Source organism: Nannospalax galili, unplaced genomic scaffold (assembly GCF_000622305.1).
Source record: "Nannospalax galili isolate Female #2095 unplaced genomic scaffold, S.galili_v1.0 scaffold432, whole genome shotgun sequence".
Classification (NCBI taxonomy): Eukaryota; Metazoa; Chordata; class Mammalia; order Rodentia; family Spalacidae; genus Nannospalax; species Nannospalax galili.
The window spans coordinates 467070-527758 of NW_008331138.1; the positions used below are offsets into that span (position 1 = coordinate 467070).

Genomic DNA, 60689 nt, shown 5'->3' on the forward strand with positions numbered 1-60689 from the left:
GAATCTAGTCCAAGAAAAAAGTTAAATCCTCCCAGAGTTGGGTTCAAAATTTGAATAAATATCATTTGCTAGGAAAATTCAAATTATTATATTTTTAGTGCTGTGGATTGAACCCAGGGCTTCATGCATGCTGTGTGCATACTCTCCCACCGAGACACGTCCCAGCACCCTAAGATTTACTATTGAAAATTTAATTCAGTCTCTCCTTTGTAAAAATTTATTTATGCCAGGCATAGTGGCGCATGTCTTTAATCCCAGCCCTTGGGAGGCAGAGGCAGGTGGAGCTCTGTGAGTTCAAGGCCAGCTGGGGCTACAGGAAGACCCTGTCTCAGAAAGACCAAAAAAAAAATTTTTTTTTTGTTTATTTGAGAAAGGATCCCAAAATTGTGACTCTATTTTAAAGGCTGTGGAACCTTTAAGAGCTGGGGCCAGGCTCACAGAAGTAGGTCTCTAGGGCATGTATTTGAAAGGCAGTGGTCTCTGCTCCCTGCTCTGCTATGTGAACAGTCTCTTCCTCCCCACTGGCTACCACCATGAACTCCATCACGTCCTCCCCTCACCCTGTGATGGATAGGAATCACTTCCTGTGCTTCTTGGTCTAGCAGAAGACCTTATTTATTTATTTATTTATTTATTTGTCTTTTTTTTTTAATCTGCATGAATGTGACGCTTATCTTTCAATAAAGATCTGTTTGACTGTCGCTCTGTGCTGGTCTGAGATTTTTTTCCTGCCTTTAATTCTCTAATTGGCTGAGAAAACGAATCCAGCAATACCCCTAGGTTGATAAAGCCGCCAACCTCAAACAAAACTTAGAATGACCCTTGGTGCAGACAATCACGGCATGATATGGGTGCCTTTACTACATACATGCAGGCAATACACTCATATACATAAAAATAATAAATAAAATGTTAAAAATAAATAAACCATGTTCCTATTTTTACCTTTGCATTTTCTAATGAGGTTGAATTTTAAATTCTCAACAGCTATATCACCCCCTGCAAAGCTCAGGGAGCATTCTGGAAGAACAGGATGGAAAGACAGCATTTTATTTCTTGGTCATTTTGAGGCAGGTCTCCCTGTAGCCCCAGCTGTCCTGGAACTCGCTATGTAGACCAGGCTGGCCTTGAACTCACAGCGATCCGCCTGCCTCTGCCTCCGGAGTGCTAGGATTAAAGGCGTGTGCCACCATGCTCGGCTGACAGTTTTCTTTTTTTAAAAAATATTTTATTTTATGTCTATAAGTGTTATGTCTGCCCGTAGGTATGTGCACCCATGTCGTGCAATGCCTGTGAAGGTCAGAAGAGGGCGTTGGATCCCCTGGAAATGGAGTTATGGATGACTATCAGCCGACATGTGGGTGCTGGGAATTGAACCCGGGTCCTCTGCAAGAGCAAGCAGTGCTCTTAACCGCCGAGCATCTCTCCAGTCCTGGCTGTTGCATTCTTTTTATTTATTTATTTATTATTTTTATTTTATGTGTATTGCCTGAATGCATGTGAGTGCATCCATGTCGTGCAATGCTGCGGAGGTCAGAAGAGGGCTTTGGATTCCCCTGGAACTGGAGTTAAGGACGGTTCATAGCCGCCATGTGGGTGCTGGGAATTGAACCTGGGTCCTCTGCAAGAGCAGTCAGTGCTCTTAACTGCTGAGCCATCTCTCCAGGCCCATTAATAATTTTTTGAAAGAGTGCTGGCTGCTCTTGCAGAGGATGGGCATTCAGCTCCCAGCATGCACAAGGTGGCTCACAACTCTAGTTCCAGGGATCCGATGCCCTCTTCTGGTCTCTGCAGGCATTTCGTGCTTGTGGAGCACAGGCAAGCTCGCAGACACATAAGAATAAATAAATAAATCTAGCTCTCTAGGGATAGTGGCTCATGCCTTTAATCCCAGCACTTGGAAGGCAGAGGCAGGTAGATCTCTGTGAGATCGAGGCCAGCCTGGTCTACATAGTGAGTTACAGGCTAGTCTGGGCTACAGGGAGACCCTATCTCAAAAAGAGTTTTTTTTAAAAAAAAAAAAAAAAATTCTCTTAAGAACTGGGGCTGTAACTCAGCATTAGAATACTTGCCCAGAATCCATCAGTGAAGGGTTCTGGATGTGGCTTAGAGGTAGAGCCTTAAGCCTGGTGTGAGCAAGGCCTTGGGTTTAAGTTCTAGCACTGACAAAGGCACTCTTTCAAATGCTAGTGCCTTCAAGGTAACTCTGAAATGCAACCAAACAGGATTGGCTGCTTGGGGCTCCCTAAGCATTTCATGCACCTATAAACGACAATGCAATGTGTCCCAATGCTCCCTGAGCCTGATTAGTGTACTCTGTTCTCTCCACACCAGGGGCCCCATCTTCCTGACAGTCTCTCTCCACTGTAAACAGGCAGCGTCCACCCATCGTAACCACAAGACTGAGCTCCTGAAGGGATGGCCTGTCTCCCAGGACACTCGCTATGCTCAGCACATCATCCTGAGCCTGGCCAAAGTAACTTCTTAGTAAATATTGGTCTGTCAAATAAATGAACCATTCTGTCCCCAGCTTCTCAGTTTGGAATGTGCATAATAAACCCATGGATATGTAACCGAGCACCAAGGATTCATAAATCCTACAACAAATATTATGGTTTTACTTCATTTTGAAGGTGAATTCATTTCTGTATTATAATGGAAAATGCGGTGCATGGAACTGGAGGTGAGTGGGGCTGGAGAGATGGCTCAGTAAGATTAACAGTGCTTCATGCTCTTATAGAGAACACAAGTTCAGTTCCCAGCACCCGTATCAGGCAGCTCACAATAGCTTGTAACTCCAGCTCCAGGGGATCCAACACTCTCTTCTGGCCTCTGCAGGCACCTATACATATCTGGGATTCACTTACGGACAAACACACATACACATAAATAAAAATAAGTCTCTTTTATCTAAGACTTTGGAATTTTTTTATTTTATTTTCATTGTATGTGTATGAGTGTTTTGCTTACATGTATGTAAGTGCACCACCATGTGTGTACAATGCCTGCTTGTTATGGTTGTCACAGCCATATGGGTGCTGGGAACTGAATCTAGGTCCTCTGCAAGAACAGTCAGTACTCTTAACTGCTGAGCCATCTCTCCAGCAGCCCCATAAAAATAAGACTTTTTTGTCTTTTTGAGATAGGGTCTCCCTGTAGTCCCAGCTGGCCTGTAGCTTGCTATGTAGATCGGGCTAACCTCAAACTCACAGAGATCCACTTGCCTCTGCCTCCCAAGTGCTGGGAGTAAAGACATGAACCACCATGCCCGGTAAAAGTAAATCTTAAAAAAAGAATTGGGGGCTGGAGAGATGGCTCCATGGTTAAGAGTGAGTACTGCTTTTCCAGAGTGTAAGAGTGAGACCACTGAGGACAAGTCAGCCTTTCGGGTTGCAACAGCAAGAGGTTTATTTGATACACAGGTACCTGTGGGCACAGAGTCTCCTCGGAGGACTTGCGCACCCCAGGTTGGGGTTTGGCAGTTTTTATAGAGCAGAAGCAGGGTACAGAAGCAGAAGAGCAGTTATTGGTTAATTCAAACACACACACAATAATTTCAAAAGTATGCAGAGATATGGGGTAAGGGTCGGGGCTAAGGGGAAGTGGGATTGCTAAATGGGAGGTGACCTCAGAGGCACAGGTGTTTTTCCCTTGATTTCCTGGTATCGGGCCCTCAGGGTGGTCAGGAGTTCTACCCGTAAAACTTGTTTATGGCTTGATCTGTGAAGCTTGACCGGCGCCTGCCCGTCCTGCAGCCTTTTGATAAGGCTGGTCCTGGTTTTTGTCAATTTTAAACATGTGGGCTCATGAGTACTCATGGCGCCTAGTCTTTTTCAAGAGGACCTGAGTTCAAGTCCCAGCACCCACATCAGGCATCTCACAACTGCCTGTAACTCCACGGCTGAATAAGCATACACAAAGCCCCACACAGGTACTCATAATTTTTAAAATAATAAAATTTTTAGGGGCTGGAGAGATGGCTTAGCAGTTAAAAGCACGGACTACTCTTGCAGAGGACCCGGGTTCGATTCCCAGCACCCACATGGCAGCTACGAACCGTCCTTAACGCCAGTTCCAGGGGAATCTGAAGCCCTCTTCTGACCTCAGCGGCACTGCATGACACGGGTGCACTCACATACATGCAGGCAATACACATAAAATAAAAATAATATATTTTAAAAATTAAAAAAAATTTTTTTAAAAGAACAAGGAATTGAAGGTGAATTTTTTTTTCTTCCCTCCCCACTTTTGTTTGAGTCTTATAGTGCTGGGGATGGAACCCGGTGTCTTGAAGATTCTAAGTAAGTGTTCTACTATTGAGCCATGCCCCAGTCCTGTGTTTTTCAAATCTGAGAAAAGAAATTTGTCCTTGGAGGCAGGAGAATGGGGAGGTCCAGGCCGGTTTCAGCTGTAAAGTGAGATCCTGTGTAATAAAGAAGAAAAAGAACAGTCGGGCTGGAGAGATGGCTGCTCTTGAAGAAGACCTGGGTTCCGGTCCCAGCACCCACATGGCAGCTAACAGTCATCTGTAACTCCAGTTCCAGGGGGATCAGATGCCCTTTTCTGACCTCTGTGGGCATTGCATGACACAGGTCCATTCACACACATGCAGGCAATACACTCAGACACATAAAATAAAATAATAAAATATTTTTAAAAAGAAAAAAAAATCAAGCCAGTGAAATAGCTCAGTGAGTAAAGACACTTGCCACTAAGCCCATTGACTGGAGTTCAATTCCAGGGACCCACATGATGAAAGGAGAGAGCTGTCTTCCACAAGTTGTCCTCTGACCTCCACACAACACTCTACCTCTCCCCCACTAAAATAAATAAATAAATAAATAAATAAATAAATAAATAAATAAATGCAATTTTAAAAAAGAAAAGAAAACCGTCTGACACAACCAGAAACTTAAAAAAAAAAAAAAAAAGCAAAAAGCAAAAAACCCCATGGGCCAGTAAGATGACCCAGTGGGTAAAACCACTTGCAGTGCAAGCCTGAAAACCCAAGTTCAGTCCTCAGAACCCACGGTGGAAGGAGAGCACCCCCTTGAAAGTTGTCCTCCAACTTCCACACGTGCTTACCCATACACATCACACACACACACACAGAGTGTAATTTAAAAATCCACGTATATGATAAAAAAATTTCTCCCCTGAACCATTTTGAGAATAAATAGCTAATCTGGTGCCATGTTATCCCTGAATATTAGTGTGTTCTACAGAAAGGGCATCCCACTGTAACATACATGTTTATTTCCTTTGAGGGGTAAATTTTATAGGCGTTGGAATGGTCACATGTGCCTGTGATCCTGGAGGTGAAGGCAGGAGGATCAGGAGTTCAAAATTTGTCCACTGCTACTCAGGGAGTTTGAAGCCAACCTGAGTTTGGGTTACACAAGATTCTGCATCAAAAACTATATAGGATGCTGGAGAGATGGCTCGGTGGTTAAGAGCACTGGCTGCTCTTGCAGAGGACCCAGGTTCAGTTCCCAACACCCACATGATAGCTAACAACTGTCCATAACTCCAGTTCCAGAGACTCCAAAGCCTTCTTCTGACCTCCTCAGGCATCGCACTTACCGGTGCACTTACATACATGCAGGTAAAGCACTCGTATACATAAAATAAATAAACTTTTTTAGTCTTTTTGAGACAGAGTCTCCCTGTAGCCCCTATTATTCTGGAGCTCACTATGTAGGCTAGGCTGGACTTGAACGCACAGAGCTCCACTTGCCTCTGCCTCCTGAGTGCTGGGATTAAAGGTGTGCATCATCATGTCAGGTATAAACAAATTTCAAAAACCTGTTGGTGACTGGGGACATGGCCCAACAGTTAGGAGCCATTCCTGTTCTTACTGAGGACTTAAGTTTGGTTCCCAGCACCCATATCTGACAGTTCACAGGTGCCTTTAACTCCAGCTCCAGGGGATCCAGCGCCCTCTTCACTTATACCGGCAACCCTTAATAAGCTCATTGGACATACACAGACACACATGCATACACATAATTTAAAATAATAAAAATCACTCTTTTTAAAAAAATCACATAGGGGCAGGTTAGATGGCTCAGCAGGTAAAGGTGCTTGCTGCCAAGCCTGATGACCTGAGTTTGATCCTCAGAACCCACATAGGAGAAGGAGAAAACTTACTCCTCAAGTTGTCCTCTCACTTCCACACATGTGCTATGGTGTGCCCCTCTCACAATAATAAATAAACATAAAACAAAAAAATATAGGTGGAAACTGGGAAGGTTGCTCAGTGGGTAAGAGCACTTGCTTGCACAAGTGTTAAAGACCTGAGTTTGGATTCCCAGCACTCATGTAAAAGTTGACCATGGCCACAAATGCACCTATGGTCTGGCACTGTGGAGTGCCAGACCACAGAGTGTGCTGAGATAAACTGAACTTTTGTGTATTTACACAGACCCATAGGTTCTTATTTTATTCATGGGGTAATCATGTGTTGCTCTTGTTTTTAATATTAAAGATTTGACTGGGGTTGTAGCTCAGTTGGTATGGTGCTTGTCTAGCACACACTGGGTTAGATCCCCAGTACTGCATAAACCACGGGTGGTGACTCACCAAAGTAGCAGACTACTTCTGGGAGTGAGGAAACTGACTCCTCACTTCCGAATGACCCCTTTGGACTCGGATTTCAGAGCAGCAGGGGCCGACCAATGGCAGATGTGATGCTCTAGCGGTTGCCATGGAGACCGCGAGGCCTGCAGCGCGCAAAGAGGCGGTGACGTCATTGCGAGAGCAAGTGCAGAGGCCACCACATCCTGGTCTTAGCTCGGCCACCTGGCACGTGAAGGCGACCTCTGGGCCAGCGGTGAGAGGCGAGCCACACTCTGCCTGCCAAGCCGCCACCCGTGCACGACACGAGACTCGTGTGGCAGTGGCTCCAGGGAGACCAGCGGTCTCGAGTCCGTGGAGACTGTCAGCACCAGGCCACCGCCGAAACAGAGGAAGCTGCATCTTCAGACACTTCCCTGGAGCATCTTGGCCTGGGGACCCGGGAGCCACGACCCTCTCTTGGATACCCAACTCCACTTCTGAGGCAGCCGTGAGTCCCTGGGGTCCCGAGGGCAGACTGGGATACCCTTGACCGAGCTGGACCAGTTGAGTCTGTTGGTAGCCTCCACCCGTGAGGCCTGGTTCTCACCTTGCCCTGGGAAAGAGATCTCGCCATCCTGGCTTCTCGAGGCAATATCACCACCGCGCAGCAGCGCGCATACAACTGCCTCAAAGAGTTGGGCAAGGTGGTATTTGCTGTGCAGGACATTGCATTGTTGGAACACGGGTGCAAGGCATTGGAGGTGGACAGTTACAAGTCCCTGATGATCCTGGGGATCCCAGAGGACTGTGACCACGAGGAATTTGAAGAGATCATAAAGGGCCCTCTCAAACCCCTGGGCAAGTTTGAAGTTGCTGGGAAGGCCTTTCTGGAAGAGTACAGATCCAAAGCGGCTATCATCAAGTTGGCAGAGGACCTCAATTACAACGTGGTCCCCAGGGAGATCAAGGGCAAGGACGGTCCATGGAGAGTGGTGTACATGCCCCAAAGACAGGACATTGAATTCCTCACCAAGCTCGATTTGTTCCTGAAAAGGGAGGGCAGGACAGTGGAGGATGTGGCCAGGGTCCTTAAGCAGGAGCTGTGTCCCACCACAATCCGACCCAGAGAACTACCTCCGGAGAAGTGCTGCCTACCTCTGCGAAGGGACAGTGCCGATGCCGGGGCCAACGCCAAGGGGGATGTGGGGACCCCCATGGAGGAACCAGAGAAAGAGAGCAAAGCTGCCCAGGGCAAGAGGAAGGCCAAGAAAAACCGACGACGGCGCCACACCTCCGACAAGAAGCTGTGAGGTGGTGTTGGATGGGGGGGGTAGGGGGCTGGGTGAGGGTGGGGGTCATTTGAGCGGGTGTGGGGAGATGTGGGCGGGTAGGTACCATTTAGGGACGGAAAGTGCATGGACAGGAGGTGTAAGGGGATGGACCAGTAAGTAGATGAGCCAGAATGAGTATCCCAAGTGTTACACACCATATCTGACCTTATGAATGAGCTTTTTAATAATTAATTAATTAACCTATTTCTTTATTTATAGGTCAGTACTGGGGATTGAGCTAGGGCCTTGAACATGCTGATCAAATGCTCTACCACTGAGCCACACCCCAGCCCCTCACGGAGGGAATTCTAGGCAGGGGCTCTGCCACTGAGTCACAAGACCAGTACCTCACTGGGGGATTCTAGGCAGATGCACTATCACTGAGCCACGCCCCCAGCTCATCATTGGGGGATCCTTGGTGAGCACTCTCTATGAATTGTGTCCCCAGTCTGAACTAACTTGTGGACTATAACTAAGAGGGCGTGGCTACACCAAGGTTTGTGTATGGGTACTGTCTGAGTAAACGAGGGTAAGTTCTGATTGAGAAAGGGTCCTAGAGACTTGTAAAAGAGAGTAACCCTGAGGACCCCGCGGGACCTGCAAAGCCAAAGCGCAACAATGCATCCGACTGTTGCCATGAAGACCGTGGAGTGGGGCACGCGTTTGTTAGCCATTGCTGGAAATGTAACATCCTGGATTCCAGGGGTTTGAAGGTCTCTTTCTAGACTTGACAAAAACCCAAGTCAACCCAGCAAGAACTGATCACAGAGATCCTCGTTGGCAACAAGGGTCGCTATTCCCCTTCAGCCACCCCCTGACACTTGGTGAAGACGAGTCCATATGTGGCTTCCCTGAGGATCCACTGTTTCATGTGTAACCCTAAAAGGCTGTGGCCGTTCAATGCATGTGAAGTCTCTCTTATTGAAGGGAAGATTGGAGATGGGACCCTTCTACTCCGAGTAGCACTTGGGATGATCCTGTAGGTCTCCTAATGAAATCCCAGAAGTCGTGGCTTGGTGGGAGGGGCATACTCTTTTCTCTTTAAAAAAAAAAAAAAAAAAAGGCAAGCCTTCCCCATAAAAACAACAGAAGAGGCTGGAGAGATGGCTCAGTGGTTAAAAGAGCTGGCTGCTCTTGTAGAGGACTTGGGTTCAGTTCCCAGCATGGTTGGTGGCTAACAACTGTCCATAACTCCAGTTCCAGGGGATCCAATGCCCTCTTCTGTCTGTAGGTATGGCATGCATGTGGTGCACTTACATACAAGCAGGCAAAACACTCATACACAAACAATAAAAATAAATAAAATTTTAAAACCAAAAAGAAGGTAACTAAGCCAGTCATATCGCTTATAGAATCACACATTTGGAAAGAGGAAACAGGAGGATCAGAAGTTCAAGGCCAACCTTGGCTGCAGAAAAGTTTACAACCAACTTGGGCTACATGAAATCCTGTCCCAAATAATAAATAATTGAGTCTCCAAGTCCATAAACTGAGTGCCTTGTGATGGTGGAGAAGAGCCAAAATTTTCCAAAGAAAATTCAGTTGTGGGTGGGTGGGTAGAGAAAATGTCTCTTTAAGGGTGTCTAACTTATGAATCTGCAACCTTTCACTAGTTTAGGAATCTGTGAAGGTGTGAGCTGAATTGCATTTCAAAAATGTAATTTAAGCCAGGCACAGTGTCACATACCTTTAATCCCAGCACTTGGGAGGCAGAGGCAGGTGGATGTCTGTAAGGTCTAGGCCAGCCTGGTCTACCCAGCAAGTTCCGGTCAGCCAAGGCTGCATAGTGAAACCCTGTCTCAAGAAAACAACAGCAAAAAATATGATTACACGCACTAAAATTTTTGTTGTTTTGTTGTGGTTTTTTGTTTTTGTTTTTGAGACAGGGTCTCACAGTGTAGCTCTGGCTGACTTCGAACTCATGGATATTCATTTGTTTCTGCCTCCTGAGTGCTGGGATGAAAGGTATGTGACACCATGCCCAGCCACACATTGGATTTTTGCTTTTAGGTTTGTTTGTTTGTTTGTTTTTGAGACAAAGCAACTGGCCTGGAACTTGCTGTGACCAGGCTGGCCTCAATTTCATAGAGATTTGCCTACCTCTGCTTCCTGAGTGCTGGGACTAAAGGCATGTGACACCGTACCTGGCAAGTTTTTCTTTTTTAATTTTTGAGACAGAGTCTTACTATGTAGCCTATGCTGATCTGGAACTTACTATGTACCCCAGGCTGGCCTTTACTTTTTGTTTGTTTGTCTTGAGACACTTTAGCCCTGGCTGGCCTTAGACTCACTCCTCCAGCCTTAGCCTCCTAAGTACTAGGATTAGAGGTATGAGCTACCTCCCTCATTTTAATCCCCTCCTGGTGTCCAACTGAGGCAGGCATTGGGCATATCCGTGACTTCTAGCTCCCATCCTGCTTTTGATTTGGGGGAAATCACTATTTACTTTCAATCAGAATTAAAAGGTAGTGGTTCTCTGTATCCCCATCTGGGCAGCCTTGAAGTCAGAAACTCCCATCTCTGCCCTTGCATTCCCAGCAAGCATCAAGAAACCAAAGGGAAGTTTGGAGTTCTTGACATAGCTTTAAACCTCAAACAAATGGACTGGGTGTGATGGCATTTGCCTTTAATCCCAGCACTGGGAGGCAGAAGCAGTAGAATTTCTATGAGATTGAGGATAGCCTAGTCTACATAGTGAGTTCCTGGCCAGCTGGGGCTACAGGGAAACCGTCTCAAAAAAAAAAAAAGTTTCGAAGACATTGATTTTATCCATTTCCCCACACTGGGTCGCTGTGACACCACCCTCAATGTCCCTTTCTTTCATACACTGCTTGGAACAAAGGTTCTCTAGCTTCCTCTATACACACATTTCAACTTCTTACAAATAAATCCCTGGTCAACAATTCCCTGGTTCTATAGGCTGGAGAGATGGCTCAGCGGGTAAAGGCACTTGCTACCAAGCCTGACTGCCTAAATTTGATCCTTAGGACCCACTTTGTGGAAGGAGAGAACTGATCCCTGCAAAATGTCCTCTGACCTCTGTATTCAAGCCACAGCATGCGCATGCTCACATACACGGACGTCATACACAGACACACACAATAAATCAATCAATAAATACATAAATAAGTAAATGTAATTTTTTAAAAAAGTAGTAGCAGGGCTGGGCTTGGTGGCGCACGCCTTTAATCCCAGCACTCGGGAGGCAGAGGCAGGCAGATCTCTGGTCTACATAGTGAGTTCCAGGACAGCTGGGGCTACAGGGAGACCCTGTCTCAAAAAGACCAATAAATAAATAAAACGAAATAAAATAAAATAAAATAAAATAAAATAAAATAAAATAAAATAGGAGTAGCTCCATATTTAACTTTACAGTTGTGACAGGGGTGTACCCACCACCAGAACATTGTGTGGCTCTGTTCACTTCTCTTTGTGGTCTGATCTGTGTAGCTCAGCACATCTATACAGCCTCGAAATGTCTGTTTTTTGCATGCTGTTCAACCATCAAGGCACAAATCATCTTGCAGCCTAAATGTGTGTTTATCCTGGGTTTCTGGTATTTCTTATCTGGAGATTGTATTTGTGGTAGGCCACATGGGTGGTTATTTGGTGTTGCCTGGGATACCAAAATCCACTACTTTCTTTTTGAGGTTGTCTGGGAGCACAATGCAAGCTATTCTGTGAAACAGCTTGAACTTACTTGCCTGAGTCAAGACAGCAAATATCAGGCAGAAATTCACAAGTAAGTTGCAGCGCTCCCCTGTTCCCTGATTTAAGATGTAGGTTTAGCTAAAACCCATCTTTGTTCTTTGTTTATTTTCTCTATTGTATAAATATGAACAAAATAAATGTATGTTAATGAAGACACGGTCTGTTCTGCAATGTGTTGGGAGGTGGGGGAGCCACAAAAGATTTCTTTTTTTTTTTTTTTTGGTCTTTTTGAGACAGGGTCTCCCTGTAGCCCCAGCTGTCCTGGAACTCACTATGTAGACCAGGCTGGCCTTGAACTCACAGAGATCTGCCTGCCTCTGCCTCCCAAGTGCTGGGTTTAAAGGCGTGCGCCACCACACCTGGCAAAAGATTTCATTTTTAAAAAATGATCTGGTTGCTGGATTGAAGAGATGGCTCAACAGGTAATAACACTGGCTTTTCTTGCGGAGGACCTGGGTTCCATTCCCAGCACCCACATGGCAGCTAACAACTGTTTGTAACTCCAGTTCCAGGGAATCCAACGCCCTCTTCTGACCTCTGTGGGCCTTGCACAACACGGGCACACTTATTTTTTAAAATGATCTGGTTGCTACACACACACACGCACACACAAAGTGGGCTAGAAGATTATTCAGCAGTAAAGGTACATGTGGCCAAGAGCCTGACAAACTGAGTTCGATCCCCAGGACCCACATGTTGGAAGGAGAAAACAATCAAAGTTGTCCTTTGACCTCTATATACATGTACAAGCACACACATCTGCATGCACATATATACTCAAATAAATGTAATTGAAATATTTAATTTTGGAAACCACATCTGTGAGTCACCTTATAATTATATATATATATATGTGTGTGTGTGTGTGTGTGTGTGTGTGTGTGTGTGTCTTTTTGAGACAGGGTCTCCTTGTAGCCTCAGGCTGGCCTTGAACTCATAGAGATCGGCCTACCTCTGCCTCCCCAGTGCTCGGATTAAAGGTGTGAGCCACCAGCCCAGCACCTTATACTATTTTTAATGGATGTTTTTAGATCCCATTGTCTAAGAGAACACAAAGCACATAGCTTTCTTGTGTGGCTGGTTTCCCAGGATCTGAGGCCATTTTCCAATGGCTACCGTGAAAGGTAGGGCAGTTTGTCTGGAAAAAAATCAGTGACAGAGAAAGTCAGGTATGCTGGGGCTATGATTCCCACTCTTTGGAGGTAGAGGCAGAAGGATCAGGAGTTCAAGACCGCCTTAGCTACATGAGACCCTGTCTCAAAAAAACTGAAAATCAGAGCTGTTTATGTAGATCAGAGGGTAGAATGCTTGCCTAACATGCACCAGGCCCCTGAGTTCTGCACTGCACACCGGTAATCCCTGTACTTGGGAGATAGAGGCAGAAGGATCAGAAATTCAAACTTATCCTCAGCTATATATTAGGTTCGAGGCCAGCCTGGACTACCTGAGCCCTTGACTTAAAAATGAAACAAAACAAAAAGCCCATCTAAAAATCAAACCTAACCAATAAAGAGTAACAGTGGCCCTATGCTTCAGACACTATTCAAAATCTTTTAGATTGTCACCACTGCTCTTTTATGATCTATTTACTTATTTTATTTTTCTGTCTTTTGAGACAGGGTCTCCCTGTAGGGTTAGACCAGGCTGGTCTTGAACTCACAGAGATCCACCTGCCTCTGCCTCCCAAGTGCTGGGGTTAAAGGCATGCACCACCACGCCCAGCTTTTTTTTTTTTTAATTATTGTTTTTGTTTTTTTTTTATGTGTATGGGTGTATTGCCTTAATGTATGTAAGTGCACCCATGCTGTGCAATGTCCTCAGAGGTCAGAAGAGGGCATTGGATCCCCTGGAACTGGAGTGAGTCATGAACTGTTGTTAGCTGCCATGTGGGTGCTGGGAACGAAACCCAAGTCTTCTGCAAGCAGCTAGAGCACTTTACTCCTGAGCCATCTTTCTGGCACCATTGTTTGTTTTTTGTTTGTTTTTAAATGATTACACTTATTTGTGTGTATGTGCTCACACAAATATGCTGTGGGACACGTGTGGAGTTCAAAGGACAATTTTAGGGGATCATTTCTCTCTTTACATTCTGTGGGTCCCAGGGGACCCATCCAACTCAGGCTGTCAGACTTGTTGGCGAGCACCTTTCCCTGCTGAGTCATTTTGCCAGCCCAAACTTGTTTTCTGAGACAGGGTCTCCTTGTAGACCAGGCTGGCCTTGAGCTCATTGAGATCTGCCTGCCTCTGCCTCCTGAGTGCTGGGATTAAAGGTGTGTGTGCCATCAACCCCACACTTTTCAAAGAGCCACCAGTCTTTGTTGTTGTTGCTTGCAGTGCCATAGACAGAGCCCAGGGTCTGCCTCAAGATGCCAGGCAAGAGCTCTGCCACCATCTACACCCCGGGCCCCAGGTGCAATCAGTCTAGAGCAAGACAAGACAAAGGCAGGCACCACAAAGCAGACAGGTGGGGGTGGGGATGAGGGCTTCGAAATATAAAAACACAGGATTCTGTTGGCTGACTCCACTCTGAGCTGATTAGACCTGTCGCCAGTGGCCCAGGATTTATGTTCTGCCTTGAGGCAGACAGAAGTGAAGGACAGTGAGGCCCTCTGTTTCTGACCTTCATAAGCTCAATCGTCCTCAGGACATAAGGGTGAATTATTATTTCCTTCGGTTTCCTCCATCTGCAAAGTACAGCACCACAATGCTCTGGCAGGCTTTGAAAACTGATACCAGCTTTTGATGTTATTATTATTATTGGTACTAGGGATGGAACCCAGGACCTTGCCGCTGCTAGTCCGCCACTCTAACACTGAGCCAAATTTCCAAGCACTCACCGGGGGGATTCTAGGCAGGTGCTCTACCATTAAGCCACACTCCAAGCCCCTCACTGGGGGATTCTAGGCAGGTGCTCTGCCACTGAGCCACACCCCCAGCTCTTAATAGTATTTTTAAATGGCAGTGTGGTATAGTACTATAGAAGTATTTGGGGGCATGATCTGTTGTCTTCATTCTTTCCTGAATTTTTATTTCTTTTAAGTGAGTACAAAGTTAGAGAGATGTTATGGTTTCTTCCCTAGGGAGGGAGGTCATAAATCTGGGTGATTTAAAAATGGCAGCAGAACTGCTCAGGGGCTGGCAATTTTTATAAGAATATTGAACATCCAGGAGTTTCCTCTCTAAGATAATTCTCTTTATTGAGAATTACAGTTAAAAACTGGATGTCTGAACTTTTGATCTTCCTATCTTAGTCTTTGGAGAAGTCCGATTACAGGGATGAGCCACTAGGCCCAGTTTAAGATTGGAGATTTCTTTTTTTTTAATTTCTTTTTATTTTAAAATTGTGTTTATGGGGCTGGAGAGATGGCTCAGTGGTTAAGAACACTTGCTGTTCTTCCAGAAGACCAGGTTCAATTCTCAGCACCTACATGGCAGCTAACAACTGTCCAAAACTCCAGTTCCAGGGGATCTGATACTCCCTCTGGCCTCTGATGGGCAATGCATGCATGTGGTGCAGGCAAAACACCCATACACATAAAATAAAAATAATAAAATAAAATAATAACAAAATAAAATTAGATTTATGAGAATGATGCCTCAGAGGTGAAGAGCATTGGCTACTTTTGGAGAGAACCTGGGATTTCAGTTCCCAGCATCCACATACAGCTAACAATCATCTGTAACAACTCCAGTTCCAGGGGATCCAACGCCCTCTTATGGTCTCTGAGGGCACTGTATGACATGCATACACTTTATACACTCAGACAAAACACTCATATACATAAAACTATAAATAATAAATCCAAAAAGAATAAGGGCTAGAGAGATGGCTCAGTGGTTGAAAGTACTTACAGCTCTGGACTGGAACTTACAGCTGACCTGGAACTCGCTATGCAGACCAGGCTGGCCTCGAATTTACAGAAATCTGCCTGCCTCTGCCTCCCAAGTGCTGGGATTAAAGGTGTGTGCCACTGTCACCACACCCAACCCAAGGAGCAAATTTTTAGGATCTGTTTTAGGTGGGCAGTAGGGTGTTAGGGAATAAAAAAGTATGTGTATGTGTGCCTGTGGGCATGTATGAGTGCAGGTGCCAATGGAGGCCAGAAGAAGGCAGACAGATCTGGAGCTGGAGTTACAAGTGGTTGTGCACTGCCTGGTATGGGTTCTAGGACTTGAACTCTGATCTTTGCTGCTGAGCCACCTCTTCATCACCAAGCTGGGATTCTTTATCCCCCTCACCCCCCACCCCCTTCCCCTCTGATGTTGGGACCTAAAGATCTGGAATCGTTAAATCATCATCTGTTAAACTGGGTGTCCTTTGATTTTTTTTTTTTCTTCTGGTCTCTTCAAACCACCATTCTATGGGGAGGTTTAAGGAGGCTGAAGGAGGGGCTGCTTCTGTGCCATCCCAGCATCTTCCCAAAGGCTCAGCCAGGGTCCCTCTGCATCCTTGGTTGCCTTGGAGACCAAAGGTTTGCTGAGGTAGAAAGCATTCAAGACCAACGGATTGAGGCCATTGAGGATGAGCATGGTTTGGATGGGGTCGGTGAGGAGGAGGAAAGTTCACTGAAGTTCAGGGGAAGGGCTCAGCAGCTCTGAAAAAAACGATTGCAATGTGCAAAGTTCTGGCTGAGCTCTCAACCTCCCTCTGCCCCAGCATCTTTTTCTCTCCTTCCCCCTCCCTTCCCTCTTTGATAATCATCTGCCTCAAAGGTTCCTTCTAGAGTCAGGTAAAATTACACATGTTCACAGGCCTTTAGTCCCAGCACTCAGGAGGCAGAAGCAGGCGGATCTCTGTGAGTTCAAGGCCAGCCTGGTCTACACAGTGAGTTCCAGACCAGCTGGGGCTACAGGGAGACCCTGTCTCAAAAAGACCAAAAAAAAAAAAAAAAACCATGTTCAAGTTTATGGTTTTTTTTTTTTTTTTTTAATCAAGATAGGGTCTCATGTAGCTCAGGCTGGTCTTGAACAGGCTTGGTAGCTGAGGATGATTTCTCCCAATTCTTGGATTACAAGCATGCACTCCCATGACTGGCACACATTTTTATTTTTATTTATTTTTAAAATTAAAAAAAAAAATGTATGAGTGTTTTAGGCATGTATGTAAGTGCATTCGTGTATGCAATGCCTACAGAGACCAGAAGGGGCATCAGATCCCCTGGAACTGAAGTTACAGATAGCTGTTAAGCCACTATGTGGGTGCTGGGAACTGAATTCTAGTCCTCTGAAAGAGCAGCAAATTCTCTTAACTGCTGAACCATCTCTCCAGCCCCCTTTTTAAAAAAATATTATTTTTATTTTATGTGTATGCATGTATTGCCTGCATGTAGGTGAGTGCACCCATGTTGTGCAATGCTCAAAGAGGACAGAAGAGGCTGGCGGATTCCCTGGGACTGGAGTTACGGACAGTTGTTAGTTGCTATGTGGGTGCTGGGATTCAAACCCTGGTCTTCTGCAAGAACAGCCAGTGTTCTTAACTGCTGAGCCATCTCTCCAGCCCCTATTTTTTTTTAATATTTTATTTATTATTTTTATTTTATGTGTATGAGTGTATTGCCTGCATGTATGTAAGTGCACCCATGTCATACAATGCCCATGGTGGTCAGAAAGGGGCGTCGGATCCCCTGGAACTGGTGTTATTGATGATTGTTAGCAGTCATGTGGGTGCTGGGAACTGAACCTGGGTCCTTTGTAAGAACAGCCAGTGGTCTTAACTCCAGGCCCTAGCACCTTTATTTTAAATTATATATCTTTATCTATCTATTATCTATCTATCTATCTATCTATCTATCTATCTATCTACCTATCACCCAGTATCTTTTAAAACTTTTTTTTTGGTCTTATTGAGACAGTGTCTCCCTGTAGCTCCAGCTGGTCTGGAACTCACTATGTAGACCAGACTGGCCTCATCCCAGTGATGAGATAAAAAGTGAGCACCACCACAACTGGCCCATATTTAAAGTTTTAGTCAAGGTCTCCTGTAGCCTTGGCTGGCCTGAAACTCTGTGCAGACCAGGATGGCCTTGAACTCACATAGATCCACCTACCTCTGTCTCCCAAGTGCTGGGATTAAAGGCAGGCATCACCATGCCGGGCATGCTTTTATTTTTATATTGGTATTAAAGACATTTGTTTACCTGAATGTTTGCTGCTGTTGTTGTTTAAACATTATCCTTGATCCTGGTTTTGGTGACTCATGCTTGTGTTCCCAGAGGCAGAGCAGAAAGTTCACGGTCAATTAAAAAATGAAGGTAACACACCCTCCCCGTGATCTCAAAGGCTTAAAGTATGTGCATGTGTGCCGGGGCGAATGTGTGTATGTGTGTGTGTGTGTCCATGCAGGTGCCGGTAGAGGCCGGAAGAAGACCTTGAGTATCTCTTGGAGCTGGAGTTACAGGCAATTGTGAGACGCCTGATGTGGATGCTGGGTACCGAACTTGGGTCCTCTGGAAGGGCCTCAAGTGCTCTTAGGCCCTGATCCATCCCTCTATTCCATCCCGGCGACTTTAAATGGTACTAGGTATTGCAACGGCCTTCCAAAGCTCTGAGCCCTTGGCATACCCCCATCTTGAACTTGCACATAGAGGATGGTGAAAGATGCTGACGTGGGTTTTGTTTGCCTGCAGAGTTGGGAAGCCCAGAGCCCCAGCGAGGCCCGGGGAAGCGGCCACACCTCTGTGGGGAGGAGAGGGAGGCCGCCCCAAAGGGAGTGGACAGCCCCGCTGCCAGTCTTCCCAGGGCCGGGAATGTAAGATGAGATGGAGAAGGTGGGCCTCATCCCGACAGGGGCAGGGCGCCCAGCAACTTCCTGCCGGCGCCCCACGCTCCATCGTAGTTGCTGCGCGCGCGCAAGCGGCCGGAGGCGGGAGGCACCGCAAGGTCATCACCCAGCGGTGGCAGCCTGCCTGGGGGCGGGAGACCCTCCTCGGGGCTGGGCGGAGGCCTTTAAGCTCCTCGGCCATATTGAACAGCCACCCTGAGTCTTCTTTGTCTGCAAAGTTCTCTCACTAACTTCCAGTTGCGTCTGGGGTGCCTGGGCCCAGGGAGAAGGTCCCACGAAGCCCATGCGTCCCCAGCTTGGAGCCGGGACATCACCTTTTCCAATTTGGACGGAGTTTTGAGCTTCGGGACTGAGCGCATCCCAGCTCACGTAAGGATCCCGAATACTGTTTCCCACGAATCCGGGTGGGGAGGCCAATTTGGACCTGTTGCCAGGGGAGGAATTGAAGGGAGTCCACCCATCTGACTTGGGGAGGTGACACTCTCCACCGACCCCTCAGATTGGAAGCTAAGAGTCGTTTGTTTGGGCTCCTTGCCCCCGACCCGAGACTCCATCCTGGAGATCTTAAAGACCCTCGAGAAAAGCCACGTGGGGGGCTGGTTCCCCTGGGGCTTCCTGCCGTCCCCAGATTGCCTGATCCTCTGGAGCGTGCCCGACGTGTGCAAGGATGTAGACCTGGACGTGCTGGTGGAGGCCTTAAGGCCTGTGGGCACCTTTAAGAAGATCGGCAAGGTGTTCCGCAGAGAGGAGGACTCCACGGTCGGGATGCTGCAGATTGGGGAGGACGTAGACTATCTGCTCATCCCCCGCGAGGTCAGGCTGGCCGGGGGCGTGTGGAGAGTCATCTCGAAGCCCGCCACCAAGGAAGCTGAGTTTCGGGAGCGACTGATCCAGTTTCTGGAGGAAGAGGGCCGCACCCTGGAAGATGTGGCCCGCATTATCGAGAAGAGTACTCCGCACCCACCCCAGCCCCCCAAAAAACCCAAGGAGCCTCAAGTGAAGAGGAGAGTTCCGCAGATGGTCACTCCTCCACTTCGGCTGGTCGTAGGCACATACGACAGCAGCAACGCCAGCGACAGTGAATTGAGCGACTTTGAGACCTCCAGAGTCAAGGACAACAGGCGCTCCCAGGGGGCCAGGAAGGTGCGCAAAATGCCGGTCAGTTACTTGGGCAGCAAATTCCTGGGCAGCGACGTGGAGAGTGAGGATGATCAGGAGCTGGTTGAAGCCTTCCTTCACCGTGGGGAGAAGAAGCCCAGTGCACCTCCTCCACGACGCCGGGTCAATCTGCCAGTGCCCATGTTTGAGGATAACCTGGGACCCCAGCCGTCCAAGGCCGACAGATGGCGGGAGTATGTCAGCCAGGTGTCCTGGGGGAAGTTTAAGCAGAGGGTGAAGGGCTGGGCACCCAGATCAAGCTCTGAGGTTGGCGAAACCCAGCAGGCCTCCACTGCAGCTGAGAGAGGTGGGGCTTTGGGGCACAGCCACACCACCCGGGGTGATAGAGCTGGACACACTGGGGATGGGAGTGCTGGTGAGCCCTATGCCCCATGGTGGAGGTCCAAGATAAAGTGGACCTCCTTGAGAGGACACAGGAAGGGGCAGGTGCCACCCCCAGCTCAAGGGGCTGGTGTGCCAGCAGAGGAGCCCGCAGAAGCTGCAGAGAACCAGGGGGTAGACGTCCCACCTGTCCAAGAGGCAGAGGCTGCAGCCAATCCAAGGGCAGAAGCCCCTGCTGACCGTGGGGCAGAGGCTGCAGCTAATCCCAGGGCAGAGGTTTCGGCTAATCCCAGGGCAGAGGCCCTTGCTGACCCTGAGGCTGAGGCTGCAGATAATCCAACAGTAGAGGGCCCAGCTGACCATGGGATAGAGGCTGCAGCTAATCAGAGGGCAGAGGCTCTACCTGCCCAGAGGGCAGAAGCTACAGATAATCAGAGGGTGGAAGTCTCAGGTGATAACAGGGCAGAAACTGTTGGTAATCTTCTACTGTTGGTGGAAGCCCCAGCTGACCAGAGGGAGGGGGCTGGATCCCAGGCTCTCCAAGAAGCCTCAGCTGGCTCTGGTGCCCCAGGGTCAGCCCCTGGAGCTAGGGCCCAGAAACAGGTAAAGACAGTGAGGTTCCAGACCCCTGGTCGATTCTCATGGTTTCGAAAGCGCAGGAGAGCCTTCTGGCACACTCCCCGGTTGCCAACCCTACCCAAAAGAGTCCCCAGGGCAGGTGAGGCCCGGAGCCTCAGGGTGCTGATGGCTGAGGCTAGACTAGAAGCAGAACAGGGAGAGAGAGAGGAACAGGTGTGAAGGGAGGCCTAGTGCCAGGGGCCACCTGCCCCATGCTAGGACGCCTCACTCCCTTGCAGACTTTTACCTCCATGTTTAAAAATGGAGACTTCAGAGACAGGCAGGCAGCACCTCCCACATCTCTAACGCAAAGACCTTCTTTTTTTCCTTCTGTCCCTCCCTTCTCCCCCTCCCTCCTTCCTTCCTTCTTGAGACACGGTCTTGCTTGGCAGCTCTGGTACTCCATATCTAACCCAGGCTGGCCTCAAACTCACAGCAATCCTGCCTCAGTCTCCAGAGTGCTAGGATTACAGGTTTGAGTCACCACGTCTGGACTCAGCCACCCTCTTGATTTTTTTATTTTTAATCTAATGAGATTAGACACATTCAGGGTGGTTATGGCCAGAGCTTGTTTTTAATGTTATATATAGATCATCTTCCTCCTCCTCCCCCCTCCACCTTTTTTTTCATACTGACTATAGCATCCCAAAGAATGTAATGTAAGAGGCTGCTGGAGCTGGCTTTTCTGGCTGGTGGGTTGAACTCCCTCAGATATATCTTTTTTTTAAAAAATTTTTTTGGTCTTTTTTGAGACAGGGTCTCCCTGTAGCTCCAGCTGTCCTGGAACTCACTATGTAGGCCAGGCTGGCCTTGAACTCACAGAGACCTGCCTGCCTCTGCCTCCGAAGTGCTGGGATTAAAGGAGTGCACCACCACGCCCGGCAGATGTATCTTTTAAGTGCTCAGCTTGGCAGTGGGAAACAGGCAGAGCAAGGGTCAGGTCCATTGTTTTTTCCTCTGCTACACAGTAACTGATTGGTAGCCCCTTTGCACTTGAAAAGAGGGCTCAGGCTGATATGGAAATAAAAATGTTTATGAGGCAATTTCTTGGTTTCGGAGTTGGCAATAGACAGTGTTGGGGGGGGGGTTGACATGAACTAGTACCCCACACTTAAGCTATCACGTTACCCTTGATTCCTGGAATGCTGAGCTCTGAAGGTTTTGGAGTGTATAGGGCCGGACTGTGGGGTTCACATACTACCTTGATCTTGGGGATAAACTACAGAAAGCCACCTGGGAAATGTGAATTCTTGGACTGTTGATGTTATGCATGATCCTTGAATGTGTAGAGTTTTTGTGCTGTTTGCTTTTTCCAAACAGGTTCCCCATGCATAACCCAGGCAGGCCTCAGACCCATGATCCTTCTGCCTCTGCCTCCTGAGTGCTGGGATTACACGTGTGCACCACTGTGCCCAGCCTTGAACTCAGTCTTCAGGCTTGGCAGCAAGCTCCACAACTGGTTCTTATAATCATGAAAAGACTGGGTCGTCAAGGACGGTGAAGAGTGTCTCACTATAGTGCCTGATGACTCTAACAGCGAAAAATGAATTAAGGTGCACACCTAGCCTCTGTAAAGGTCAGCAGGAGAAAAGGATATTGATGGGGGAGAACGCTTGTGACCAAAAATTACATCCCAGCAGCCCTTGTGCACCTCCTTTTTTTGCTGTGCTGGGGAAAGAACACAGGAACTCCCATTGCTGGACAGGCACTCTACCACCGAGCCATGCCCCCAGCCCCTCACTGGGGGATTCTAGGCAGGTGCTCTACCACCAAGCCACGCCCCCAGTCCCTCACTGGGGGATTCTAGGCAGGTGCTCTACCACCGAGCCACGCCCCCAGACCCTCACTGGGGGACTCTAGGCAGGTGCTCTACCACCGAGCCACGCCCCCAGCCCCTCACTGGGGGACTCTAGGCAGGTGCTCTACCACCGAGCCACGCCCCCAGCCTCTGACTGGGGGATTCTAGGCAGGGGATCTACCACTGAGCCATGTCTCAGTCCCCTGTATACCCACCTTTCTTTTCTTTCCCTTCTGTGTTCTAAAAGGAAGTGGCTGCATCTTGTACTGCAGGTGTCCTGCATGGCTTGCTAGAGTCCCTTTTGCTGTTGGTCATAAGGCTGATTCACTCAACACAGCCTAGCCAGAAGGAGATCCCTATGAGACTCTGAAGAAAACACAAAATATGAATCCCGCCTGGAGGAGTAGGCTTGGTGGGGGTGGGGGAAGTATCAGAAGTGACCAGGTTCAGGGAGCTGTCCTTTGCTGTTGCCCACATGGGAAAACAGTGGTTTTGTCCACAGTGTTCTAAAGGTAAAAGGAAAGCATTAATGGACAGAGCCACTTAGGCAGAAAATGGAGGGAGCGGGTACCCTGTGTACACAATAACCACAGAGTGAGACTGTTCAGCATCTCTGCAGGGCCTGAGCTCAGTTTTGGGGGTGATATCAGAGTCCTGAGGAAGGGAAAGGGTGTGAACCCTCACAACAGAGGCAAGACAGATTAGACATGGAATTGTGGACTCCACAGACAGCTGTACTTGGTAATTCTGGGTCACACCTTGCTGACATGCATCTATACAGGGGGGAGAGGAGAGAGAGAGAGAGAGAGAGAGAGAGAGAGAGAGAGAGAACCAGGACATGAAATACAAACACATGAGTCTAACCAACACAGGCTCCCACAGACATCAGCCCCTCAAACATGTATATAGATTCATGGACACAGACATATACAGTGTTCATCTGGCTCACATACCCACAAGGCTTGTACACATACCTGGGAATCCTCCATCCTCAGCCACACTTCTCCACCACTTACAAATGTTAACATCCAATTTAACAACTTTTTTTTGGTCTTTTTGAGACAGTCTCCCTGTAGCCCCAGCTGGCCTAGAACTCACTATGTGAACCAGGTTGGTGTTGACATCAACAGCCATATTTGCACACAGGCCTAGACACCTGTGCAGACACATGCCCCATCACAACAACCCAGTAGACACAGACAGTATTGGGACACTTTACTAAAACCCTCTTCCTGGGCATTATTTTTACGGTCTTCCTGAGCCCTTCTGGCCTTCAGCTTGTCCCTCCCTTGAGTAGACATGACCTTTTCCTCCCTACCATCCCCAGCGGAAACATCTAGAGAGGACTCAGATGAGGAGACCTTGGACAGCAGTAGACTGTAACAGGGTAAACAATATTGTTTTTTATGTTGTTAATCTGAGTTTTGGAGTTTTTTTTTTTTTTTTTTTTTTTTTTTTTCTTTTTTCAACAAGGTCTCATGTAGCCTTGGCTAGCCCGGAACTCACTATGTAACTGAGGATGACCTTGAACTTTTAATCCTCTTGCCTTAACCAAGTGCTGAGATTACAAGGGTATGTCACTATGCCTTGTTTATGGGGTGCAGGGGATCGAACCCAGAGCTTCGTGCATGCTAGGCAAGCACTCTTCCAACCGAGCCACGTTCCCAATCTCCTAAGGGATTTCTGCCAGGCCAGTTCCCAAATTCAGCCGGATGTGGAAAGGGGCCGGGCTGAGCTTTGGAACTGTATAGATGCTGAACAAAGCCAGAGCATCTAGCGGGTGGAGAAGCAAAATTACTCCTAATTCAGACCAGCGGGCTTGGAGCGCCTCCTGGTGGTCACTGTGAATGCAGTGAATGCTGCAATCCAGGCAGGCTGCTGGCTAGTGGTAGGGTGGCAGGGCAAAGGGCCATCCTTCCCTGGAGACAGTAAGAGATTGTGGCAGCACTCCTGAGTGCCCTGGGTCATTTGAGCTGTTTGAGGGACAGGGACAGGCTCTTTCCCAAGTTGACTGAAACCAGTGATGCTCACTTGGGCCTGACCAGGAGTGTGATGGGTGATTTCTCTTACATCAAAGGGAATAGTGATGTCTGGAATGGTGATAAATGCATGCACCCTCAGCTCCAGGAGGCTGTATCAAGACACCCAGAGCTCAAGGCTGCCCATATAATGGGTGTGATGCCAGGCTGGGCCACATGACACACTACATACAAATAAATAAATATATATATAAATAATAAATGGCAGAATATTCAGCTCTGATCACACTAATGTTGCCCATTTCTAAATAGCAAGCTCTGAAGATGGACATGAATATGGAAACCTCTGAACACATCCAATCACCTTTCCCCATGACCTAAACCACCCTGCTTTTCAAAAGACCACGAGCTTGGGTTGAAGAGATGGATCAGCAGTTAAGAGCACTGACTGCTCTTGTTAGATAACCCGGGTTCAGTTCCAAGCACCCACATGGTGGCTAACAACTATTCACAACTCCAGTTCCAGGGGATCTGACACCTTCTTCTGATCGCCGCACCCAAGGCCTTGTGCATGCTAAGAAAGTGCCCTATGGCTGAGCCATGCCCCCAGTCCCTCACTGTGTTCTAGGTGGGAGCTCTACCACTGAGCTATGCCCCCACCTCACTGGGGGATTCTAGGCAGGTGCTCTACCTCTGAGCTCTATCCCCAAGCTCTCCAAATTAGCTTTCATCTGAACCATTTCCGCTTCCTCTCACTGTGACAAAAAAAGAAATGTGACAGAATTCACAAATGGGGAAACAGAACTCACACAGGACACAGCCTGCCTGTCCTATCCAGAGACAGAGACCCATGGAAACATTCTTGGCTCCCAGGCCTTGACTGAGGAAGGAAAAAGTAGAGGGGTCAAGAGAGATGTGGAAATAGTAGTTGGAAGTGAAGGGAGTTTCCTGGGCTCACTCCTCCCATCTGTCCTAACTCCTCTTTCTCTTTCTGACCCTGGCCTCTCTTGGGGACCTCAGTGTACACAAACAGCTGAAAATCACATTTTCTTAGCATTGTCAAAAAAAAAAAAAAAAAAGAAAAAAAAAAAGGAAGGGCTGGGGCGAGAGAGATGGCTCGGGTTAAGAGCACTGCCTGCTCTTGCAGAGGACCCAGGTTTGATTCCCAGCACCCACACAGTGGATAACAACCATCTGTAACTCCAATTTCAAGGGATCCAATGCCCTCTTCTGACCTCCACAGGCATTGCAGGACACAGGTGCACTTACATACCTGCAGGCAATAAATACACTCATACACATAAAATAAAAATAATAAAAACTTTAAAAACAAAATGCTATAGGGAGCTCCTTGGAATGGCACCTGGCACTGCCCTGTTCTCCCCACCCCACCAAGCAAACCTAGCAAAGATTAAACAAAGTTCTGGCTCACTCTTGCTTAACCATGAGTGCCACAGGGGGAGGGTATGCTGACTACTTCAAGACCCTGTTAGATGCACCCTGGCTGCCTTCTGGTCCTTACTCCCCACAACTCCCCCCCCCGTATCAATTTGCAGGAGCAGAAAGTGGGGGTCACCCATCCAAGACTCACTGAGGCTTGAGTCAAGTGATTGTTTGGGTCCAGATTCCAGGGCTGCGTGACTCTTGGGAAATTCATGTATCCTCCCTGAGCCAGTTTCCTGTGAAAAAAAAAAGGTGCACAATGACAGCAGATGGGGCTGGGGATGTAGCTTAGTTGGTGCTACCTTCATGTTTGCCCAGTATGCCCAAAGCTCTGGGTTCAACTCCCTGCACACTAAATCTGGGTGTGGTCTGAAATACCAGCACTCAAGAGGTGGAGGCTGGAGGATGAGAAGCTCAAAATCATCCTCAGCTACACAGTGAGTTTCAGGCCAGCCTGGCCTACATGAGACCCTGTCTTGGGGAGGGAGTGGGTTATGGAATTGCATTAAAACGGGCTGAATGGGCTTGGGGATTTAGCTCAGTGGTAGAGCACTTGCCTAGCAAGCACAAGGCCCTGGGTTTGGTCCTCAGCTCCAAAAAAAAAAGACTAAATAAAACAGGCTGACTGCCTTAATGCCTCGAATATCATTAAGTGCTAAAGAAATACTACTGCCGGGCACTGCGCACCTTTAATCCCAGCACTCAGGAGGCAGAGGCAGGTGGATCCCTGGACAACCTGGTCTACATAGTGAGTTCCAGGCCAGCTGGAGCTATAGGGAGACCCTGTCTCAAAAAAAAAAAAAAAAAAAAAAAAACAAGATTGTTGTTATCGTTAATGGGCATAAATACCAGTCCCACACTTCAAAGGTGGATGGAGTCTGGGAGCTTTATCATTCCTGTACATCCACGCACTGAAGAAGCCCCGTGTGTGTGTGTGTGTGTGTGTGTGTGTGTGTGTGTGTGTGTGTGTGTGTGCGCGCCACCTGGTGGGCAAGTCTGGTGCTAAGATCTGCCATAGCTGACAGGTTGCCTTCTGTCCCCAGCACCTTTACTCCTTCCTGTAAGTTCTAGAAGGACTGGGCTAGTCTCTCTCTGCTGGAATGATCCAAGGGGCCCTGGCATGTTCAGCCATTGCAGATGGATGGTCATTTTCTCACACCTTGGCCTCATTCTAGGAACTGTTTATTCCTTTTGAAACACTAGGGGGCGATAGTGAGTCATCTCTGGCGTTCAGGGGATCCTGAGTGGCACTCTACCCAACATTTTTTTCAGAGTCTCCTTGTAGCCCAGGCTGGCCTATACCTTACTATGTGGCCAAGGATGACCTTGAACTTCTGATCATCCTGCTTCCCTCTCCTCAGTGCTGGGATTACAGATGTGCACCACCACCTGGTTTATAAAGTGGGCATCTAGGAACTAAGGCTTCCTGTATGTTAAGCAAGCGCTCTACCAACTGAGGCACATCCATATCCTCAACTTTTTTACTTCCCTTTTCGTTTCAGGGGGAAGGTGTCTTTTTTTGGTCTTTTTGAGACAGGGTCTTCCTGTAGCCCCAACTGGCCTGGAACTCGTTTTGTAGACCAGATCAGCCTGTCTCTGCATCCCAAGTGCTGGGATTAAAGGCATACACCATCATCCTTTATTATTTATTTATAGACAGTCTCATGTAGCCCAGGCTGGTCTCAAATTTGCTGTGTAGCCGAGGATGACCCTGAACCTCTGATCCTCCCCCTCTGGAGTACTGAGATCACAGGCATGTGTCACCAGTACCAGTTTATTGGGTACTGAGGCTTGAACCCAGGGCTTTGCATGAACACTGACAAGCACTCTACCACTAAGCTACAGCACAGTCCCTTCGCAACTTCAAAATGTGTTTCATTTATTTTTACTTTACTTTGGGTCTTGTTGAGACAGGGGGGTCTCCCTGTAGCACCAGGTGGCCTGGAACTTGCTATGTTGATCAGGCTGGTCTCAGTCTCAGCCTCTGCCTCCCATGGGCTAGGATTAAAGATGTGCTCTACCACGTCCTATTTTTAAAAAATTTGAGATGGAGTCTTGCTATGTAACTCCGGCTAGTCTAGTACTTGCTATGTAGCCCAAGTTGGCCTCCAGCTCAGACAGTCCTGTCTTAGACTTCTAAATGCTGGGAGGACAGGCATATGATGCCATGAAGGGCTTTCCACAACTTTCTGAACCAGTTTCCTCCTCTAACATAGGATGAAAATCTACTCACACCTGGCTCCCTAATGTTAAGTGTTGGAAGGGCACCCAGCCAATCAGTGATGAGGAAGTGAAAAGGAGTCAGAGATTAAGTAGTGAATTAAACCCATATGCATTCTGTTTAGAATAGTTCTGAGACTATTTCCTATCCACTGAGCCACATGCCCAGCCCCTCACTGGGGAATCCTAGGCAGGTGCTCTACCCCTGAGCCACACCCCAGCCCCTCACTGGCGGAGTCTAGGCAGGGGCTCTGTAGCTGAGTCACACCCCTAGCTCCACTTTATACTGTCTAGGACATCTTCGCTGGTCATATATAATGGTTCATTTTTATTATCAACGGATAATTAGGAGTCATGCTTCTGGGTAGATCTTTGGGTTATTTCCAGGAAAGATTAACCAAGGAGATGGGCTGGATAACTTAGTTGTCAATTTGGCATACCTGGGAAGAGGAAACCTCGACTGGGTATTTACTCTATTGGACTGGCCTGAATGTGTGTCTGTGGGGCATTTTCTTGATTGTTGAGTGGTATGGGAGGGCTCAGTCCACTGTGGGTGGTCCCACCCCTGGGCAGGTAGTCCTGAGTTATATAAGAAAGCAGGCTGAGGAGTTGGGAGAGATGGCCCAGAAGTTAAGAGCATTGGCTGTTCTTCCAGAAGATCCAGGTTCTGTTCTCTGTACCACATGGTGGTTAACTGTTGGCATCTCTAGTTTCAAGGGATCTGACGCCCTTTTCTGACCTCTGCGGGCATTGCACACGTGGTGTGCTCATATACTAAGAAGGCAAAACATCAATGCACATAAAATAAACATAATTTTTTAAAAATTTAAAAAAGAAAACAAGCAGGCTGAGCACAGGCCAGAAGAACAAGCCAGTAAGCAGCGTTCATCCATGGTCTGTGCATCATCTCCTGCCTCCAGGTTCCTGCCCTGAGTTCTCTCAGTAATGAACTGTGACCTGAGAGATGTAAGATTAAAACAACAACAAAAACAAAAACAAAACCCTTTCCTCCCCAGGTTGGTGTGTTTTTTTTTTTTGTTTTTTTTTTTGGTCTTTTTGAGACAGGGTCTCCCTGTCGCCCCAGCTGTCCTAGAACTCACTATATAGACCAGGCAATAGAAAGTCACTAACTAGGACAGGAGAGAAGGCCCTGGTGGGACCTTCCAGCAGGTGGTTCCTAGATAGAGATGGAGGAGGAGGTCACCTGCCTTCACTTTTTTATTTTCCTTCCACAATGTGAGTTCCAGGCAATAAACTCAAGTCATCAGCCTTTACCCACTGAGCCATCTCACTGGCCGGAAGCCCCAGTTTTCTGAGTTAACATGTTGTGAGGTGAGGGGCTGTGGGAAGGTAAGGTCGGACTGTATGGTCTGAAGTGAGCTGGTTTGTGGAACTCTGTGGACATGACTAACTGGAGGACGCAGGGCTCTCTGGTGGACTCTGAGGATTATAAGCAGCCCTACTTCCTGTCTCACACTCTGCTTCAAGGTTCCTACACGTGAGAAGCTGCCACCACAAGTTCCTGCTGTCCAGGATACAGGCACCACCATGCCTCCAGCACTGGGTGGAATGCACCTCCTGAACTGTGACCACAAACCCGCCTCAAGCTGTTTCTGTCTGGTACTTTGCCACACTAATGAGAAAAGCATCTAGTATAGACTGCGGCAGTCACTGGGGCCTGGGGGATTGTCTAGAATGAGAGGTGAGCACAAGCCACCCTCCATCTTAAGGAATGTCAACCATGGCCACCAGTACAAAGTCCTCCCAGCACTACTGAACTGAGGGTACTGGGGCCTCCTGACCTGCAGCGACAGGCCATGCCTCTGTCCCTTTAACCACATAAAACACAGTACTGCAAACCAGCTGACACATTTTCCCTGGAAGGCCACTGGCCACTGCTGGGATCAGACCCTGGAGCCCATAGCACTGACAGTGCCTGCACCCCAGGTTGGTCCTGGGGCAGAGTCCTCTACAGGATCCACTCTCCAAGTCATTTTTCTGGAAAGCTCAATTAAGGACCGTGGCTCACGGGAGACTGGAAGGACGTTCCGTTCTCCTCCATGGCCCCAGTGATACCTGTCTCACTTTGAGGGGTCCAAAATGAAACTGGGTCCACCCAGGAGGGGTCTGCCCAGTGGACATTTGCTGATATGGGTCTGACACGAGCTGACTTACAATAATGACTTTATTTTAACATATTTAATTACAGAACATAAAATAGCTGGGGGTGGGCCCCAGCCTTGCCCCACCCTGAGGCTACCAGGAGGAGGCCTCCCTGATGACCCTGTTATGGGGTCTTCCTATGGCAGGGCCCTATTGCTTTAGCAGGGGAGGAGCCATGCAGATGGGGAACAGGGCCTCCTCTTGGCCCCACCCTCACCCAGGTTGGCCTTCCTCCGAATGCCCGGGCTATGCTCCACTCTAGCCAGACTCAATGCCTCCTTCCTTTGACCAGGAGCTGACCCTCGGCCGCCCCACGCTGCCCCCACCCCCTCTGCGACCTAAAGGGGAATAAATACAAACTTTACAAAGTAAAAGGGGGTCCAACGTTGCCCTGGAGCGGGGCAGCAGGCCGGAGGCAGGGCCATCCAGCTCGGCCCGGCCTGCTCTGGTTCGCCACTGTGGTTGGCCTCACATCATCCCTAGCTGCAGCAGCGTGTTGGCATAAGCCATGGGCTTGACGTTGGGGTGAGGCTGCAACAGAGAATGGAGGGAGATATTGAGCAGGGACTCACCCGCTGCACCTGCCAGGGCGTCCCAGCCTCCCACTCCCAGGCCACTCACCACTGCTGTGAATTGGTGGAACTGGGGCCGCAGGTCGGAGCCCCGGAGGTGGATGTAGGAGGCTTTGTTCCCCATCTGGTCGCTACAGGGACAAGAGCAGAGGGACGAGGTTAGGGCTGGGAATTAAGAGGAGGGAGGCAGAGGGGCACAAGAGGGAAGAAGGAGGGAAGGGGGTGGGATGGGAAGATGCAAATGGGGGTGCAGGTGAGGGAAATGGAAGCAGGAAGATGTAGTAGGAGGCCCAGAGCCGGGGTAGCCTGAGACCAGACATTCGATCCCACAACTGCTCTAGCCACTAGAGGTACAGGGGACAGAGCGACACATCAAGTGATGCCAACAGCGTCCTGCAGGCCACGGGCAGCTCTGTATCCCCATGGCCTGGCTTCCTACACAGATAAACAGGGGAGGACCTTGGAAGAAGAGAGCAAGGCTTTACTTTCAGAAGCATCCCTGGTATCAAGGAAAGGCAGGCCGGTGGGGAGGGGCACAGGCCCACAGGCATTCGTTACACCTCTGTATCTACTCCTGGGTGTCCTTCCTATGGTCATATTCCATCATAAAGTTGAAACCAAAGCCAGTTAAAAGTGGCTCATGCCTGAAATCCCAGCACTTGGGGAGGCTGAGGCAACAGAATCACCATGAGTTTGAGGTCCTGTCCTGAAAAGCCCCCCTGAAACCCCATGGCCCGGGCAGAAGCCCTGGGTGGGGAGAATGGAGACGCACCAGTAGTTAGGGGCAGAGAAGACAGTGACACAGCGGCCACCGTGGGCCACCTCATAGCCCTCAGCCTTGACCTCGTGGCTTCGGATGATATAGTCCAGCTGGTTCTCTTCCAGGAAGGCCTTGGTGACGTCAGGTCCGAACTGGCAGCTCACGCCCCGCTTGCTGACAGAGCGCCCATTCTGCAGTAGGAATGGAAAAAGGAGACTCCAAGTGACCACTGGCCCAGCTCCACCCCACTGCTCAGCCCACAGCCCATACCCTGAAGCCAGACTCACCTGTGGCTGTGGATCTGACCACAGCAGGTCACACATGGGACCTGGGGAGAGGGGAGAAGCATCAGAGAATTGTCCATCTCTCACGAAGCACGAGCAAGGGGCCCACCCACCCTGGGTCAGGAGAGTGGATGAGCAACAGGTAGGGAACCGGGTCCATGCTTACCAAACCTCACCAAGGGCACAAAGTCTGTATGAGCCTAGGCCACTCCTTGATGCCAGCCTAAGCCCAACTTACCTGAGTCTGGGGGCTGCCGATTCCGCTCAATCTTCCGGATGTCATCCAGGGTAACTCCATCCTCACTGAACAGCCCTCCATGCATGATCTGGGGGAGGGGTGCGACTCTGTGAGGGGAGGCACACCAGCTGTGCCCCACCCTGCGCCACCACCGCGTGACCATGCTATGTGGGGGTTGGGGGGCCCTTGGTATCCTCACCAGTACTTTGCCATTGATGCACTGGGCCAGCGGGAGCCACTCAAACACCTCACTGAAGAGCTCGTACATCTGTGCTGTGTACTTGGCCTTCACCTCCCCCTCGAATCCATAGATCTGGTTCATGTTGTCCGTCTCATGGTTGCCTGGCAGGGACAGTGGACAGAAGGGACTCCTCAGCCTCTAGTTTATCACACACCCATCTGGCAACCTCAGGTATAGTCCTGGGGAACTGATGGCACTGCCCAGGTAGGCAGGCCCCCAGCATCTGAGCACCCACCTGGCTACTCAGTTTGACCTTTGTGCTTGATCAGGACCCAGGGAGCCTACTCCATGCCTGTGTGTACATTAGAAAAAGTGTCCCTTCCCTGAGCCCCTTTTCTGCCACCTGCTGGGAAAGTCACCATGAGCCTCCACCCTGAGGCTGTCTACAGGGAGCGCTGCCCTCCTGTCATGCTGCTGGGGCAGGGCACAACCCGCTCAGCCTTACAAGGTGGCCCTGTGCTCGTGCTTGTTGAAGTCACAAAATGAATGGCTAAAAGCACTCTGCTTTATGAAGGTATGGAGGCCCAGGGAAGAAGGCCCTGCCCGGGACCCCACACAGCCCTCCTTACCTCGAAGTAGGTGAAAGTGATCTGGGTACAGGAGCTTAAAGCCAAAAAGGGTGAGGATCACTTCAACGGAGAAGGAGCCGCGGTCCACGAAGTCGCCATTAAATATCTGCCTTGTTAAGGAAACTGCACCATAGTAGGAAGAGATGAGCCAGGTGGGCTGTCCCTTCTTGTCCCCTGTGCCCCAAGACTCCTATGCTGCCTCCAAAGGCACAAGCCCAAGGTGCTCAGGGGTCTAAGCTTTTGTCTTTCTCCCTGCCCAGTGGCTCTGGTCCAGCCTTTGGATTGAGGCTCAGCAGGATGACACCAAGAGCCCAACCTCAGCTGTGTCTTGGGGGAGCCAACTGCAGAGCTCAGGCAGCTACCCTGCTTCAGCTATGTCCAGAGAGCAGCTCAAGCCTGGGAGAAATGCACACACAGGCCTTCCCACTCAAGAGTACATGGCTGGGGGCCCCACAGTGGCTAGTACAACTATCCCTCATCAAAACTCCAGAGCTTGTCCCTGAGGAAAACTGGTTCTCTCTCTCTTCCTGCCTTGGCAGCCACTGACTCCCTGTAGCTCCTCAACTGGGGGAAGGGCCTTCTAAAACTGTCCCCACCCACATTGGCATGCCAACTGGTGTTGTCACTATTCAGGTCTTGTTTAGGCAATCAAAAATTAATAGCCAGCAGGGCGTGGTAGCACACACCTTTAATCCCAGCACTCAGGAGGCAGAGGCAGGCTGTGAGTTGAGGCCAGCCTGGTCTACATAGTGAGTTCCAGGACAGCTGGGGCTACAGGGCCTGTCTCAAAAAGACCAAAAAAAAAAAAAAATTAATAGCCAAAAAACAAAAACTACAGAAACAGAACAAAAAACAGGAGTGTTGGTCTGGGGATGTGGCTCAGTTGGTGAATGGTAGCCCAGCATGCACGAAGCCTGGGTTCTATCCCCAGCACTGCATAAACTGGGCATGATGGTACATGTACTCCCAGACAGAGGCAGGAAGACAAGCATTCTAGGCTAGCCTGAGCTATTCACTGATGCAGTGTCTCAAAAACAGCCCCCAAACAAAAGTAACTAGATATCCCCTAGTGCATACAGGGCTGTTCCCAGCACATTATTCATCTGCCCAACCCCCTGAGGTCAGCCCTCTCACCCCCCTGGTACAGGTGGGAACTGAAGCAGGAGATGAGGTAGGCTGCTGATGGCTGCAAGCTTTGTGGGCAGGGTGGGTGCTGTCTTTGTGCCACCTTATAGCAGATGAGGAAGGGTGCTGCTGGGATGTGCAGCTGGCCTGGGTACCAGCCAGGAGGGCTGGCCTCTCCCTGGCAGGGCCCTTCCTCTCCACACAGGGCAGCCATACTAAGGATACATAGGGGTTGGTCTCTGAGGGTAAGCCATTGAGCTCGAATATGTTGAGGAGGTCATAGAACTGGCCGTGGGTGTCCCCGCACACTGTAATCTTCTCTGTCTGGAAGAAAAGAGGCCACCGGAGAGGGAAGGGCCCAGAGAGAGATGTGGGGAGGGGGGCAGAGGGGAAATGAGGGTGAGAGGTCACAACAGACCAAGAGAATCAGGGTAAGATAAGGGCAGGGGGCAGTGCGATAAGGAGGGTGGACAGAGACTGAGAAGCCAGGAGAGGAGAGGGGTGTGAGGGAGGGGCGTGCAGGCCAGAGGAGGATGTGCAGGTAGACTTGTGAGCTCCTGAGATGGGGGCCTCACCCCCACTGCTCACACCCCCTGCCGCCCACCTCCACCGCAGCCCAGTGCGCACCTCTTTCAGAGTCGTCTCCACCAGCGTGCTCAGCTTACAGAGGACTTCTTTCACCTGTACCAGGATCTGGAAGGCAGGGCAGATGTGAGATTGGCAGGAGTTGGGGCAGCAAGTGCTGGCTGGGGCCAGAGGTGGCCCCCAAGAGTTCAGATCATTTCATGACCATTTTGGTTCCACTTTTAAAATTTATTGGCAGTAGGAAACAGGTGGACTCAATGTAGAGAAAATGGCATCAAAGAACCAGTCTTAGGGCTGATGAGGTGGGACTAGGGAGATGGCTCTGTGATTAAGAGCACTCGCTCTGCAAGCATGAGTTTCCAAGTCCAAATGCTAACATCCTTGTAAAAAGTCAGGTATGGCTGTGGGTGCCTGTGACCCCAGCACTGAGGAACCTGAAACAGGCAGATCCCCAGAGCTGACTGGCCAGACAGGCTAGCTGAAATGGCCAGCTTCCGGTTCAGGGAGACCCTGTCTCCAGGCAGCAAGGTGGAGAGCAACAGAGGAAAACACCCCATACTCACATACACACACCACACCCCACACTCATGTATACACACCACACACACACACACACACACACACACACACACACACACACACACACAGGTCTGGACATATATAAAGTCACTGTCATAAAAGGCCCCCTGAAGTGTAAGCCTTTGTAGATAATGAGGTAAAAAAGCAGGTCATCGGTGACATTCAACCAGTGGAGGCTGGAACTTTGAGAATCTGCTCAAGCTGAGTGTGGACAAGCTGGTAACCCTGGCACTCACAAGGCTGACGCAGGAGGATTTTGAGGCCAGCCTGGTATTGGGAAACCCTGCTGTTAGGGTTGTAGTCCTCCATGTCCAGATAGCTCTAAGGGGCTCGGTGCCAAATGGAAGGACTCCCCTTCTCAGCAGGGGGCTTCCTGCTCTCTTCCTGACTTACCTGGAAAGCGCCACCAAGCACGGATGCCTGACCAGTTACCTGGAGTAAAAACTACCCCCAGGTTTTTTCTATATGATAATCAGGCATTGCCTGATAGTTGGACGATGGGAGCCCACCACCACATGTAAATAAAGCATACTCTGAGCACATATCAGCTGAGGCTTTGGCTACTGCCTCCACACTATATTTTCCCTAGTTCTCCCACTGAATAAACGGAACTGTTTCACTGAGTCTGGAGCTGTTTGCATTGTTGAAACTGCCTCCCTGGAAGGGCTTTCTTCCGTCAGTGCTCACTGGCCGTCCTGACCCCGCTCGTCACTTCTGCTTCCTTTGTCCTCGTGGACCGGTGGCCAATGACCCACAAGGAGAGGGAGAGACCCCACAGCCTGGGGTACATCATGGGACAAACGTGATCCTGACAAGATTCTGGGTAACTGCTAACGTTTCCAGGTTTTATGGATGGCCTGTGGACAGTCTGCATTAGTCAGCACTGTCCCATCAGGGGACAGTGAACCTCGGTCATACGTGTGGATGCCCTTGTTTTTAGGATACTGATTATAATGGATGCAGTATATTCTCAAATGGTTCTGGAAAAGAAATAAATAGGCATCCACACATAGGCACAGCTATGAAGAGACACTGAACCATCTGTGTACGCAGGTCAAGTGTGCAGACGCCAACTGCACTCATCTTTCAACTTTGTTATAGATTTGAGAATTTTCAGAACAGAAAGCTGGGGAGAAGAGAGAAGGTTTAAAAAATGTGGGCGGGGCTAGAGAGATGTTCAGTGGTTAAGAGCACTGGCTGCTCTTGCAGAAAACCTAGGTTAGGTTCCCAGCACATGCATGGCAGCGAACAATTGTTCATAACTGCAGTTCCAGGGGATCCTATGCCGTCTGCTGGCCACTGTGGGCATTGTATGACATGAGTGTACTTACATACATGCAGGCAAAACACTCACACACATAAAAATAAATAAGTAAAGAATTTTTTAAATGTTGGAGGTGGCCACTTCTGGTCAAAATGTTGAAAGTTGCAAAAGACTCTTGTTCTCACCCTAAGGATAATGATAAGTCAAATAGTCAACACCAAATTTAAAAAATCCAAACCAGTGGGGTGTGGTGGCACCTTTAATCCTAGCACTTGGAAGGCAGAGGCATGTGGATCTCTGTGAGTTCGAGGCCAGCCTGGTCTACATAGCAAGTTCCAGGCCAGCTGGGGCTACAGGGAAACCCTATCTCAAAAAGAAAAAAAAAAAAAAAATCCAAACTAACAACTCCATCTGAAAATCACAATGCAAAAAAACCTAAACAAGCAGCAAGAAGCAACCCCTCCTTGGGGGCAGCAAGGCCATGGCTGCTGTCAAGATGTGGCAGGAGGGCAGCTCCTGCCAGGATTAAGCACCAAGGGAAGGCAGTGACCCTGGCTGGGCAGCAACCACTGCTGGGCAGTGACAGGTGTGAAGCCTAGGTCAGGCCACAGTCTACCTTTGCCCCTAGCTGCCACCTCTTTTGGCCTTCACTGGAGGCTGAGCATGAGGGAACCTGATGTAGACTTCCAAAGCACAAGGGAAAAGGACTCCCTAGTAACCCAAAAATCAGGCAGCAGAGCTAAGAAATACAGAGTTCAGGCAGGGGCGCTACCACTGAGCCACATCCCCAGCCCTGCACTGGGAGGTTCTAGGCAGGGGCGCTACCACTGAGCCACGCCCCCAGCCCTGCACTGGGAGGTTCTAGGCAGGGGCTCTACCACTGAGCGACGTCCCCGGCCCTGCACTGGGAGGTTCTAGGCAGGGGCTCTACCACTGAGCCATGTCCCCGGCCCTGCACTGGGAGGCTCTAGGCAGGGGCTCTACCACTGAGCCACGTCCCCAGCCCTACACTGGGAGGTTCTAGCCAGGGGCTCTACCACTCAGCTACATACCCAACCCAGTAGGGTACTGTCAATGGGCAAAATAATGAAGTATCTACCTGTAGTCCTCAAACCTTTCATCCTCACAATGTAACCAAGATAACCTGATGTTACCCACTCAGTTATCTGCCCATCATCTGCCCCTCTTTATAGAAACCACTCTACTGCTTTCTGGTTTGTTTCTGCCTTTTCCAGCCTTTCTCAGTCCATAAACTTCACTGTTCAGGTCGTCAACACTACTCTATGGGATGAAGTGTTGCCCGATTCTAGAACGAAAGATAAAGCCAATTAAGGCCTTTAAACTAAATAGCTATAACTTGTTCTTTGACAGAGCAGAAGGAACTGAAAGCCTAAGAAGACACCTCAGAGGCTGGGGAGATGGCTCAGTGGGTACAGCGCTTGCTAGTAAGCATGAGGACCCAAGTTCAGATCCCCAGCACTCATGTAAAAAGCCAGGCATGGCCACTGGCACCTGTAACCCTAGTACTCCAATTCGGGGGTGGGAGAAAAGGGACAGATGGGACAAACAGGTTTACTGGCTGCTAGCCTAGCTCTAGGTCCCATGAGACCCTCTCTCAAGGAAGTAAGATGGAGAGTGACAGAGGACACCTGACATCTTCCTCTGGCATCCACATATGCATGTGGTGTGTGCATGCACCCGCACAGCCATAACACACACACACACACACACACACACACACACACACACACACAGTAACCTCAAAACCAAATGTCTCTGATCTACCATGTGTCTAATGTCCCTGGGAAAATCATCTCATCACAGGAGGGATGGCACATGTGGCTGGCTCCATCAAGCAAGGACATGTATTACTGGAGACCTCTGCCAACCCTGTGCTTCCTCTTTTAATGGCTCCCCCAACTTGTATCAGCCATGGTCTTTGGGAAGCCCCCTTCCTAATTCCTTTCTGAAGATCTGCACTTTTGCAATGGCACTGCCCACCACTCCCAAAACTGCTGTGGTATTGGATGAGTACATGTGGTAAACCCTCTGTGTTGCACCCAGCATGCGGTAAGCCCACCCTGGGTCTCAGTTGTGTGTGGCACTGACAGGTGTGTTACCTGGTAGGCACATTTCCGGTGCAATTTCTTCTGCTCCTTGTACCATTGCATGAGCTCTTTCATGAAGGTGATTGTCACTTTGCCATCCTCCAGCTTGGGCCCACTGTACTCATCCTCAATGGCTGGTGTGTGAACAAAGGGACTAGAGTCAGTGGCTTTAGCCATGGTGGGGCAGGAAGGGGAGCCTGGACCCCAGGAATGAGGTGGATCTGGCTTTGGACAACATGGGTAAAGAGATACGGACACAAAGCATGGGGACTGCTGTGAGAACTAATGTGCAGAAGAGTAACAAGTTTGTCCAAAGAACTGCAGGCACACCGGGGGTGGGAGAGATGGCTCAGGGCTTAAGAGAGTGTACTACTCTTGCAGAGGACCCAAGTTCAATACCCAGCCCGCACATCAAGTGGCTTACAACCTCCTGTAACTCTAGCTCCAGGAGATTTGACACCCTCTTCTAAATTCTATGGGCTACCACACATAGACATGCATGCACAGATGCTCTGGCAAGAAGAAAAGAAAAAGGTATACACCCTGAGTGATGAGGGCTCTGCCCTGCATATGGTCTCCTTCCCTAGAGAAGGCCCTTGTCCCCCAAGTTCCCTGTGGCCACCTGCGTTGGAGGGGGGCAGACAGGGCGGCTCTCCCGTGCTATACCCAGTTTCCTTCCCACCAGTTCTTAACCCCTGGTTACTGGCTTTTGAGAGGTCAGCAGATGGACTTGGGTATGGTAGCACACCAGCTAATGGTTTAAGCCACTGCCTATTCAATTATGCAAAAGCAGGGCTCAGAGTCCCCAGAGTGGAACTCACAGAGGTTCCTGCCACATGCCTCCCCCCACAGCTCTTCATCTGCTGCACATGCCCTGAGTTCTGTGCATCACTCTAAGAAACTAATGAAACCTGTAGAGGTATAGTCAAAGCAAATCTGGGCCTTGTAACCAGCATCGGAAGGCAACAGGCTGGCAAGATGGCTGGGTGGGTAAAAGTGCTTGCCATGCATACCTGGTGACTTGAATTCAATCCCTGGGACTCACAGAGAGAGCCAACTCCTGAAAGTTGTCCTCTGACCTCCACATGACTCCACACACAATAATAAAAGTTTTAAAGAGATTGTAAAAGTGGGGGTAGCCTTGGGGCTGTGCCTCTGTAGGACCTGATACAATCTCAGGTAGACAGCGTCAGAACCGGTTTGAATTAAAAGACCCCCAGCTGATGCCCACTGCAGAACTGAGGGACTGGTGACTGGCGGGAGAAATCTGTACGTAGCTCTTGGTGAGCAGAGCTCACAGAAATCGGCTGACTGCTGAGCAAGAATACAGGAAAGAGTCAGCTTTGCCTCTACATTGTCAGAGTTGGTGTTAGAACAAGATTTGCTAGGACGGCCCTGGCTCACAGAAATGTGGTCTGCAAAGGGAAGATAAAAGAGGAAAGAGGAAGGAACTGTTTGACTTCTGGGTGGCCGCATGATCACCCACTGTATGGGGAGAGGAAGAAACTGTGACTCCTGGGTGGCTGTGTGGTCACCCACTGTACGAGCCACAGCTGTACTGTGCTCAGTCACTGAAGATAAATTTACCAAAGTCATTCGGAGATGCTTCAGCCCGTGCAGGGTTGGCCCACTGGGTGCAAAGGGAACTCCATCTACTAAGAAAACAGTGAGATCCTCCTTCTCTTGGCTGTGGCTATCCGGAAATAAAATCAGCACAGAGACTGCTGGGTCTGACACTGGGGCAAGACTAGCTTCAGACTCCAGCTAGTCTGAGCTTCCCCCACCAGCTCACGCCCCATCCAAGGGAAAAGCCAAACAGGGACAAGAGGAAGCACCTCCAACCTCTGTCACCAAGAACATAGTGAAGGTGGGGGAAGAAGACCAAGGAGCCTCCTACAGCAGGTTCTGAGGGCAGCCCGCAGGGCCCTGGCTTTGCTTTGAATGCTGCAGAGTGCAGGGGCAGACTGGGCTATGTGCTGGACCACTGGGCAGGCCTGTGGAGATTGTCTTAATTGGCAGTGACTGAGGTAGAAGACCTGCCCACTGTGGGTGGCACTATTCCCTGGCTGAGATCCTGGACTGTGTAAATGGAGGAGCTGAGCAGCAGCAGGGATCAGCCCTCCCTGCTTCCTGATTGTGGATGTGACATGACCAGCTGCTTTAAGCTCCTGTTGCCTTGACTTCCTGTCATGATGGACTGCTCCCTTGAACTGTGAGCCAAAATAAACCCCTTTTCCCTTAAGTTGCTTTGCTCAAGGTATTTTATCACAGCCACAGGAAAGGAAACTGAGTCAGGCTGTTATAGAACATGGCAGATGGCTGCACGCACCCAGCCATGTCTGCTCACCTTGAGGATGGGGCTGCCTGCCTCCCCTTCAGTGCTGAGTAGAAGGACACCCCACAGGCAGCATTTGACTTGTTTCCTATGCAAGCCATGTGGGGCTGGCTTCATGATGATCACATTCACCTGCAGTCATGCCCATTACCCAGGTCACGTGATGAGGGGGTAGGCTTTAATGTGGACCCCCATGGAACTTTACTGCTCCAAAACCAAAATCAGTTCAGAAAGCCCTACTGCATTTGGGGTCCCAATTTCCCCTCATGGGTCTAAGAGATGCTAACAAAACATCAAACAAACCAATGAGAATGGAAGAAGGGAGGCTTTATCCCAGGGAGACATATGTTCATGGTTACTAAAAGAAGGTAAGGCCAGGGGTGGTGATGTATGTGACGGATGCCTGTACTCCTAGAACTTGGGAGGCTGAGGCAGGATGACTGAGAGTTCAAGGTCTGCTCAAACTACAAAATGAGAAAAGATGAGTAAAGAAAACTAAGGACAGACTGGTGAGAGGGAGGGCTCAGTGGGGAAAGATGCTTGCCACCAAGCCTCATATCTGAGTTTGATCCCTGGGACCCAGATGGTATAAGGAGAGAGCTGACTCCCAAAAAGTTGTCCTCTGACCGCCACCTGTACACCATGGCACATGCCCCCTCCAATACACACACATATGCACACAAAATATGTAAAAATGCAATAAATAAAAAGAGAGCTAAGAGGAAAATGGTAAAAAGTGATGGGAATAAGGTCTAAATCACAGGTGAAAGGCACCAAAGGGAGTCCTCGCCTGTCCCCTAGTAAGGAAGGCCAAGAAAATGTGCTGTGTTTACTTTTGTTCAGGGTGTTTATTTTTTGTGTTTTTTTTATTTTTTTGGTCTTTTTGAGACAGGGTCTCCCTGTAGCCCCAGCTGTCCTGGAACTCACTATGTAGACCAGGCTGGCCTCTGCCTCTGCCTGGGATTAAAGGTGTGTGCCACCACGCCCAGCCTGTTCAGGGTGTTATAAAGTTCATATGGCAGGGATTCTAATGCGAAATCTGGTCTACAACTGCCCCTGCAGAAGCAGGCACAGTAGTGCCCATGAAGGCTGATAAGAATCAAGATAAAGACAAGGAGCCTTGGTTCAATGTTCCCATCCCCTCCCTGAAGTGTGAGTCAAAGGGTTAGAGGGCGATGAAGACAAATTCCTGACACCCCTTGATATGGGAGCTGCAGGCACTGTAGTACCCAAAGTATGTGAGGGTTGACAGGACCACGAGAGCTGGAATGTTTAAATAGGTGGAATTAGAAGTTCAGGAGAGTTGGCGTATCTAAAAAAAGTCCTGTAAAGTGGCTGTACCTTTTACCTGACAGTACTATGGGATGTATCTCACTGGGCAATGTCTCCCCTACCTAGAACCATTAAACAGAGGTGTGGAGTCTACCCTTTAACAGACATAAGCAGACATGTAAAATGGGAACTGGGCATGCTGGAGCCCATGCAGTGTGCAGCAGGGAGGTGGACTAGCCCAGGCACGTTTCTGTACAGCAGTCTTTTTTTTTTTTTTAAATATACTTTATTATTTTTATTTTTGTGTGTATGAGTACATTGCTTGTATATATGTAAGTGTACCCGTGTCATGGCAGTGCACACAGAGGTCAGTAGAGGGTGTCCAATTCCCTGGACCTGGAGTTATGGATGGTTGTTAGCCACCATGTAGGTGCTGGGAATCAAACCCAGGTCCTCTGCAAGAGCAGCCAGTACACTTAACTGCTGAGCCATCTCTCTAGTCCCTCTGCACAGCAGTCTCATGTACAGCCTCGGCTCTGGGGTTTATAGCAAAAGGCTTAGATGAGAGAATTCCATGTGGGGCTTTCTCTACCTTGCTGTGGGGCACTGACTGAAGCTGTCCCTGTGACTGAAGGACCGAACCTGAGAATCCACGACAGCTAGGTGAGTCACTCTTGGGACGGCAGTGCACACAAGCATCTATAGAGGGTGGCACCTCCTGGGAAGGTAGGGAGGGGCCTTAAGAGTAGGGGATGCTCTCCTCAGGGCCAACTCTAAGGAGCTGGGTATTCTAGCAACACTTGCACAGTACCTGGTAAGTCTGTAATGGACCCAGAAGCTGCTGAAACGTGGTCAGCCATCCCACAGTGAAGGGACAGCTTCCCATCTGGGAGGATAGAAGCAGGGCAACAGCTCAGCTCAGCACTGGACGATATAGTGACCTGGACAGTACAATAAACTGGATGGTGTTGATGGCCTGTGCCTGGGTCTGTGCTGATACATGGTCAGGCAGGAGAGCCTAGTAAAGGGAACTGTGTACAGCGGAGCCCTGGGGAGCTCAGAAAGGCTGCAGCAGGATGGGTTGATGCCCGTCAGAAATCTCTAGACATATCCAGTGCTCACACATGAAGGCCACCTGGCTCCAGAAAACAAGTGGACATGGGGAACAGAGATGGCTGCTGCTGGCTAAGTGGCAGAGTCCTGTAGGGGAAGGCCCTGAATAGCTGGCAGGTCAGAGTGATGCTGGTGGCCCCAGGGGCTACAAATGGATCATGACAAGACAGGTCATCAACTCTAGAGACAGTGGGCTTTGTTTGCCCAGGTGAAAGACACAAATGTCAGCATGCTGTAGGTACACCAGAAGCCAGTGCAGACATAGATGGTGACTGTCATCTCTTCACACCAAGTGACAATACAGGTCCTAACATCCAGCCACTGGCAGGAGACATGCTCCTCAAGTAGCAGCTTGTCAAAGAAGTAGGACAGGTGCCTGACAGACCGGTTGGCTAAGATGAAGGGAGATTCGGGGCCTGAACACACACCTCTGAGGTCAGTCTGGGCTAGAGTGAGACCCTTTCTGCTCCCTGCCCCTCATACACACACCAAAGAAGGGAGGTAAAGACAGGGAGCCCGGAGGCTTGCGCAGGCCCACAGGTGGATGCGAACACCCAAGATGAAAGCACTGCGTGACAGGATCCACCTGTCTTCTCAGGGTGTTTGGAGGTGGCCAGAAGGCCACACAGCTCTTGCCAGGAAAGGAAGATGCCAGTAAAATAAATCCTATTTTCCCCTATTCTTTCTTTCCCATCTCAGCTCACCTTCTCCCCTCCTACTTCAGGAGCAGTGGTCACAGGACTACAAGTACCAGAAACCTGGGTGATTCCTAACTGTGACACCCATGCCTGTGTTTCTGAACGTGATGTCTGAATTCCTAGGGGCCTGATGAGAGCAGGTGTGCTCATATTCCACCTGGTAAAAGCAAAGGGGACAGTGGATGAGGCCATATTATCTAAACAGCATGGTGCTGGAAATGCAGACAGCTACTGTCTGGCACCATGGAAAGAAAGCTGCCCCTATCTGAATGGGAATAGACTAGGGGAGGCACTCTTAGGCTATGACAAGAGAAAAATGCTGAACTGCCCTAAGTTTAACTGTGAGGGCAGGAGGATGGAGGGAAGACCAATAAGGAAACCAGTCAGCAACAGCTGTGGGTGATGCCAACATTCCCAACATCCTCTGAATCCCTGACTTCACCCTCCCAGCATGGCAAGGGTGGCCAGGCCCACTCACTCATGCTCTCGATGTCCAGAGAGTCCACAACGGAGCGCCTGTGCTCGTCGCCCGCAATGGCGCGCTCGAAGGCTTTCTGCTTCACGATCCTGCTGCACTCCTGGTACTTCATCTTGGCATCCTTATCATTAGGCTTCACCTTCACCACCTGCCCAAGAAGGAAGGGACGGCTGTCACGGCCTGGAGGAGAGCCAGCCACCTAGCCCAGAGGAGTCACCAGGGGCACTGCCACTGCCTCGGCCTGCCCAGTCAGACCACCCAGGGCCACCAGGCGCCAGCAGTATGATCCCAGACTGGGATTCAGTTTCCATATCCCCATACCAAACACCCCACACTATGGCATGAGGGACCAGGGCATCAGCCCGGACAGGTGTTGTCTCCCTCTTATAAACAGCTCTGTCCCAGTTAAAACCAAACAGCTACCCAGGTGAGAACATCCTTCCCTAGCCCAGGTCTTGTCACTCAGACCACAGTGACCCAGCTAAGCACATTGTGGCCTTAGGTCCCAGAGGAACCTAAGGAGAGGGGGTAGGCAGGGCTAAAGTCTAAGAACAGCCCAAGACCAGGACTCTCGCACCTCAGTCTCCTGATCTGTAAACTGGGGCTCTTAAGGGGCTCCCCTGACCAGGGCTGCTGAAAGGAATGAGGAAGGTATGGGGCCTTGGCACACAGGAGGGATTGTGCAGGTGGCAGTCAGCAGTTGGGTCCCCTGGGCTCCCTGGGAGGCCAGGGCACTGACTTTCCTGTTTCCTCTGATAAAGGCACAGGACACGGGGCTCCCTGGGCTCAAATCCCAGCTCAGCCAGTGATGACAAGGGAACCTGACATGGGTGACCTGGCCTGTTTCCTCTCTGGAAGGGGGCACTGGCAACAGTCACCTCAGAGGGAGCTGTAGGAATGGAATTCGGGAGCACATGTAAGGTCTGGACAGTGGTGCCAAGCAAGGTTCCTGTCAGGTCACCCAGTGGCTGTTTTGTGGCCTCTTTTCATGTGGCTGTCATCTTAAGTTTTTTGATTTATTTATTTTTACTTTATGTGTGTGGGTATTTTGCCTGTATGTATGAAAGTATACCCATGTGTACGATACCTACAGAGGTCAGAAGGGGGTGGTGGAGTCCCTGGAGTTACAGATGGTTATTAGCTGCCACATAGGTACTAGGAGCTGAACGTGGATCACATGCAAGAACAGCCAGTGTGCTTAACCGCTGAGCCATCTTGCCAGCTCCCATGGTTCTAATTTTTAATTACATTAACACAGTCAGTTCTGGGTGGACAACTTTAGGACACAGTAAGTTAAACAGAGCACAGTAAGTACTGCATCTGCCTGCACTGCTCTATCTGGTTTCCTGCAAACCCTGATCCTTGGAACTCAGAAGACAGCTGGGCATGTTGGTGCATGCCTGCAAGCTCAAAACTTGGGAGATGGAGGCAGGTGGAAGGACTGCAAGTATCAGGCTAGCCTAGGCTACAGAGACCCTGGGCAATAGACTTCATGTGTCTGAGCCTCAGCTTAGTTACTTATAACCATCTGTAACTCTAGACCCAGCCTGACCTACCCACCTCCATGGCATCCCCAAGAATGGGCCCCCTACAGCTCCTGTGCCAGAAAACAGCACAGGAAGTGCCAGGGCTAGCCCTCAGGATAAGGCCCTCCTGGTAGAAACCTGGCCTGGCTGAGTCAGGGCAAAGACAACCGCTACTCCCTGCAGGTACATCTGCCAGCGGCAGGCAGGGCAAGCCTAGGACACCTGCCAGAAGGCTCCACCTGGGGTGAGATCCACTAGGTGCTAGCCAGGAGGCAGGGCAGGAGGAGGGAGGGGTGCGTGTGGAAGGGTTAGCTGGGAGAAGAGGGGCATGCAGTGTGTGCAGGGCTGCAACATGACCCCATGGAAAGGGGAGGTAGACTACTACTGAGGACCTGAGGTGTGGCCCAGATGGGTGCACAAAAGAGATGCACCTGGGTCCTCAGGCCCTTCTAAGGCCCTGGTGCCAGCGTAAGCTCTTCCCGAGGTCATGGGGCCTTCCCACTGTGGACTGGTCACTGAACACACCTGAAGGAGATGGCTGATGCGCAGGAGTAGCCCTCTCCAGTTGCACCCACTTGCTTAAGCCTCACAATGACACTGCAAGGCAGGCCTGCCTGTTCCCTCCTTTATAGACGAGGCCCAAGGCATTTATTTGAAGCCATATAGCTTGAGTCTGAGCTCAGCTACCAGAGACCCGGGTACCTGTGCCTCCAGACTCTGCACCAGTGGCCTGCACACCTGTCTCTGGCCCACAGGAAGAAACAGGTACAGGCGTACACCACAGTGGACGCATATCTAATCTCATACAGATAAAACATGGCGTGCTTGCACACCCTTCCTCCAACAAATTGCTTTTTCTTCTGTTGAAGATGGCATGCTGAGCCATTCAATGACTCAGAGGCCCACTCAAGTCTCAACCATGGTCCTAGGTTTCAGTCTCAGCTCTGCCATTGCCTGATGGGTGACCTCAGAGGGCATCTCCTCTCTATACACAACAGGTTGAATCCACTCATGTACAATGCCTACAGCTGTGCTGAGCCCTCCATGTGCACACAGATGAGGAAACTGAGGCTGAGACAGGGAGGTCTTCCCCACAGGCCGAGGCTGGGGAGGCAGAGTCATCACCTCATTTGCTCCACACAGTTCCTGACCCAGAGAACAGGGCCTAGGCATGTCCCTTGTAAATGCCAGCATCTTCCAGGAGGAAGTCTCAGGCTGGGAGCTGCTGTGCGCCCAGCCTCTCTGTATCAGGACAGAACAGGGCTGACAGCCTGCAGGTGGAGATGATCTGCTGGTGGTGGGCCAGGATCCCAGAGGGCCAGGATCCCGGGCTCCTGCTGGGACTTTCCAGGGCTGATACTTAGGTTCTGGGTGTGGCTTTACCTCAAGCTGGTTCTGCAAAGGGCTCTGGACCTCCCTCATCCCCATGGCATCTGCAAGGCCTGGGTCACAGCTCAGATGCACTGTGCCCACCAAAGGAACCTATTCCTCACTCTGGGGGAAAGGTGTTCTGTGAGCCCAGAGCGCCAGAGACCCTTACCTCTGGTCCTGTCCTCAGGGCTCCTCCAGCACCTCCTCCCGTGGGGAATCCTGGTTGTGCTTGTTACTCATTACCCAGTTCACTGGCCCCAGTGACCTTTATTCACCACAGCCGCAGAGTCACAGCGGCCCAGCACGCAGCCACTACTCTTGCCACTGTATTCCAAATTAGTACACGAAGGAATACCAAGGGTGTGGCCCGGGCACCTAAGGGACCCTCCTGGTTTGCCTCTTCACATCTTTGCCCTCATCCTGACCCAGCATCCCTTGGCCTTGGCCTAAGCCTTCAACCTGGTCTGACCCCCAGACCAGGTTGTGTGACCAGCTCCCTCCTGCTGCAGACATGGCCCCTCAACCCTCTTGGGGCCTTGTGCACATTATAGAAATGGCACAGAAGACACAGTGAAGGGATACCTATGGCATTCTACACACTGAGCGCCTGAACGGCAAGCTAATGCTCTGAAGGAGGAAGGACACAGCCCTCTGGACCATACTAAGCCCCAATCCCAGAGTTGCCATTTACCAGCCAGGGCCTCAGTCTCTTCACCTGTTTGATGGGGGCAACCCCAGGTCCCCTCCCGAGGTGGCCAATGACTCAGCCAGCCTGTCTCTGTGAAGGACACAGAGCACACCTGTCCCAAGGTGGGTGCTCTTGCAGCCCCTACGGGTCATCAAGACCACCAGCACAGTATATCACCAGCAGCGGCAGTGGTTAAGGAACTGTGCTCTAGGTCCCCTCTCCTGTCACTACGGGGGACATGTCCCCAGGGGCTGTCCCTCTACAGCCTATGGCCCTGTCTTATTTTCTCTGAAGCACTGCTCTGCACCGGCAGCCATTTTTCTTGCGTGCTCAGTGATGTAGGATTTCTGTCTGCCTGGGAATTTCAGGCTCTGTCAAAGGTCTATGGGGCTCTTGCTAATAACCAATACCACTACTAAGCACACTGTCACTAGAGACAGCCACAGGAACCACAATGCTGAGTTATTACAGAACAGACTATGAGGCTGCATTACTCCATATGCAGCAGGCCTCATTCAGCAACTCTGGGAGGCTGGGCCTATGCTCATCCCACAGAGGTGGATAGGAAGGCACAGAGGCCAGGTGACTGGCCCAGGGTCACAGAGTGCATGATGGCAGAAAGGACCGGCGGGAACTGGCTATATGTCTCATGGCCACTCTCTGGGTGAGCATCAGGATGGAGGAGACAAGAAATGAGCCCCTCCCCCGAATCCACTTAGGTGGGGTGCCGGGAGCTGGCCCGTGCCCGAGGCCTGGCTCACCGTCTCATAGTCGCGCAGGGCAGCCCGGAACTTGCCCAGTGCCATGTTGCTGGCGGCCCGGCGGTAGTAGCCCTTGATGTACTTCTTGTCGAGCTCAATGGCCCTCGTGGCGTCACCCAGGGCATAGCCGTAGCACTCGGTGCGCAGGTAGGCCAGGCTGCGGTTGCCATAGTAGATGGCATTGCCAGGGTTCAGCTCGATGGCCTGGCTGTAGAACTTGATGGCGTTTTCGTAGTCCTTGGCTGTGGAGGAGGAGGAAAAGGCATGAGGTCCTGTCATCACCAAGCAAGAACACACTCCGGGCTGGTGGCCCTTGTTACAGACAGGTTCGGCATGGAGCCCGATCCTCTCTGTCCCAAGGCTTGTCACTCAGACCACCATCTCCAGAACCTGAATCGATTCCACACCCCCACCCACCCAGCAAGTCCTGAGCTGAGAACTACTTCCTTCAGGGAGGTCACCCAGAGTCCCCCCCCACCAGCAGAAGACTGTGATTTGAGCCAGCAAACTTGAGTCTGCCCAAGCCGGTGGTTGTCCAGATCCTCAGAGCAAATAGCCAAGTCCAGAGAGAGCCAGGCAGAGAAGAGGTGGGGACGGGGAGGACGGAAGTTCTTTAGGCTGTGAGGAGGAACACAGCAGGTGCAGAGGAGCAGGAACAGGCTGGGCAGAGCCAGCTGGGGAGGGTGGGGCACCCACAGCAGGCCTGGCTAGTGTGAAGTGACAGGGGGGGCGACTTTATTTCAAATGAGCCACAACTGGGCTCTGAGCTTTGCATTCCATCTGTGGAATCCTCCTGTCTTAGCCACATAACCACCATCTGGCACTCACCTGACACAAGCTGTAGAGGCCTTGTTCAAGGTCAAAGTCCTAGTCAGTACTGGTAGAAGTAGGCCTGACCCCTCCCATGTGCTCATTCAACAGGCAGAAGAACCAAGGCCTAAACAGTCTCTGAGACAGTCTAAACTGGTGGAGTGGGATGTTCAGGGACCATTCAGAACTCCAGAACATGGGTGCCTTCAAGGAACCCCAGGGAGAGGGCTGCATTTGTCCATTCTCCAGATGAGGGGGCTGAAGTTCAGAGAGGGAAAATCTGTGCTTTAAGTCACACAGCAAGTGGCAGGTAGAGATGTTGAGCCAGAGAGAAATGGAAATGCCTCCTCCCTGGGTGCACTCTGTGGGGTTCCATCTATGGGGAAGGAATGAAGTGGGAAAGGGAGGGAGAAAGGAAAGGATGAAGGAAGGAGAGTACCCAGTGAAACCAGAGAAGGGAACAGCTAGGTCCTAGGGATGTGGCTCAACAGCTCTTCCTGAAAGGCCCAATGCCCCCTCTTTCAGGAAGCCGTATTGACCTCCAGTTTGGGTAAGGTTCCCCACTTGTTTCCCCTGTCCCAACTCTGCCACTCTGGTTGCCCCCAGGCCCATAAGCCCCAGGAGGGCAGGCCCAGAACTTTCCAGAAGCAACCAAGGCAGACTGGTACAGCAGACAGCATAGCTATAGCTAGGTTGGACCCTCCCTGGAATGTCAGCACCTTCGAGGGCTTCATTTCCTGGCTGGGCTCCAGGGGCAACCTGCTAGGGCTCCCACCTGGCGAGGCGGAACTTCATCGACTGGCAGAGGCCATGGAGCCTGACACCTGGTGGTACAGAACCTACCACAAGGGCACAGGCAGACAGCCTCTTGCTGGAGCCTCAGACTGCTCTAGAACCGCAGACTGCTCGTCTGAACCTAAGACTCATAATGGCTGGGCCTCACAGGAAGGCTAGGGACTCTAGGAACTTCTGTAGGCAGAGTGGCCACAGCCTCCCAAGCAGTCACTTGAGTTAGGAAGGGGAGGGCAGGGGACAGGGAAGGCCTCCACCAGCTGTCACACCCCAGCCAGGGCCCATGCCTTAGTTCAGCTGTATCATCTAGGTGCAGGGAGGTTAAATTGCTTGTCTGGAGTCACAGAGAAGACCCTGCATCATGATGCAGTACCTCCCCTCATAACCCTTAAATCAGAAAGACCCCTCAGAATGAATACAACCCCCTTCCCCAGGGAGAAGAGGGCAGAGGCTTCCCCTGGACTCAGTGAGCTGTGGGCCAGGCTCTGCCCCCAGGACCTCTGCAATGGGGCTAAGATCACAAGGGAAACCTCCAAGGTTAGGAACAGGGGTCTTCTGAATCTTTGGGATCCCCTTTTTCCTCCATGGGGGGCCCTCTTCTCCTCACAGAGGCCAGATGAGTCTGTGAGGGAGAGCCAAGCACATGGGGAGGAAGGGGATATCCGCCCTCTGCTCACACACTCTGACCTTGGGCAAGAAGTTTCACTCTCTGAGTCTGCTTCCTCTATAAACCAAACAGGGCTGCTCCTCCCTCTGCTCCCAGCGCCCCAGGGAGGGTTCAGCTCAGTATACCTGGCCACCAAAGGGGCTCAATGAAAGCCAGATGCAATTATTCTTTTTTATTGGTATTCCCACAGCCCTGAGCCTGGGGCTCTGTGCCTGCCACTGCCTGCCCACAGTAGCAGGGGGCCAGGACCCGGAAGGGTGCTCCTTCATGCCAGCTCCATGCTAGGCCCCTCTGGCTGGCTGCCTGCCCAGCCTTGGGTTCCTGAGAGCTTGAATCTCAGGACCTGAGGGGCAAGGTTCCTCCTGATGGCTCTTTCCCAGAACTCTCACTTGCCCTCAGCAACAGCCCAGATTCTCGTTGCTCCTCTCATGCCCCAATGAAGGATGACCACACCTTCCGACCATCACCAAGCTGGGCCTGGCTACCTGGCGCTGGCAGCCTCCAGCCCACAAAGCCCGGCAAGCTCTGCATATAGTCCAGACAGTGTGTCTCACCCATTTACTCCCTCCCATTCTTATAGACACATCCTGCTCTGAACCCTGCCCTCCTCTGCCAGATTCAAGTTCCAGGTCCAGCCTCCACCTTAGGCTCCTGATTCTTGCCCCCAGGGTGTTTATAAAGCATGGGTCTGACCCATCTCTGGCTCTCCAGGCCTCAGCTGAGAGCTCAGACATCTTCCCCATTGCCCTGTGTGACCTGCTCTCTGCAGCCTCCCCCTAAACTCTTCCACACCTCCACTCTGCTCCAGCTCCACTCACCTCCTAGGTACCAGGCTCCACTCACCCTTGGGTCTTGGCAACCAACTTCACTTCCTCCCTCCCGCATGATCAGTGGCACGGCCTCCTCGCCTGTCCACCCTTGTAGCCTCCCGCTCAGTCTCCAGTCTCTGCACAGCAGCCAGGACGGGGACCTGTTCCCAAGGCCAACTGGACCTCCTAGCTCCTCTCTTAAAACCCTCCACAGCTCCCTTCTTATTAGGGTTCCAAACAGCTTCCACCCTCAAGATGAGGTCCATAACCCCACCTGGCCCCCAAGCCTTCCCCCCATCTCTCCCCTGCCCTCTCTCACTCCCACTGTTCCCACTTTTGTTTGAGACAGTCTTGCCGCCATTAACTCTCGACTCGCCTGCCTCACCCTCCCCAGAGCCAGGGTGGCAGGCATACACTACAACGCCTGGCCTTACCCCCACTTTGAATCTGTTTGTTCTGATGGGGGCCCCCCTTCTCACCCTCGCCCACCTCCTCCATATCTCCTGCTGTACTGACTCTGTATCTCTTCTGGGCCATACTTAAAAATGCAGATTCCCTGGACCCTACCTACCCGACTCTGCCACCTGCCCCCAGTTCTCTACTCCCCTCCAGAACCAAGATATTTTGTTCTTGCTGTCTCCATTTCCACACTCGAATTCACCTGCCAGGGTCTTCTGGGTTTGCTGCCACCTTATCATCCACAACTGCTCTCATCAACACCACCACCATGGTGGAGCCAGACCTTGGCTATGTGATGGGGCACCTGACTTTCTTAAAGCACCTTCCTGTGACATCTTTCCTGCCTCACTCACTGCTCCTCGGCAGACCTGTTTTCCATTGTAAGCGTTAAAATTCCATTCCAGGTTCTTTTGAGATCTGCCTCTTTTGTGCTTCATCCATTCCCAGGGCATCTCCAATCAACCATAGGCTGGTCACACCCAAATTTTTCTCCAGTCCAGAATGGCCCATCTTACCTACTCAATGTCTCTTTTCAGACAGCAGAGTAAATTCAAACTTAGAGATCTTGCATGTTCTGGCCCCCTAGCCTAACCTCATCTGTCTTCACACCAGCTTGCTAAAGCCCCAACTAAGCCAGCTTTTCTTTGACTCACGCCCCACCCCAAGGCCTTTGCACATGGCCATCCACCCACATGGAACACTCTCCCCCAGTTCTTGCCCTGAGTTTCAGTCCAAATGCCTGTTTCTCCAACAGATATTCCTTGACTGCCCTATCTAAAGCAGATCCCCCCAACCTACTTCCTCACCTTGATCCAAAGTGTTCATCACAACTTAGCAACTGGTGTGCTTATTCATTCACTGTGGTTCTTCTGAATTCCAAGCCATGTGTCCCATTCATTGCTCCATCCTTTGAGCCAAGCATAGGCCATGGGACATGACAGATGCTCAAAATGCATGGAATGAATGAATGAATGCATACACGTCCCCACATCTCACTGTTGCCCCCAAATCACTTACCGCCCCTGCATTTCTATTCCCTGGACTTCGACATCTCTTTTCCTCGGGTCACCTCCCAATCTACCTATTCCCACCTACCCCCAACAATTCCCTCCGTTATTGGGCCTTCCCTCCCCACTTGGTGGTACCCACCCCGGTCTCCCGACTCCCTAGCGCCATCCCTCTCCAGCCACATGTCACCAGTCACTATTTGGTAGCGCCCTCTTCAGGTCCAAACCCCATCTTGCCCCTCTCCCCAGGTCTCACATTTGGCAGCACCCACGCTGCCCCTCCCATCATTTAGTAGCGCCTGCCTCAGTCTCCCCATTTGAGTAGCTTCCGCTCCGTACTCCACTTCTCAGCAGCCTCCCCCCTCCCCCCGGTCTGTCTCGCATCCAGGGCCTCCTCCTCGCGCGGGGTCACTTGGTAGCGCCGGCCCCACGCCCAGGCTGCCGCTCCGCGTTGCCATGGTTCCCCGCGGGGCCTGGCACCCCCAAGGCCGGGGCCGCTGTCCCCCCACTTCCCTCGTCCGCATCCGAGCCAGACGCACCTTTGAAATAGTCGTTGGCTTGGGTCTTGAGCTCCTCTGCCCGCTTCAGAGCGCCCTCGGTCGGGGGTTCGTCCCGGGGGGGCTCAGCACACTCAGTCCGCTCGCCCTCCGCCATCGCCATGCCGCAAAGCGACCCCCACCCTGGCAACGGCCGCCAGCAGCACCCGGCCGAACCGTCGCGAAGGAGCGCCGAGTGACCGCCACCGCTGCCGCACAAGTGTCGTAAAGCGCGGGCCCTGAAGGCGCTCTCAGTGCGCCTGCGCAGCACACCCCGCCTCGCTCCCCCCCCACCCCCCACCCCCCGTAGAGCTCCGGGAGAACAAGGTGACCAGTGGGTATTTTGACAGCGCCCCCTGGTAAAAGGAGCCAATCAGAAAAGAGAAAGGGCTGAAAACTAGGTCCGAGTTCCGAGGCTGCAAAACTTTCTTAGGTCTTTAAGACCCCGGGCACCTTTTCGGTTGGTGATTGGGTTGCGATGCCTCTGTGCCCAGCCTGGAACCAGAGCCGGAGCTGGGTGCTGCCAGGTACCTGTGTGACCTTGAACAAACCCTCCCCCTCAGAGATCCTTCTGGAAAATGGGAGGTTTCTCAAGCAAAAATAATAAAACCTCAACTGCGGATCTGTCTTTCCAAGTTATTAACAGAGCACCCTGGATCTCCAAGTCCTGAGCAAGTGTCAGGTTCATTGCATCATGTTTGTTTTGATTGATTTCCAGAGACAACCATCTTTTAAAGGGCTCAGTTGTACCTGCCTGGCATGCCCAAGGCCTGGGCTTCCACCCCTAGAACCTCTGTAATCTCAGCACTTGGGAGGTGGAGGTAAAAAAATCTGAATTTCAAGATACAAGAGACTCTATGACAAACAGGAACAAACAGCCTCAGCAGCTGAATCTTAAATGACTCTCTTGTTGCTCCCTGCACTCCTCTTGCTGGGATCACAGCTTCAGCCTCGTCTGTTTCTTGCATTCATCCTCCTCCTCCAGTTTACCCTCCATATGGCAACTAGAAGCATCTTGCTAGAACACTATAAGGCTGGCACCCACCACCCAGCCTTCCCTGGCTCCCCAGCACCCTTTTTGGAGAAAACCCAAACTCCTTCTGATGACCTAGGGAGCCTTGACTAGCCTACCTCGGTGATAACTCCAGGTCCCACTTCCCTCACCTTGGCCCCGACATACTGTCCATCCTTCCATTCTTCTAGCTTTTCTGAGTCCTGGGCCTCTTCCCAGGCCAGACTTGTAGCAGTGAACCCTTTAAGACTGAACATCAGCCTGGTCCCACCTCTCCCTTCACCCCCCCAAATTACCCCAGAAAGTAGATAGTAATAGCATGTCCATTTTTCACATGAAGATACCAAGTTTCACCAGGGATCAACACACTCATGAGAGGTCACACTGAAAAGCAGGATTTGAATCTAATTCCTAATTCCTAGATACTTAATTCTATTTTACTCCTTTTTGTGCTGGTGGACTAGTGGTGTAGAATAATGAAATTTTCTTTCTTTCCTTCCTTTTTTTTTTGAGACGGTCTCCCTGTCTGGAAGTCACAGAGATCTGCCTGCCCCTGCCTCCTGGGTGCTGGGAATAAAGGTGTGCACCACCATGCCCAACTTGATTTTTTTTTTTTAAAGAGAGCTATCTGATCTAATGAATTTGAATCCAGCGCAGCCTTTTCCTAAGGTTGTGTGACTTTAGGCAAGGGATTATCTTCCCTAAGTCTGTTATTTCCTCTGTCAAGTGGAGATAGGAACTATGATACCATATAAGATTAGAGGAGGTTAGCTGGGTGTGGCAGTGCATGCCTTTAATCCCAGCACTGGGGAGGCAGAGGCAGACAGATATCTGTGAGTTTGAGGCCAGCCTGGTCCACATAGTGAGTTCAAGGCCATTGGGGGGGCTACAGGAAGACCCTGTCTTAAAAAGACCAAAAAAATTTTTTTAAAAGATTAGAGGAGGTTTAAGAGAAGCAGGTCTGGTGGCTCACACCACAATCCCAGCATTTGAGAGGCTGGAGAAGGAAGATTGTCATGAGTATGAGACCAACCTGAACTAGTGAGTTCAAGGCCAGTCTGGGTTGTAGTGTAAGATCCTGCCTCAACCCCACTTCCCCAGCAAAAAGGGGACAAAGCAGGGCTATGACGAAGGGGCCTTTTAGGAGGTGTAAGAGGACCCCCATCCCTCATCCAACTGGGGAAGGCAAGGAAGGCTTCCTGGAGGAAGGCGTGTATAACTAAGCTCTGAAGTCTAAATAGAAATATGCAAATGAGAGGGGGAAAAACATTTATTTTAAATATTTTATTTTTATTTTATGTGTACAAGTGTATTGCCTGCATGTATGTGAGTGCACCCATGTCGTACAATGCCACGGAGGTCAGAAGAGGGCTTTGGATTCCCCTGGAACTGGAGTTAAGGACGGCTTGTAGCCATCATGTGGGTGCTAGGAATCGAACCCGTGCCCTCTGTAAGAGCAGTCAGTGCTCTTAACTGCTGAGCCATCTCTCCAGCCCCTATTTATTTATTTTTTTGAAACAAGCTCTCATTCATGTTACCTTAGGCTGGCCTGGAACTCAGCATGTTGCCAAGGATGACCTTGAGCTCCTGATCCTCCTACTTTCACCTAGCAAGTGCCTGTGCCACCATACCTAGCTTTATGCAGTGCTGGAGATGGACCAGGCCTTCATACATGCTAAGCAATCAGTTTACCTCTGAGCCACAGCCCAGGCCAGGAAAGGCATTTCAAACAGAAGAAACAACAAGTACAACAACTTGAAAGTGGTTTTCCTCCCTCAGTTCTTATGTGGAACATGGAAGAGAGATCTGAGAGTGACACGTACAGAGACGAGACAGAACAGACACACCCTCCCACACATGAATCTGCAGACTCATAATCTCCCACACAGTCACACACACACACACACACACACACACACACACACGCACGCACGCACGCACGCACACACAGAGTTCCTGGAATTACTGTGTCACAGTTCCCCACATGTATACAGTATCACAACATCACACAGACATTTAAAATAATCACAGTGCCAAGCTGGAGATATGTCTCAGTTTATAGAGTACTTGCCTAGCATACGGAAGGCCCTGGGTTCGATCCCCAATGCATAAACCAGATGCAGTGGAGCACGCCTGTAATTCTAGCACTAGGAAGGTAGAGGCAGGAGGAATGAAAGTTCAAGGTCATCCTTGGCCACACAGTGAGTTCAAGGTCAGCCATGGATGAATGAGACCCTGCTTTATTTTTAATTATTTTTGAATTTTATTTATTATTTTTATGTGTATGAGTGTATTGTCTGCATGTGTGTAAGTGCACTCATGTTGTACAATGGTCTCAGAGGTCAGAAGAGGGTGTCGTATCTCCTGGAACTGGAGTTTAGGACAGTTGTTAGCTGCCATGTGGGTGCTGGGAACTGAACCCAGGTCCTCTGTAAGAGCAGTCCATGCTCTTAACTGCTGAGCCATCTCTCCAACCCCAAGACCCTGTTTTAAAAAGAATTTTTCTGGGTGTGGTGGCACATGCCTTTAATTCCAGCACTCAGGAGGCAGAAGCAGGTGGATCTCTGTTGAGTTCAAGGTCAGCCTGGTCTACATAGCAAGTGCCAAGCAAGCTGGGGCTACAATGAGACCTGTCTCAAAGAGACCAAAAAAAAAATCTTAGGGGCTGTTCTTTCAGGGGACCCCTGTTCCATTCCCCAAACCCACATTGGATGGCTCATAACTGACTGTATCTCCAGCTGCAGGGGCTCCAATGCCCACATGGCTTACATTTGCACAGAAACACACAATACATATAAAATTAATATAGTAATAATAATAAATCACAGGCCAATGAGATGGGTCAGTGTTAAAAGTATTTGCCACCAAGCCTAGTGACCTGAGTTTGATCCCCAGGACCAAATTCAATTCTTGCAAGTTAAGTTGACCTCTGACATCCATACATTAGCACTCCAACAACGCACACAAACTAAAGAAAATGCCAAAAAAAAGTCATAATGCGTCCACACAAGTAATCACAGAAGAAATCACTATACCCAGATACTAACACAAACATGTTGAAGGAATTACATCTCTCCAACACAGAAATATGTCACAATGGCCACATGTTTACTTAAAATGACAAGAGCATGCACACACACAAACACACACATACAGACTCATGCAAGAACACACACACACACACACACACACACACACAGAACTAGAAAATAACATGGAGCTGGGTGTGGTGGCACACAACTTTAATCCCAGCACTTGAGAGGCAGAGGTAGGCAGATCTCTGTGAGTTCGAGGCCAGCTTGGTCTACATAGCGAGTTCCAGGCCAACTGGGACTATGGGGCGAGCCTGTCTCAAAAAGACAAAAAAAAAAAAGAAAGGTAGGTAGGTGGAAGTCAAGTGTGGTGACACACACCTGTTATCCCAGCACTTGAGAGGTAGAGGCAGGGAGGAACAAGAATTCAAGGGCACTGTTGACTATTTAGTGAGTTTGAAGCCAGTCTGGGCTACATGAGGCTTTGTCTGTCTCAACCCTCACAAACAAACAGACTGACAAACAAACATAAATACCAGCTACCCAGTGCACCCACACCCTCCAAAGTGACCCCACAGATGAGTCAGCACACGCTTTTCTGGTGCCTACAAAGGCAAGGTCTTTATGTTCTGGAGACATCTGTGGGTCTCAGAGCCAGCATGACCAGGCCAGATCCTTCCCCTCTCCTAGCCCAGTACAGTTCCATCCATCGAGGGCCCACAACACCCCTGAGGGGACACAGGGATCAGACCCTTTTCCCCATAGCACCTGGAAAGGTTACCTCTTGACAAGACAAAGTAAGTGGTACCTTCCAAAGAGGGGTGAATGGGACAGAGAGGGGAACGTTTTCCTGGGGGACATCATGAGAAGCACCATAGTAGAAGGGAGCTAGGGGTTGGGAGAATGCACAGCTGGTGGCAGACAGCCGAAGGCTTCTGCCCTCTCTCCCCACCCCAAGATATGCAGATAGGGCTGTGCGTGTGCCTTTGCGGCTGGATGGTGAACCCCCACAAGGAAGGGAGGAAGCCCCAGGTCCCTAGACGTCTGGGGTAGAGTTAGGATTAAGTGCATGCCGAGAGGCACAGGGTGGGAAGTGAAAGAAATTCTAGAATAGAGAAGTCTTAAGGCTATGACACTGGAGGGGTTCAAGCATGAAGGTCACAAGCAAAGACTCTGGAGGATCTCAAATGGGAAGACTTAAGATGGATGGGAAGACACTGGGGCAAGTTCAAAGAGGGTGGGAAGCTTAGAATGGACTTAAAAGGATGAAGTCTGGACTGAGGGAGTCAGAGGTGGTGAGATCTTAGTGCAGGGAAACCTATAGGGTAATTCTAGATTCTACAAACAGAAATATGTGGAGGCTGAGTTTTAGACCTGAGGAACAGGATCTGAAATCAGAGGCAGGTGGAAACTATGAAGCCTAGAACCCGAGGAATTTATAGAGTAATGACAGAATCAGGAAAAAGTCTAGGGCAGGGGATGCAGCTCAGGTGGTACAGTGCTTGCCTAGCATGAACAAAACCCTGGGTTCCATCCCCAGAACCCTATAAACCAGGCATAGTGGTGCACAGCTGTAATCTGAGCTCTGGGAGGTGGAGGCAAAGGATCAGAAGTTCAAGGTCATCCTTTAATACACAGTGAGTTCAAGGCGAGCCTGGGCTATATGAGACCTCGCCAACACCCGCAAATGCCCAAAGACCAAGTTCTAGAATCCACAGGGATTTTGGAATCTTGAGATATAGAATCAGAAGCAGTTGGGGTTGTAAGGTTTAGAACCAAAGTGTATAAGGCAAGATCCTATCAGCAGACCTTTTGAAGCCAAGTTCTAGAAATTAGGTCATTTGAAACATAAGATCTGGAGTAAGGAGGAACTGAAAATCGTGAGGTCTAGAATCAAAAGAATTCATGGGATAAAGTCTAGAATTGGAAGGTATTTGCAGGGGCTGGGGATGTAGCTCAGTTGGTAGAATGCTTGCCTAGCATGCACAAGGACCTAGGTTCAGTCCCCAGCACCACGTAAGACCAGGTATGGTGGTTTATGCCTGTAATTTCGGCCCTTGAGAGGTGGAGGCAAGGCAGGGGTATCAGGAGTTCAAGGTCATCCTTGACTACATTGTGATTTCAAGACCAGTAAGCTTGAGACTGTCTCAAAACACAAAACAAAACCCGGAAGACGTTTAACGCTCATTTTAGGTGAACACTCTACCACTGAGCTACATCCTACCTAAAGCTCAGTTTTAGGACTAGTGAAGTAGCAGGTCATCTGATCATCTAAAAACAGAAGATCTTGGAAGTTACAAGGTCTAGAGGTCACATAAAAGCTAGAGATGGTGGAGGTCGCAGAATCTAGAACCCAAAAGAACTAGCATCTGGTGCCTGACTCCAGAAGACTGGCTATAAGCTCAAGACATAAAATTCATTGTACTCCTCTCTGTTGGGAAAAGTAATTCTTGGATTATTTAATGCAGAGGCTTGAAAAGCAATAAGCTGGACATCATGAGGGTTAGAACCAAAATGGTAGAGAAATTAGGTCTGGACTTGAAACCAAATATATTACAGGTCAGGAAGACTGGAACCAACAGGAAGCCTGGAGTTGTAGGGTCCAGAAACAAGAAGAAACTATTGATTGCTAAAATCATCTGGACCCATTGACAAAGGCTTGTGATCCCAGCCACTAGGGAGGCCAAGGCAAGAGGATCATGAGTTCAAGGCCTGACTGGGTTTACAGAATGAGTTCAAGGTCAGCCTGAGAAATTTACTGAGATCTTGTCTCAAAATATAAAATTTAAAGGACTGGAGTAGAGTGCTTGCTTAGCCATGTTCAAGGCCCTAAATTCAATCCCCATTACTATACACACACACACACACACACACACACACACACACACACACACAC

General features: G+C 50.1%; 3 protein-coding genes across 3 annotated transcripts in view; 2 read left to right on the forward strand and 1 right to left on the reverse strand.

Moving 5' to 3' along the window:
• Pnma8a (PNMA family member 8A) overlaps positions 1-2575 on the forward strand; it is a 26038-nt gene extending 23463 nt beyond the window's left edge. Inside the window, exon 4 of the transcript XR_606841.1 lies at positions 2335-2575. The gene's annotated coding sequence lies outside the window, so the exon portion shown is untranslated. The remainder of the gene's footprint in view (positions 1-2334) is intronic.
• Positions 2576-18386: 15811 nt separating this feature from the next.
• Ccdc8 (coiled-coil domain containing 8) lies at positions 18387-22272 on the forward strand. Its single transcript, XM_008821911.3, has one exon. The coding sequence runs from the start codon at positions 19147-19149 to the stop codon at positions 20677-20679; it is 1533 nt and encodes a 510-aa protein (XP_008820133.1). The 5' UTR covers positions 18387-19146; the 3' UTR covers positions 20680-22272.
• A 7834-nt stretch (positions 22273-30106) lies between these two features.
• Positions 30107-53969, reverse strand: LOC103724776 (serine/threonine-protein phosphatase 5). The gene is made up of 13 exons (XM_008821921.2): positions 53753-53969; positions 48670-48911; positions 44324-44471; positions 38440-38561; positions 34519-34584; positions 34117-34215; positions 32767-32872; positions 32156-32298; positions 31957-32044; positions 31722-31762; positions 31447-31625; positions 30724-30805; positions 30107-30633 (listed from the first exon to the last, which is right to left on the reverse strand). Exons 1-13 carry the CDS (start codon positions 53871-53873, stop codon positions 30571-30573), a joined length of 1500 nt encoding a protein of 499 aa, XP_008820143.1. The 5' UTR covers positions 53874-53969; the 3' UTR covers positions 30107-30570.
• Between the last annotated feature and the right edge of the window lie 6720 nt (positions 53970-60689).

Coding starts and splice junctions, on each gene's coding strand:
- Ccdc8 (XM_008821911.3), top strand. CDS start 19,147: ATGCTGCAGATTGGGGAGGACGTAGACTATCTGCTCATCCCCCGCGAG.
- LOC103724776 (XM_008821921.2), bottom strand. CDS start 53,873: ATGGCGATGGCGGAGGGCGAGCGGACTGAGTGTGCTGAGCCCCCCCGG. Junction 38,562..44,323: donor TCTGGACATCGAGAGCATGA/GTGAGTGGGCCT, acceptor TTCACACACCAG/CCATTGAGGATGAGTACAGT. Junction 32,299..32,766: donor TCACTTTCACCTACTTCGAG/GTAAGGAGGGCT, acceptor TGTCCCTGCCAG/GCAACCATGAGACGGACAAC.